General features: G+C 46.0%; 1 protein-coding gene across 1 annotated transcript; it reads left to right on the forward strand.

Moving 5' to 3' along the window:
• Positions 1–20,977: 20,977 nt before the first annotated feature.
• On the forward strand, positions 20,978–51,128 carry LOC129701970 (uncharacterized). Its single transcript, XM_055643430.1, has 3 exons — positions 20,978–21,403; positions 33,996–34,308; positions 50,835–51,128. The coding sequence occupies exons 1-3, from the start codon at positions 21,116–21,118 to the stop codon at positions 50,894–50,896; spliced, it is 663 nt and encodes a 220-aa protein (XP_055499405.1). The 5' UTR covers positions 20,978–21,115; the 3' UTR covers positions 50,897–51,128.
• Positions 51,129–72,089: the final 20,961 nt, after the last annotated feature.

Here is a 72,089-nt window from a genome sequence, read left to right on the forward strand (position 1 = left end):
AGATTTGGTCTCCTAATTTGAGGAAGGACATCCTTGTGATTGAGGCAGTGCAGCATAGGTTCACGAGATTTATCCCTGGGATGGCGGGACTGTCATATGAGGAAAGATTGAAAAGATTAGGCTTGTATTCACTGGAGTTTAGAAGGATGAGGGGATCTTTTAGAAACATATAAAATTATAAAAGGACTGGACAAGTTAGATGTAGGAAAAATGTTCCCAATGGATTAGTAAGTATGCAGATGATACTAAGATAGGTGGTGTTGTGGATAATGAAGTAGATTTTCAAAGTCTACAGAGAGATTTAGGCCAGTTGGAAGCAAAGATCCTAGAGGAGCAAGATAGACCACTCCTTCGAAATCCAATGGACTGGCGTGTAGTACGTGACGGAACGTCACGGCCGCCATTTTTTAATGCGACACGCGACTTCCGGTATGCCACCCGCTGTGATCCAAAGCAAAGATTATAGAGCTCCGCTATAATCTTTGATCCAAAGCAAAGATCCTCGAGTATCTTGTAGCGGGAACAGCCCCCTCCTTTGCGTAGTTTCCCTTGCATTGTATTGTGCAGTTTCCCTTGTATTGCTTTAACACACACTGCACAAAATTAAATTTAACGTATATATATTTTACATATTTATATGAATGTGTGTCTGTGTGTGAGAGGCAAGTTAGAGATAATAAAGTTTATTCTCATGGATCAGAAGCAACTTTGATTTAAATAATCACTACAGGAATTCATTTGTCTTGTAAGATGATGTGCATGAACCATAAAGGCAATTATATATATAATTATATAGTAATAATAAATATATGCATATATATATATTTATACACATACATATATATACACATACATATATACACACATACATATATACACATACATACATACACACGTATACACATACATATGCACACATACATATGGATACATTTATATGCATACATACACACATATATAAACATATATATACATACATATATACACACATATACATATACATGCATATATGCACATACATGCATATATACACATACATATATATTTATACATATGATCATTTTCCAACGATCAATAGATTTACGATCAGTTCCTGTGAATTGGAGGATAGCTAATGCTATCCCACTTTTCAAGAAAGGAGCGTGAGAGAAAACGGGGAATTACAGACCAGTTAGCCCGACTTTGGTGGTGTGAAAGATGCTGGAGTCAATTATAAAAGATGTAATAATGGGGCATTTGGATAGCAGTAAAATAATTAGTCCAAGTCAACATGGATTTATGAAAGGGAAATCATGTTTGACTAATCTTCTGGATTTTTTTGCCGCAAGGCTTGGTGTTGGGGCTGCAACTGTTTACCATATGATTTGGAAAAGGGAATTAGGAGCAAAACTAATGCATACATACCTACATATTTAAATTCATCTGATAAGTTGGTCAAATAACATGGGCACCTTCTTGCTTTCTTTGAGACATGGATTTTTTAAATGTGAATGTCTCATAGCAACACATTTGTGGGTCAACAGTATTTTGTACCAACCCCCACAATTTCAAATAATTCTAAATTGAACTTCTTAAACAAGGAAAACAATTTTTATTTACATCATTTTGTGTGGCTGTCAAGGTAGCTGTGTTGACTGTAATTATGAGACTGCCGGGCAGTATCACTGTGAATGGCGGTGGCTGTGTGTTTTAATGCAAGTGTGAAAAGGAGAGTAAATTTAAAGAGACAATGTGAGAACCATCAGGGTTTCATCCAAGAACCAATTTAAAGGCAAGGTTCCATCAATTACAGTATTTTAATTGAAAATCTTACTCTTAATATTCTTCCTAATTAGGCTTTTTGTGTTCCCTCTTGAACCTTGTGTCTCCCAGAGCCTCTGGGGAGGTTCTGGAGATACAATAACCCAATCTTGAGGCAAATAACCATCTTTAAAACTGGCATTGCCTCTGCCTTTAATTCTACATTCTCCGAGGATGCTGGATGCCGCGACAATCTCTTGCAACAAGTACAGAAAGGCAGTCAGCTGCAAAAAGATCAAAGAGAGGAAAGAGTATGGAAGGGAAAGGCTTTTCAGAATCATAATCAGATTTTATTTGCCAAGTATGTTTTGCAATATACGAGGAATTTCATTGGCCAGGTCAGTCATACAATTAAAAGCAACAGCACTCAAAAACACATTTTAATACGGACATTCACCAAAGTGACTCCTACACATTCCTCACTGTGATGGAAGGCGAAATAAAGTTCAAGTCCCTTCCTTTTGTTCTTCCTCAGCCGGGGGCCTCAAGCCCCCCGTTCAATGGTGAACTCCTCTTGGTCTCCAGGCCTATAGTGCTGTACAAATCACTGCACCACATGCATCTATTTATTCCTTTTTCACATGGTTCATGCAGCTGGATATTAACTTGCTGACATGGAAAGAGATGCAGTGAGCATTCAATAGTTCAGACTTCTGTGCGAATTAAGGAGCTGCTTGATGGGCTGAGGGTAATCGAGATTGTCTGATTGTCATTCTTTTGGAAGAACTGATGGAAGTTCTTATGGAAAAGCTGATGAATTGACTACGGGATGAGCTGGTGGGCTCGAGGATTGCTGGATGAGTGTTCTAGAAATATAGAAAATAGGTGCAGGAGGAGGCCATTTGGCCCTTCGAGCCAGCACCGCCATTCATTGTGATCATGGCTGATCAGCCCCAATCGATAACCCATGCCTGCCTTCTCCCCATATCCCTTGATTCCACTAGCCCCTAGAGATCTATCTAACTCTCTCTTAAATCCATCCAGTGATTTGGCCTCCACTGCCCTCTGTGGCAGGGAATTCCACAAATTCACAACTCTCTGGGTGAAAAAGTTTTTTCTCACCTCAGTCTTAAATGGCCTCCCCTTTGTTCTAAGACTGTGGCCTCTGGTTCTGGACTCGCCCAACATTGGGAACATTTTTCCTGTATCTAGCTTGTTCAGTCCTTTTATTCATTTAGATGTTTCTATAAGATCCCCTTGCATCTAACAAGAGTGATTTATTGTCATGTAGAACAATTTCATGCATCTAGCTTGTCCCAGATAGAACAATTAAATTCTTACTTTCAGCAGCACAACAGAATCTGTAAACATAGTACACTGTAAACAATATGATAAGATCTCCCTCATCCTTCAAAACTCCAGTGAATACAAGCCTAGTCTTTTAAATCTTTCCTCATATGACAGTTCTGTTAGGTTATTTGATGGTTAGGACAGGTTTAGAGGGGTATGGGCCAAATGCAGGCATGTGGGACTAGTGTAGATGGGACATGTTGGCCAGCGTGGGCAAGTTGAGCTGAAGGGCCTGCTTCTACGCTGTGAGACTCTATGACTAGGTGATCTGTTGAGGCTGGTGGTATGCCATGAGGAACATGGACCTTTGTAAACCACCACCTGGTTGAGTCTCCTTGAGTCACCATCGGCATTGATAACATCAGTCAGGGGTTGATGATCTGCAAAAAACAAGTTGGTCTCATTCTTGTTCTCTCATGCGATACAGGCAGCAGCTCTGAACTGCCTGTGTTTGCCCTCTTGGCTGTCTTGTCAAATTACGCTGGAGATTAGAGTCACCCCTGAAACAAACAGTGCCTTGTGATCCACAGGGGAAAAATAAAATCTAAATGCAAAACAATGGATGGTTTAAATCAAAGAAAATGATACAAAGAGGCCATTAGAGCAATCTAGGAAACTGAGAGCAGATTTTACAATGCATTTAAACCTCTCCCATTTTTATGAGATGCATTCCTGGAATATGTAGGAAGTTTATTGTAACCTAGTGCCCTAGTGGATTAAGGGCGGCATGGTGGTGCAGCAGTAAAGTTGCTGCCTTACAGTGGGCGCTGTCTGTACTGAGTTTGTACATTCTCCCCGTGACTGAATGGGTGTTCTCCGAGATCTTCGGTTTCCTCCCACACTCCAAAGACATACAGGTTTGTAGGCTTGGTATAAGTGTAAATTGTCCCTAGTGTGTGTAGGATGGTGTTAGTGTGCGGGGATCGCTGGTCAATGCGGACGCGATGGGCCAAAGGGCCTGTTTCCGTGCTGTGTCTCTGTAAGAAATAGATGCAAGGATAAGCCATCTAAGTTCACACCACCATCAGTAAGATTATTGTTGATCCTGCAACTCAACACCTTATTCCCACATTCTCTCCAATATCCTTCATCCTTTTCGTATTTGAAAAAAAATATCTCTCCTTTCAAGGGCTCGACTTCCACCATCTCACGCGATAAAGAATTCCAAGATTCCCAGCCCTTGAGTGAAGAAACTGTTCCTTGTCTCATTACTAAATATCATGACCCATATTCTGAGACTTTGGCCCTCGTTCTAGATCACCAGACCAGCCACAATCTCCACCCACGAGTCCAATCTAAACAGAGATAGACACAAAATGCTGGAGTAACTCAGTGGGTCAGGCAGCATCTCTGGAGAAAAGGAATAGGTGACGTTGTAGGTCGGAAGCCTTCTTCAGACTGCGTTCTGACACTTCTTCTTCTTCTTATTGCGTATGGCGTGCACAGCCTAAAGTTGTAGGACAACTTGTTCTATTTGATCTTATTTGACTGTGCATTTGTCGAAACAGGGCGGACCACGTGAAGGTTGCAATCTCCCACCCCACGTTCTGACACCAAAGAGCAAAATGTCCAACGTAGATACAATAATAAATATATCGCCATTTGCATTAGTTTTGTGCAGTTAACAAATCACAATTTCCCACAATGTACATAAGACGGCAGTTATTTGACAAATACTCTGCAGTTCGGTGCAGGAGATCTTGTTGACGAGTATTCTGGACCCACTGTTGACATCTGAAATTACAGGAGATATCATTTAGGATTAACTAATAAGAAAAAAGATGATCATAACTACATGCCTGAACAATGGATGATATATCACTTAAATGCAATTGTTTTCAGTTGTGTGGAGATCTGTAAGTTGAAGATGCTTTTTGCCTCAAATATGTCAATTTACCTTAAATGTAGAAGAGCTTATTAAAATCTTCTTACAAAGACCATTAAGTATTTTCTTTCTATCCTCTTTTGGACCCAAGGCATAGCAGAGCTGCCAACTCTCACGAAGAGGTAAGGGAGGGAGAGAGGGAAGGGAGGGAGATCGAGAGAAGAGAGAGAGATTGAGAGAAGAGAGGGAGAGAGAGAGATCGAGAGAAAAGAGGGGAGAGATTGAAAGAGAGGGGAGAGAGAAGAGAGGGAGAAGGAGATGGGGGAGAGGGAGAAGGGGGAGAGGGATAAGGGGAAAAGGGGGGAGAGGGAGAAGGGGGGAGAGGGAGAAGGGGGACAGGGAGAAGGGGGAGAGGGTGAAGGGGGAGAGGGAGTGGAACGATACCACATTATAACGCGCAGCCGTCCCATTCCGACCAAAGATTATAGAGCAGAGCTACTCTCATATCTTTGATTGCGGCCGCCGCCACCTAACCCCCCGGCCCACCATTGCACCCAAAGATGATAGAGCAGAGTTGTATAATATTTGATTGCACCCTTCTTCACGGCAGGCTTGTGATCTTTGCTTGTGATGTCTCGACAATTCGAGGGACATAATGGGTAACAGCCGCCGCATTCTCGGACACGAATCTGAGCTCGAAAAATCCCGTGGTCACTGGGCCTGATGTGTCCGCGGGCCATATTTTGGAGATCAATCCCTTACAAGAACAAAACCAAAAATGTACAGAAGTGTTAAAATTGTCTTTATTATTATGGTAAGTAAAGATCTATTAAAAATAAGTCTAATAACTTTCTAATGTACCGACAAACCTAGTTTCCCAATGGCTGTTGATGGGAGAACAGAAAATAACATTTTCACGACAGAATATCGACTGAAAATAATAATAATATTTTCTCACCTTTCTTTTTTATTGGGGAACCTAAAGAGTGACAGGTTGGGTCGTTTAGATTTACGATTAGAACAATTGATAGCAGAGCAGTGATGTGAAGATTTAGATAAGGACGCCATGACAGTGTGGGGGAAGCCCAATAAAATGCCTCAAAAAATGGCGTCGACAATCACACACGTCATACTACGCGTTTTTCGAGGAGTGGTCTATCTTGCTCCTCTATAATCTTTGGTTGGAAGAGTGAGCTTAAAGATGGCAGATGGAGTTTAATGCTGATAAGTGTGAGATGCTACATCTTGGCAGGACAAATCAAACGCACATGGTAAATGGTAGTGAATTGAGGAATGCAGTTGAACAGAGGGATCTAGGAATAACTGTGCACAGTTCCCTGAAGGTGGAATCTCATGTAGATAAGGTGGTAAAGAAAGCTTTTGGTGTGCTGGCCTTTATAAATCAGAGTATTGAGTATAGAAGTTGGGATGTAATGTTAAAATTGTACAAAGCATTGGTGAGGCCAATTCTGTAGTATGGTGCACAATTTTGGTCGCCTAATTATAGGAAGGATGTCAACAAAATAGAGAGAGTACAAAGGAGATTTATTAGAATGCTGCCTGGGTTTCAGCAACTAAGTTACAGAGAAAGATTGAACAAGTTAGGTAAGGGACAGAAGTTTAGGGGTAACATGAGGGGGAACTTCTTTACTCAGAGAGTGGTAGCGGTGTGGAATGAGGTTCCAGTGGAAGTGGTGGAGGCAGGTTCGTTGGTATCATTTAAAAATAAATTGGATAGGCATATGGATGAGAAGGGAATGGAGGGTTATGGTATGAGTGCAGGCAGGTGGGACTAAGGGAAAAAAGTTGTTCGACACGGACTTGTAGGGCCGAGATGGCCTGTTTCCGTGCTGTAATTGTTATATGGTTATATGGTTATATGGTCTTTATTCTTTGGAGCGCAGAAGGTTAAGGGGGGGTCAATAGAGGTCTTTAAAATGATGAGAGGGATAGACAGAGTTGACGTGGATAAGCTTTTCCTCACTGAGAGTAGGGAAGTTTCAAACAAGGGGACATGACTTGACAATTAAGGGACTGAAGTTTAGGGGTAACATGAGGGGGAACTTCTTTACTCAGAGAGTGGTGGCTGTGTGGAATGAGCTTCCAGTGAAGGTGGTGGAGGCAGGTTCAATTTTATCATTTAAAAATAAATTGCATAGTTATATGGACGGGAAAGGAATGGAGGGTTATGGTCTGAGTGCAGGTAGTAACATGAAAGGGGGAACTTCTTTAGGTGGTAAAGAAATCAGAGGAGTGGTAGCGTGTGGATGAGGTTCCAGTGGTACAAATAGTATCATTTAAAAAAAATTGGACTAGGGGAGAACTACGTGAATCGTTCGGCACGGACTAGAAGGGCCGAGATGGTCTGTTTCCATGCTGTAATTGTTATATGGTTATATGGTTATGTTGGGCGAGTCCAGAACCAGGGGCCACAGTCTTAGAATAAAAGGGAGGTCATTTAAGACTGAGGTGTGAAAACACTTTTTCACCCAGAGGGTTGTGAATTTATGGAATTCCCTGCCACAGAGGGCAGTGGAGGCCAATCACTGGATGGATTTAAGAGAGAGTTAGATAGAGCTCTAGGGGGCTAGTGGAGTCAATGGCCTCCTCCTGCACCTATTTTCTATGTTTCTATGTTTCTATGATATGGGGAGAAGGCAGGCACAGGTTATTGATAGGGGACAATCAGCCATGTTCACAATGAATGGCGGTGCTGGCTTGAAGGGCCGAATGGCCTCCTCCTGCACCTATTTTCTATGTTTGTATGTTTCTATAAGTACATAACCGCTTCAGTTCATTGTTACCAACATGTGCAAATTCAATTTAATTTTCAGACAAAATTCTTGACCTTGTTGTGAAGATAGTGTTACGTTATTTAATTCCACTTTAAATGTTTATTCCTTTCTCAATTCCAGAAAATGTCAATGTTATAGCTTGGCAGATATGAGAATATGTGCTTTGTATTTAAATAAAACATAACAAACAATTTATGTGTTAACTCATTTCAATTGATGAGATGAAGATAGAGATATATGCTGACTGAAGAAGGGTTCCGACCCAAAACATCACCTATTTCAGTTCCTCCAGAGATGCTGCCTGATCTGCTGAATTACTCCAGCATTTTGTGTCAATTGCTAGAAAAAGGGGTGATCCTTTGTGGTTTTGGCACAGTTCTATAACTGAAATGTCTAATGCTATTATCTGAAAAGATACTGCCTTACCTTCAGGAGATTCTTTCATGCTTTAGTTTCAGTTTTATATTCAAACAAGCAGCATTCTTTCTGTTGACCTTACTTAGCTATTGCTGGCGAGAATGGAAATTGCATATGAATGGTCAGTTAAAAGAAAATTGCTTATTGAGAGAGAGATATACAGCCTGGAAATAGGCCCCTAGGCCCACCGAGTTCACGCCAATCACCGGTCACCCGTGCACTAGTTCTATGTTATCGCATTTACGCATCTTATACACTTGAGGCAATTCACAGTAGCCAATTAACCAATTAAGCACGTCTTTGGAATGTGTAAGTAAACAGGTGCACATGGTCACAGGGAGAAGGTACAAACTCCACATAGACAACCCAAGTCCTTAGGATCGAACCCGGGTTTCTGGCACTGTGAGGCAGTCAGATAGCTTGCTGACATTTTCTGGAATTGAGGAAGGAAATTGCTTTTTATTCTTTAAGATATTTTTTCTTCACTAATGAGGGTGGTTTTAAACAACTCTAAAAGGGATATGTTAAAGAGCGAAGGTTGAAAATTACAACCAACAGTGATGTGTGCCCTTGTGAACAGCTGTGCTGATTTCTGCTGATCCATCATGGCCTTTATCCCAGTCAGTACATTTAACAACATCTGCACGAGGAAATCAAACATCCATCTTGAGAATAAAATGGGAATCTGCTCACCTTGGGAAATTATGCAGTAATGTTATTAGTCTGTGCAACTTTGGCAAGTTTTCACTGTCCATGTTTGGGTCTCCGACGAAGCCCATCGAATAAAAGTTTTGTTAACTTTTAGTGCAAGGCTTTAGTATGCATGTAAAAATATTATATATTAAAATACATATTTGCTTAAAAATGACTGGTATACATCAGAAATTTGGTCATACATGCATGGTACTATTCAATGCTATTAAAAGTACTCATTTTTCAGTTGCATTTGTAGTATCGCACTGGGATTAAAGGAATATTTTAAATCGAAATGAAACCAATTACATCCTTAAACCATTACACAGATTTATGCTTGTCATTATTCAAATGAAGGTAGTACAGAAAGTTAAACCATGACTTCTTTCAAAAATATTACATCTGGATCCTTATTTGCATTTTAGGTGGAAATTGTATAATCCTGGAAGAGGTTTAGAGAAAAAAAAGATGATGTATATTATCTTAAAGGTAAACTGTAACGGTTGAGCAAATGCAGATTCAGATCAGTCTGCATGATATTTTGAGGGGGCATCTTCCAGTTATTTCTGAGCCTTTTCGATTTTTGCCCGCTTTGCTGAGCCTGTTGAGTCATGGTTGGAACATTGCCATTTTCTGCTGTGTCGTAATGTCAGATTGTGACCAACCACAAATCTCTTCACATCCATAACTACAGTCAAAGGTTTAGACTTTAGAGATACAGCGTGGAAACAGGCTCTTCGGCCCACCAAGTCCATGCCGACTAACTATCCATGCACTACTTATATTCTGCACCCCGGGGACAATTTACAGAAGCCAATTAACCTACAAACCTGCACATCTCTGGAAAGTGGAAGGAAACTGGAGCACTGGGAGAAAATCCACACAGTCACAGGGCGAACGTGCAAACTCTACACATCCTGAGGTCAGGATTGAACCTGGGTCTCTTGTGCTCCAAAGGGCCTGTCCCACTTGGGCCGTCATTTACACGACAGGCTGGATGTGACTGATGCGCGACGGTCACGTGACACTCGCACGTGTCATCATGCGTCCGCACAGCCGTCTGGAGTGAGTGACGTCATTTGAAGATAGACACAAAATGCAGGAGTAACTCAGCGGGACCGGTAGCATCTCTGGAGAGAAGGAATGGATGATGTTTCGGGTCAAGACGCTTCTTCAGTCTGAAGAAGGGTCTCAACCCGAAACGTTACCCATTGCTCCAGCATTTTGTGTCTATCTTCAATCGTCTTGGCCCCGCTCTGGGAGTAGGAGGGGGGCGGATCAGGATCCTCAACGGCTGTGAGCCCCAGGCCGAGCTTGGCGATCATTTGCCTGCTTCTGCTGCTGTTGGAGGTGAGACGTTGCGCCGCGCCTGGGTCTTGGGCCTGTCCCACTTTAGCCGTCAGTTACGTGACATGCCGGTGGCGCACGAAGATTTTGTGCAGGACGAACTCCACACTCCTCCATGCCACTCCACATTCCTCCACACCACTCCATGCGCCCGTCCCGCGCTACCCACGCTCTACCCAAGTGCTACCCACACGCTAGCAGGTCGCGTAAATGGCGCGGGAATGGCAGCCACGTGGGACAGGCCCTTAAGGCAGCAACTCTATTGCTGCACCACTGCTGAGGGTCCATGTGTCAAATAAGCAGTGTCTCAAGAGATTTTAAGGTGCAATGCTGCAAATGAGATGGGTGTGAAATATGACGGTGAAATATTTATGTGGGAGGTCCAGCTGAGTTTCTGCTCGATGGTGCCCACAACACAACCCCATTGAATATCAGATTCTCTCTTAAATTAGATGCCCATTACCTCACACTTCTCTTGCCAAATGTCACATGTCACATATCAGCCCACGACTGAATGTTGAGTACGTCCTATTGCATGCAGGCATGGGCTGCTTCATTTGATGAGCCAATTGCCAATGAAATTGAACATTACTCAAGATGACGAAGTAACTAAACTTGTTGACTCACAACACGTGCACAAGTCCAAGGTTTGTCTCATTCAGATAGCTGAATGCTGAAAATTCCCTTTGAAATTACTACAACCTTTGAAATTACTACGATTTACTAAAATGTTGCCTGGTTTCAGCAACTAAGTTACAGAGAAAGGTTGAACAAGTTCATTTTTATCATTTAAAAATAAATTGGATAGTTATATGGATGGGAAGGGAATGGAGGGTTATGGTCTGAGCGCAGGTATATGGGACTAGGGGAGAATACGTGTTCGGCACGGACTAGAAGGGTCGAGATGGCCTGTTTCTGTGCTGTAATTGTTATATGGTTATATGGTTAACCAGAAATGTTCAGCTTTCTGTTCAAAGAGTCATGTAGCACAGAAACTGTACTTCAGCCCAAGTCAATGGTTCAATGGTTCTTTACTGGGTCAATCACACCCCTCTCCCACACCCGATCAAGATGCCCCTTCTAAGCTAGTCCCTACCCATCCCCCCACCCCCAAAGTAGTACCCTGTATCGCCCCACCCCCCCCCCCCCCCCCACACACACACACCCCTCACCCCACACACCCCCTCACCTCTTCCCCCTTCACTCACACCCCTCTCCCCTCCCACATACAGTCCCCCTCCTAGTCCCCCATAAACCCCCCCCCCCCCCACACAGACCCTCTCGACCCCCCCCCACACATCCCCCCCCCCCCACACACACTCCCCCCCCCCCCCACACACACCCCACCTCCCCTCCCCCACACCCCCCTAAACCCCCCCCCACACACCACCGCACCCACACTCCCCCCCCCCCCTCCCCCACACACACCACCCACACCCCCCCCCCCCCCCCACCACCACACCCCCCCCCCCCCCCCTCAGCCTCTCAAGTCCTGGCATCATCCTGATACATTTTCTCTGCACTCTTTCCAACTTAATGACAATCTTCCAATAGCAGGATGACCAAAACGGAACATAACACACCAAATGCGGTCTCACCAATGTCTTGTACAACTGTGTGCTATTAATGTTGTAAATAAAACAAAATTTATGTTGTGTAACGTAATCCATAAAGTTATGCCTCATCAACTCCTCAAATATGCACATGTGATGTATAGGATTATTAAACCATTTACAATTTCACATATTTAGTTGGAATGGAACAGGAATTGAATAGTTTATTGTCACATGTGACTAGGCACAGTAAAATTCTTTGCTGCATACCCAATGTGTAGAAATAACAGCCACCTGCGGCACTGACAAAGTTACAAATCACTCCGACTTCCCCTTTCGTTCTCTCCCCCCTCGCCCACGCAGGGTCCCTATTGTTCTCCCCCCTCCCCAATTGTCCATTGTCCTCTCTCCTTCACAGTGGTCCTCCACACTCTCATCGACTGTGGGTCAACCCCTGCGAGGCCCCATCATTGTGAGGCTTCATCGCCAGCGAGACCTCACCGCTGTCTTTGCCCCACTTCACGTCTCCGTGGTGCTGACTCGTATCTCAGCCGCAGGCTCCATCGGCTGCTTCACCGACCCGGACTCCGACCCGCAAGGCCCTGGCCCCGGCCTTCTACGCAGCGATCCAGGAGGCATCAAGACCGCAGCCCGTCGAGACGTTAATAAACATGAAGTCAAGCTCAGAGAAGCACAAATTTATGATTCACGTTGCCAGTATTTAGATTCACTGCCCTATCACAAAGTTTAAAAAAACTACTTGGTGGATGTACTCCATTTCAGAATGGACCACAAATCACACATGTTATATTAATGTCCATACATTTGATGTAGTCCTCATCCACTCGCTAAAATGAATCATTAATTTTTCTGGAGATGCAAATTTATTGAGGATAATTTTGATTTCATACATTAGGGTAAGATGAATTATGTGGACTCAACCACCATTTTACAGAGATCTAGAATGGGCAGCTGATTCAATATTACTTATCTTATGCTACCATTACAAGATAACAATATTTGCAGTGTGTTAAAATAATCATTGCTTGTGCGTTCGGCTGCCAACTCCAATAATTTAGAAGGCAGAGGTGCTGTCCATTTTGTGAAAAGATGTCACTTTTGGTGCCAATGACTTTGCAGTGGGGAGGAAGCTGTGAACCTGTGAACCAATATTATGAAGGGGTGGCTGCATTTAATGCGCTGGTGTTGTGCCGTTGGCCCTGTGTTGTAAAGATGTAGTTGGTTGTGAAATATTCCACTGCCATTAGGTATGTGACAAGGAGCTGCCTCTGACTGTGATAATGGGGCATCAGCTTCATGATTAATTAGCTACGAGAAGGTGACACAGTGGCACAGTGGTAAAGTTGCTTCGTCACAGCGCCAGAGACCCGGGTTTGATCCTAACTACTGGTGCTGTCTGTATAGGGGTTGTATGTTCTTCCTGTGACTGCGTGGGTTTTCTCCAGGTGCTCCAGTTTCCTTCTGCACACCAGAGACATACAGGATTGTAGGTTAATTAGTTCCAGTAAAAATTGTAAATTGTAAATTGTCCCTAATGTGTTGGATAATGCTAGTGTATGAGGTGAACGCTGGACTGAAGGGCCTGTCTAAAATTAAGTATAAAGTAAAGCAGTACCCCTCATCTGATGGAATGAGATGTGGGTCTGGTTATTTCATATAGGTGAAGTGCAGAAAAGAAACAAACATTTAATATCCATAATAATATGCTTACCTTCATCAATAGGCAACTTTATTTTGTCTGAAGATAAGTCCCATCCTGAACCTTCGCCGATTCATGTTTTTCAGAGTTGCTGCCTAATTCACTAAGTCACTCCAGTGCTTTGTGGGGTTTTTTGCTCTAGATTCCAATATTTTGTTCATATTTTGTATTAATCTCACCCAGCTAATTAACTAATCAATTTTCCATATTTATCTGCTCCCTTGTCCTCACTCAGACTCTACTATGACCAAACCTGAAACAACAGCTTACAATAAAGGATAACTATGGTCATGATTTTCATCGGTTTTGTAGATATGATACATCCAAAACAGTTGCAATTACAGACAGCAACTTGGACCCTTCTTTAACAAAAAGGTGCACATACATCAATTTCATACATCCACTTCTACGCCACTGTTATTTCCCCCCCCCCCCCCCCCCACAATACAACTTCAAAAAACTGCCAGAAGAAGTTATAGAACTTCCTCCCCACTACAAAGATGTACCGGTTTGTACGTTAATTGGCTTGGTCAATGTAAAAATTGTCCCTTGTGTCTTGGAAGATAGTTTCAATGTGCAGGGATCATTGGTCGGCACGATGGACCCGGTGGGCCGAAGAGCCTGTTTCCGCGCTATATCTCTAAACTAAACTAAACTAAATTAAACTAAACTAAACATACTATTATGGCTTTCACAAGATATTTAGAGAGATACTAGACTAAGTGGGACCCGTTGGATCCCAGCAACACACGGGAGGGCTGGTCCCCCAATGCAATAATCCACCTCTCCTCCAATTCCAATATTGGTGGCCAGTGGGGGGGTGGGGGGGGGCTTTCTGGAGCCCTAGTATGGGTGGTGTGGACTGAAGGGACTGGTTTCCAGAAGGCTAGTATGGACATTGTGGGCCGAATGGATTCTTGGGCTGGCGGCTCAGTCACTCAAGCCTGTTGTGCTGGCAGCTCACTCACTCACGGCTGGTGGGCTGGCAGATGACTCAAGGCTATTCCTTGAAATTCCATTTCAAGCAGGGTGCAAGGCCATCAAATTCAAGTGCAGTTTCTTACCACTTCAAGCAGGGTGCAAGGTCACCAAATTCAAGTGCAGTTTCATATCATTTCAAGCAGGGTGCAAGGCCACTAAAGAAAGCGAGTCATGACCTCTCTCTCCTCCATCTTGCAGAGGCTGAGCCACGCCCACACTTCTGGGTTTTATAGTCCCTCCCCCTCTCACCAGAAGGGGCGTGGCCTTCATGGCGTGATTGACAGGAGAGAGAATATCAACATTTTTAAAACACTAATTACTCTTTTATTTTTCATCGATGGGAAAAATCCTCTTGTCCTGCGCAGCAGTGGGTGACTATGAGTAAGATGGCCAAAAATCACAGCCGTAGGTGGCAGCGTTTTTCCTAAAATCAATATACAGAACAACAGGAAGCGGTCAAGATCAGACTTTTAGTAATATAGATAGATGTGCTCAGAAATGGTACAGAGGGATCTGGGTCAAATAGAGACTAATGGGACTAACCCAGTATGCCAACTTGGTCAGCATAGACAAGGTGGGCCAAAGGGCCTGTTTCTGTTCCGTGCTGCTCTATGACTCAATGATTCCATGACAATTTTGTTTACAGATAAAAAAGAAGCTCTGATGTGCAAAGAGCAGTCTTACTTATAAGGAAGTGTGAATGGTGGGTTACAAAGGTTGTGCTGATATTGGTGCCAATAATGTAGCAATGTTACAAAATTTTGAGATTTAAAAAATCAAGTCTGCAATTTATGCCATCAGATAAAGCATAACAATAAGTTTAATTTGACACCTAATTAACTTTCATATCTTAGGTATTAAAAAAGTTATGGCCATTTTCATACTCTGACATTAGCATCTGGCTTTTCCATTGACTTCAAGATTCAAGATTCAAGATTCAAGATTTAATTTATTTGTCATTTGGACCCCTTGAGATCCAAACGAAATGCCATTTCTGCAGCCATACATTACAAACAAATAGACCCAAGACACAACATAATTTACATAAACATCCATCACATCGCTGTGATGGAAGGCCAAAAAAATTCTTATCTCTCCACTGCACTCCCCCCCCCCCCCCCCCCCCCCCCACCGATGTCAGAGTCAAAGTCAAAGCCCCCGGCTGGCGATGGCGATTGTCCCACAGCCATTAAAGCCACGCCGGGTGGTGCAAAGTCGCACACCGGGTTCTTGATGTTGGAGCCCCCGGCGTGCACTCGCAGAGTCCCGCGGCCATTCCAAGCCATGCAGGGCGGTGAAATTAGGCCCCGCTCCAGGAGCTCTTCGACCCCGCAACTCGGGCGGGAGAAGTCGCCATTGCAGGAGCCCTGAAAAGCAGTCTCCCTCCAGGGACTCGCGGGCTCCCGGTGCCGCCATCCGCCAGACCCGCAGTTGCAGCCTCCGAATCTCCGGAGGTCGGGCCGCAGCAGCAGCAGCAGTGCTCCACCACCGCTCCACCCGCTCCGGACTCGGCCAGCTCCGCAACGGTGAGGTCAGTCGTCGGCACCAGAGCCCCCAGTCTTCTCCTGTGGGAGGCCGCTCCTCGTTGCAGCCCCAATGACAACGGAGACCAGACAAAGAAAAGGTCCGGTCTCCCGTGCAGGGAGAGATTTAAAAGTTACCCCCTCCCTCCCACCCCACCCCACCCCCCCACACACACACCCCAACAAAAAATGACAAAAACTACATAAAAACATAGTAAAAAAATAATTAAAACGCAGACGGGCTGCAGAGGCCGCTGCTGACGAGAGTCGCGCAGCTTACCGATTATGACAACTCAAAAGCTGTGATCAAGGACAGTCAAAAGCCCATAAGTTTCTTAAAAATGAAGAGACCTGAATGAAATTTTCAGTTATTATAGATTGAAGCATTCTGAAACAAATTTGAAACAATCTTACTTGGATGACCTGAAATTAAAGCATATAATTAGTTAGTTACCCAATTGAAGCTAATTACAAAATTCAATTACTAGATCTAAACATCTATCCATTTCTTAAGAAAAGATTAACATTTTTAAATAGCCTAAGTGTTCAAATAACACTCACACAATAATTCACAATATAACATGATTTTAAAATCTCATTGTCATTAATTTATAGGCCAAATGGAAGGAATTTAGTGTTTAATTCCTGTAAATTAATGGCCATTTAAATTATCTTGCAAGTGGGGTTTTGTGGAATGCGCTGGTTTGGAACGTTGCATTTGCTGTGAATTTAAACCTCAGGAAAAATACTGCCGGTTCGTATATTTACATAATGACATTTTCGCAATGTGAAATTTTGATTAAAGGCATCCTTAGAAGCAAGTTTGTATATAAAATAAACGGCTTTCCTTTACCTGTCCCGTACATGAAATCCGTCCCCGTTGTCGGTGTTGACGGCTTTAGAATATTATTCTTAATTTATTCCTGTTCGTAAAATATCCAGTGCAGTTTAAAAGAAACTTAATAAATCGTCAGTGTAAGCGATTTTTCTTTAGCAGCTAAACAGCCTGACAGACATCGATTTGAATAGGCTGGAGAAACAAGGCATTTTAATCCCGCCCCCTTCTCAAAGGCACCAAAGTCGCGCACACGGGCAGCGACAGATCTGCAGCGCCGCTGAAGGTAAGTTTTGTAACATACCCAAATAATGGTGCTGAGGAACACAAATAGAGATAAAATAAGATAAGAAAGAAAAGAAGACCCCCAGATGGCTCACCTTATGCTCCAAAGATATATAAAAATAACATGGGAAACTTTTTGCTACAAGCTGATTATTTAAAAAAAATAGCAAAAAGGTTTTGTGCCTTTATGTAGTGCCTGTAATGATCTCAGCAAGCACCTTAAAACATACAAACATAGAAAATAGGTGCAGGAGTAAGCCATTCGGCCCTTCGAGCCTTCACCGCCATTCAATATGAACATGGCTGATCATCCAACTCAGTATCCTGTACCTGCCTTCTCTGCATACCCCCTCATCCCTTTAGCAACAAGGGCCACATCTAACTCCCTCTTAAATATAGCCAATGAACCGGCCTCAACTACATTCTGTGGCAGAGAATTCCAGAGATTCACCACTCTGTGTGAAAAATGTTTTTTTTCATCTCGGTCCTAAAAAATTTCCCACTTATCCTTAAACTGTGACCCCTTGTTCTGGACTTCCCCAACATTGGGAACAATCTTCCTGCATCTAGCCTGTCCAACCCCTTAAGAATTTTGTAAGTTTCTATAAGATCCCCCCTCAAACTTCTAAATTCTAGCGAGTACAAGTCGAGTCTATCCAGTCTTTCTTCATATGAAAGTCTGGTGAACCATCTCTATGGCAAGAATGTCCTTCCTCAGATTAGGAGACCAAAACTGTACACAATACTACAGGTGTGGTCTCACCAAGACCCTGTACAACTGCAGTAGAACCTCCCTGCTCCTATACTCAAATCCTTTTGCTATAAATGCTAACATACCATTCGCTTTCTTCACTGCCTGCTGCACCTGCATGCCTACTTTCAATGACTGGTGTACCATGACACCCAGGTCTCGTTGCATCTTCCCTTTTCCTAATCGGCCACCATTCAGATAAAAGTCTACTTTCCTGTTTTTGCCACCAAAGTGGATAACCTCACATTTATCCACATTATGTCATGCCATGCATTTGCCCACTCACCCAGCCAACCCAAGTCACCTTGCAGACTCCTAGCATCCTTCTCACAGCTAACACTGCCCCCCAGCTTCATGTCATCCGCAAACTTGGAGATGTTGCATTCAATTCCGTCGTCCAAATTATTAAAATATATTGTAAATAGCTGGGGTCCCAGCACTGAGCCTTGCGGTACCCCACTAGTCACTACCTGCCATTGTGAAAAGGACCCGTTTACACCTACTCTTTGCTTCCTGTCTGCCAGCCAGTTCTCTATCCACATCAATACTGAACCCCCAATACCGCGTGCTTTAAGTTTGTATACTAACCTCTTATGTGGGACCACTTTCCAAATGTGCTGCTATCCCATCATTAATAACTGACCCTAGCAGTTTCCCCACTACCGATGTTAGACTAACTGGTCGGTAATTCCCTGTTTTCTCTCTCCCTCCCCTTTTAAAAAGTGAGGTTACATTAGCTACCCTCCAATCCTCAGGAACTAATCCATTATCTTTTGTTTTGGTACTATCCCTGATTTCCCTTGTTGTGCATGGATGCACTACCTTCCCTGATTTATTCTTTTGCCAAACTGGGATGAACAATTGTTGTAGTTCATCCATGCAGTCTTTAAATGCCTTCCATTGCACATCCACTGTCAACCCTTTAAGAATCAATTGCCAGTCTATCTTGGCCAATTCCTATCTCATACCCTCAATGTTACCTTTCTTTAAGTTCAGAACCCTTGGTTCTGAATTAATTATGTCACTCTCCATCCTAATGAAGAACTCAAGCATATTATGGTCACTCTTGCCCAAGGGGCCACACACCACAAGACCCTTCCTCATTTCTCAATACCCAGTCTAGAATAGCCTGCTCTCTCGTTGGTTCCTCTACATGTTGGTTTAGAAAACTATCCTGCATACATTCCAAGAAATCCTCTTTGTCAGCATCCCTGCCAATTTCATACACCCAATCTGTATGTAGATTGAAGTCACCCATTATAGCTGTTTTACCTTTAATGCACGCATTTCTAATTTCCTGTTTGATGCCATCCCCAACTCCACTAATACTGTTAGGTGGCCTATACACAACTCCCACTAGCATTTTCTGCCCCTTAGTGTTTCGCAGCTCTACCCATATCGATTCCACATCCTCCAAGCTAATGTACTTCCTTTCTATTACGTTAATCCCCTCTCTAACCAGCAACGCTGCCCCACCTCCTTTTCCTTTCTGTCTATCCCTCCTGAATATTGAATAGCCCTGGATCTTCAGCTCCCAGCCTTGGTCACCCTGGAGCCATGTCTCCGTGATCCCAACTATATCATAGTCATTAATAGCTATCTGCACATTCAAAAAGAACTCATCTACCTTATTACGAATGCTCCATGCATTGAGACACAAAGCCTTCAGGCTTGTTTTTACAACACTCTTACCCCTTATACAATTGTGTTAAAAAGTGGCCCTTTTTAATTTTTGCCCTGGATTTGTCTGCCTGCCACTTTTACTTTTCACCTTGCTACCTATTGCTTCTACCCTCATTTTACACCCCTCTGTCTCTCTGCTCACACATTTAAGAAACTCACCACCTCTTATTCTCTGTTTATTATCTTTTTTCTTCTTTCCCCCCTACATGTTGGGTCTGAGTGCTTCCCTTCTCTGCCTCCTGCCTCACACACTGTCTACTAGCTTTCTCTATTTGAGTCCCTCCCCCCAACCATTCTAGTTCAAAGTCTCCCCAGTAGCCTTTGCAAATCTCCCCGCCTGGATATTGGTCCCCCTCGGGTTCAAGTGCAACCCATCCTTTTTGTACATGTCACACCTTCCCCAAAAGAGGTTCCAGTGATCCAGAAACTTGAATCCCTGCCCTCTGCACCAGTCCTTCAGCCACGCATTTATCCTCGACCTCACTCCAATCCTACTCTCACTGTTGCGTGGCACAGGCAGTAATCCTGAGATTGTTACCTTTGCGGTCCTTCTCCTTAACTCTCCTCCTAATTCCCTAAATTCTCCTTTCAGGACCTCTTCTCTTTTTCTACCTATGTCATTGGTACCTATATGTACCACGACCTCGGGCTCCTCTCCCTCCCATTTCAGGATATCTTGGAAACGTTCAGACACATCCCAGACCCTGGCGCCAGGGAGGCAAACTACCATCCGGGTCTCCAGACTGCATCCATAGAATCGCCTATCTGATCCCCTAACTATAGAGTCCTCTATTACTACTGCCCTCCTCTTCTTTTTCTTACCCTTCTGAGCAACAGGGCCGGTCTCTGTACCGGAGCCCCTGCCGCTGTTGCTACCCCCAGGTATGCTGTTACCCCCAACAGTACTCAAACAGGAGTACTCATTGTGAAGGTGTACAGCCACCGGGGTACTCTCTAGTCCCTGCCACTGCCCCTTGCCCCTCCTAACTGTGACCTCCTGTGGTCTTGGTGTGACCACCTCTCTGTAACTCCTCTCTATGACCTCCTTGCTCTCGCTGCCCAGATGGATGTCATCGAGCTGCTGCTCCAGGTTCCTAATATGATCCCTTAGGAGCCCCATCTCGACGCACCTGGTGCTATCTGGAGGGCTATCTGGAGGGCTATCAGACTCCATGACCTCCCACATCTGACATCCAGAACAGTAAACTGCCCTGGGCCTCAATACAAAGTACAATACAATACAATACAATACAAAGTGCTGGAAGAAATCAGCAGGGATCTGACTCCCAATCAGCTGCTTCCTCTAGTCCGCTTCCACCAATCAGCGGCTTCCTCAAGCCCACTTGCGTTGAACTGTGACCTGCGAATGGAACTTTACAGATTTGGGTTCTCCTCCCACTGCAACCGCTCCTGGGCCTCTCTAAAGCAAAGCCCCGCGATCAGGTTTTATACTCACCGCCCAGACATTACTCCTCCCACCTCAACCGCTCCTGGGCCTCTGTAAAGCAAAGCCCCGCGATCGGGTTTTAAACGCACCGCCCGGACGTTACTCCTCCCACTGCAACCACTCCTGGGCCTCTCATTTAAATAGTTACAGCATGGCCATCCAAAGGGGGGATGTGTTGGGTAGGCCGCACCCCCCTTTTTTTCCCCAGAGTAAGAAAAAACTCCAGAGAAAATAAAAAATCGGAGCGCAATCAGCGTTTCCACTTTGTCGGAAATCGCCCGAGATCCTGGTTCCGGCCGCTGGATGATTTGGGAGAAGAGAAAAAAAATGCGACCTGTGCAGTTGGGGAAGTAACGCAAAATTATGCCGTCTCTCCGCGTGTGCGCAGTGGGCCCGGGCGGGATCAGACTGCCAATTGTACTCCGCACATTGAGCTTGATTTCTCGCGTCTACTCCAGGTAAGTAGTGCAATATAGCGTTGCAGGAGGAGGGGGGGGGGGGGGGGCTGTTTTTTATCCTTGGTTCAAACTACCCATGAGGGGGTCTGATCTGGCCCACGGGATAAGGGAGTGCCCATTTCTCCGAGGGAGGGGGAGGGGGGGAAGGGGGGGGGTGGTGTGCGATGTCTGCCCACCCATTCCTGCATCTCTATCCGCGGCATCGGAGCCTCGCCAACAGCCAGCCTGGCGTCCAGGAGACCATTATCCCTTTGCCATGCTGGAGTAGCTGAATCGGAACCCAGCGGCTGTAACACAATATTCTAAATGCGGTTTCACCAAAGTCCTATACAACTACAACATGACCTCCCAACTTCTATACTCAGTACTCTGACTGATGAAGTCCAAAGTGCCAAAATACTTTTTGACCACCTGTTGAACCTGCGACATGACCTTCAAGGAAGCATGCAACCATCAACCATTCCTCTGCCTAACTGGCTAATTGATCCAGATCCTGCTGCAATCTTTCACAACCATCTTCACTCTCTGCAAAACCACTACACGTTTCACAGAGTGCTGGAGTAACTCAGCGGATCAGGCTGGGTATAGAAGTTGGGAGGTCATGTTGCAGTTGCATAAGAAGTTGGTGAGGCCGCATTCAGAGTATTGTATTCAGTTCTGGGCACCATGTTATAGGAAAGATGTCATCAAACTGGAAAGGGTACTGTGATGTTTTACGAGGATGTTGCCAGGACTAGAGGGCCAGAGCTATAGGGAGAGGTTGAGTAGGCTGGGACTCTATTTCATGGAGCACAGGAGGATGAGGGATGATTTAATAGAGGTGTATAAAATCATGATTTGAATAGATATAACCATATAACCATATAACAATTACAGCACGGAAACAGGCCATCTCGGCCCTACAAGTCCGAGCCGAACAACGTTTTTCCCTTAGTCCCACCTGCCTGCACTCATACCATAACCCTCCATTCCCTTCTCATCCATATGCCTATCCAATTTATTTTTAAATGATACCAATGAACCTGCCGACACCACTTCCACTGGAAGCTCATTCCACACCGCTACCACTCTCTGAGTAAAGAAGTTCCCCCTCATGTTACCCCTAAACTTCTGTCCCTTAATTCTGAAGTCATGTCCTCTTGTTTGAATCTTCCCTATTCTCAAAGGGAAAAGCTTGTCCACATCAACTCTGTCTATCCCTCTCATCATTTTAAAGACCTCTATCCAGTCCCCCCTTAACCTTCTGCGCTCCAGAGAATAACTTATTCAACCTATCTTTGTAACTTAGTTGTTGAAACCCAGGCAACATTCTAGTAAATCCCCTCTGTACTCTCTCTATTTTGTTGACATCCTTCCTATAATTGGGCGACCAAAATTGTACACCATACTCCAGATTTGGCCTCACCAATGCCTTGTACAATTTTAACATTACATCCCAGCTTCTATACTCAGTATGGTTGAGTCTTTTGCCCAGAGTAGGTGAATCGAGGAGCAGAGTTTAAGGTAAAGGGCAAAAGATTTAATAGGAATCTGAGGGGTATGTTTATAGGAATGTATTTGCATGTTTTTCACACAAAGGGTGGTAGGTGTATGGAACAAGCTGCCAGAGGAGGTAGTTGAGGCAGGGACTATAGCAACATTTAAGAAACAGTTAGACGGGTACATGGATAGGACAGGTTCGGAGGGATATGGATCAAACGTGGGCAGGTGATACAAGTGCAGATGGGACATGCTGGGCCGAAGGGCCTGTTTCCACACCATATCACTCTATGACTCTATATATCTTTCTCTCTCAAACCCATTCTCCTGCCTTTTCCCCATTACCTCTGACACCCGTATCAATCAAGAATCTATCAATCTCCTCCTGAAAAATGCCCATTGACTTGACCTCCACAGCTGTCTGTGGCAATGATTTCCACAGTTCACCACCCTCTGACTTAAGAAATTCCTGCTCATCTCCTTCCTAAAGGAATGTCTTTTAATTCTGAGGCTGTGGCCACTGGTCCTAGATTCTCCCACTAGTGGAAACATCCTCTCTAAATCCACTCCATCCAGGTTTTTACCAGGCTGGGACAGACGGCAACAGCTGCACACCGTGTACCAAAGTTTGTGTCCTATCCTGCATCACCCAAGGCAGCAGAGACATTATAGGAGAGGGCAAGCACCGTAACAAAGTAGCTCACAATGGTTTGGGTAACTTTCAGGAATGTCTATGCATGTCACATCATGAATATTACTGAGGAAGGGTCTTGACCCAAAATATAATCTCTAGAGATGTTGCTTGACTCACTGAGGTACTCCAGCACTCTGTGACATGTCACCTATCCATATTCTCCGAGGATGCTGCCTGACCCACTGAGTTACTCCAGCACTTTGTGTCTATTTTCTCTTCACCCATCTGCCCAACCCCACTCTCCCCCCTCCTTTCCTATGTTCCTTTCCACCCATGCACCTCTCTCTGCCTTTACATTTCACTCCTCTTTCAAATCTGCTCTATTATCTACATGCATTTTTCTTCTTAACTTTTTAGTCATAGAATGATGCAGTGTGGAAACAGGCCCTTCAGCCTAACTTGCCCACACCGACCAACATGTCCCATCTAAACTAGTCCCACTCACACGCGTTTGGGCCATATCCATCTAAATCTGTCCTATCCATGTACATGTCCAAATGTCTCTTAAACATTAGGATAGTCCCAGCCTTAACTACCTCCTCTGGCAGCTCGTTCCATACACCAAGCACCCTTTGTGTGAAAAAGCTACCTCTCAGATTCCTGTTAATTTCTGAAATATTGGTCATAAATTTGGTGCAAAAATGCTCCAAAATAATGCTCAGAATGCATCAGAGAGCATCTAAAACCCCTTAAGCAGGCCCTAGACCTTGGCATCGAGGGACTTCATGCTTTGCGCTCGTGATGTGTGCAGTGCGCACTTTATTTCACGTTAAAATTTTTGTAATCCTGTCATGCCACCCCCCTTTTTGAAAAGCTTCGTACGGGCCTGGTTACAGCCAAAATAAAGACATTAGGCTAATCAAATCTATGAGCTATTGTGGGTGTCTTGTCTTATTCCCTCTACCTCGCCTCTTGGCCTGCAATGTTTTTCCTTCCAAACACACCGGCAGTTTCTTTTGGAATTTTATATTTGATCTGCCTCCACTTCTATCCCTGGTAACGTATTCCGGACCCTAAAACACCTGCCATGCAAAAAAAAAAATTCCCAATGTCAAATTTGGCTCCTTCCCCAAGGTTCTTCAATCAGAAACAAAGATCTGCAGATACACAAAAGTATACAAAGTGCTGGAGTAACTGAGTGGGTCAGACAACATCTCAGGAGTACATGGATAGGTAATGTTTTCAGTCGAGACCCTTCTTCAGACTATGACCCTTGGTTTACAATGCCTCTGCCAGTGGAAGAATTGACAACCAGGGAACATAGAATTAAGATTAGAAATGCAACAGTTTATCTCTACATATGGTACCTTGTCTTTAGTTTTCATGATTTTAAATACATCCATCAGAGGCTCATACAGTAATATCCACTTTACTAAGGAGTACAAGCTCATTAATGATGTTTCCGATCATTACAAATAATTAAAGTTCCTCTTCTCTAGAATAATTCTGGTTGATCTATTCTACAACCTCTGTACAATGTAGTGCCTAGAAATGAACACAATAATCCAGTTGTATCTAAGTCAATGTGTTATAAGAGTTCATTCAACATGAGGTCTTTACTAATGTATTCTATGTACTTCTGTATTTATAAGGATTCCAAATGCAATGTTAAACATTATCATTAAAACATCCCACTTGGTCGATGTTTCTTTCCCATCTAATAACCTGCTCCAGTCAACTCATTTCCCAGCACTACAGACCCCCGAATGTCAACGGGAATTAGAAGAACAAATGTGCCGAGAGATTGCAGACAGCTGCAGGTCAAATAAGGTTGTAGTAGGGGATTTTAACTTTCCCAATATAGACTGGGCAAATCATAGCATGAGGTTCAGATGGGGCCCAATTCTTCAAAAGTGTTCAGGAGAGTTTTCTTAAGCAGTATGTGGAGGCACCCACACATGAGAAGGCAACGCTGCATCTAGTATTGGGGAAATTGGGAAGGGCAAGTTAATGAAGTGTGTGTGAAGGAACCTTTTTGGACCAGTGACCACTGTTCGATTAGGTTTAAGATAGTTATGGACAGGGAAGGAGAGGTCCATGTGTTAAAATGCTCAACTGAGGTTGGGCCAACTTTGAGGGTATGAGTTGGCTGGAGCAGGTTATTTGAGGGGAAAGGAACATCAGCCAAGTGGGATGTTTTTAAAAGTGTACTGAAGAAAACTCAGGATGTGTATGTTCCCGAGTAAAGGGCAAAACAGGCAAACGTAAGGAAGCTGATGAGGGAAATTGAGACGTTAGTCAAAAACAAGAAAGATGCATAGGTCAAGCATAGGCAGCTGGGATCAAGTGTATCCCTGGAGGGGTTTTAGGAGCTAAGAAGTAAACTAAAAAAGGAAATCAGAAGGGCAAAAAGGCGCCAGGAGATAGATTAGATTAGATTAGATTAGATTCCTTTATTTGTCATTTAGACCTTTCGGTCTGAACAAAATTTCGTTGCCTGCAGTCACACATATAATAATAAATAACAAAACACATAATAAACGCAAATTAACACCCACCACAGTGAGTTCACCAGGCACCTCCTCACTGTGATGGAGGCAAAAGTCTTAACGTCTTTATGTCTCTTCCCTCCTTATTCTCCCTCTGCGCTGAGGCCATCCAGGCCTTCGATGTTGTTACCCCACCGGGCGATGGTAAGTCAGTCCCGCGGCTCAACCGAGCTCCGCAAACGGGCCGGTTCAAGCTCCGCGGCCAGGGGTGGTCGAAACTGCCGAAGGTGCCGTCCTCCAGTCCAGCGGACGCAGCTGTTGCCGCGGGAGCTCCGTAAAAACAGGTCGCCAACCTGTAACCTGCGAGCTCCCGACAATGTCGTCCACTGGCCCACGGCCGAGCCCCGGATTCAGGTCGCCGCCACCGGAACGCCGCCTCAGCTCCAAATCGGGTCGCTGCCACCGGAGCACCGCCTAAGCCCCAAGTCGTGCTGTCTCAGCCACCAGAACGCCGCCTCAGCCCCGAGTCGTGCCGCCTCAGCCACCGGAGCACTGCCTCAGCCCCGAGTCGGGTCGCTGCCACCGGAGAACCGCCTCAGCCCCGAGTCATGCCGCTGCCACCGGAACGCCGGAACGCCGGAACGCCGCCACAGCTACGAATTCGGCCAGCCTCGTGTTGGTGAGTCCTGGCTGGCTTTGCTTCCGAAGCCTTGAGGTCGGTCGCAGTTGGAGGCTGCCAGCTCCGCCATTAGGCCTTAGATAGCTCTGGCGGGTAGCATTAAGGACACTCCCAAAAGATTTTATAAATACATAAATACATAAGGGGAAAACGGTAACTTGTCATATCCCCCGTCTCCGTCTCCATCTGCGCTGAGGCCTAATGGCGGTGCTGGCGGCCTCGGGGCTGTGGCAGCATTCCGGTGGCGGACCAGGCTTGGAGCTGTGGCTGTGGCGGCGTTCTGGCGTTCCAGCGGCGGACCCGACTTGGAGCTGTGGCTGTGGTGGCGTTCTGGCATTCCGGTGGCGGACCCGATTTCAGAGGCTCGGCCGCAGGCCCAGTGGACAACATCATCGGGAGCTCGCAGGTCACAGGTTGGTTACCTGTTTTTCCGGAGTTCCCGCAACAACAGCTTTGTCCGCTGGACTGGAGGGTGGCTGTTTCGGCAGCTTCGACCATCCCAGGCCGCGGAGTTTGAACCGGCCCGTTCGTGGAGCACGGTTGAGCCGCGGGACTTACTTACCATCTCCCGGTGGGGTCACAACATCGGAGGCCTGGAAAATGCTGGGAACTATGCGCCAGTGAGCTTAATATTTGTAGTTGGTAAGTTACTGGAGAGTATTCTGAGGGACAGGATATGCAAGCATTTGGATGGGCAAGGGCTGATTAGGGATAGTCAGTATGGTTTTGTATGGGGGTCGTGTCTCACAAATCTGCTTGATTTTTTTGAAGACGTGACCAAAAAGGTTGATGAAGGCAGAGCTGTAGATGTTGTGTACATGGACATCAGTAAGGCGTTCAACAAGGTTCCGCATGGTAGGCTGCTCTGCAAGGTTAGATCGCATGGGATCCAAGGAGAGTTAGCTGAATGGATAGCAAAGAGGAATAGATCGGGTAGATGCACAGAGTCTTTTGTGCAGAGTAGGGCAATCGAGGACCCAAGGACATAGGGGTTCAAGGTGAAGGGGAAAAGATTTAACAGGAATCCGAGGGGTAACTTTATCACACAAAGGTTGGTGGGTGTATGGAACAACTTGCCAGAGGAGGTAGTTGAGGCTGGGACTTTCCCATCGTTTAAGAAACAGTTAGACAGGCACATGGATAGGACAGGTTTGGCGGTATATGGACCAAGCGCAGGCAAGTGGGACTAGTGTAGCTGGGACATTGTTGGCCGGTGTGGGCGAGTTGGGCCATAAGGCCTGTTTCCACACTGTATCACTCTACGACTAATAGAGTGAGTATAGTGTGGATTTGCAAGAATGACACCAGTGTATAAAGGGATGAATTGTGAGAATATGTTTGTATCCCCTGTGTTTAGAAGACTATAACTGGATTTAATCAAAGTTTTTCAATACTATGCTGTAGATACAAACAAAACATATCCCCTGGGGCCATCCTTAACAAGGTGTCATCTTACAATTAGAGCCGCATTTATTGGAATGAAACCATAAAACATTCTTGCGCACAAATCGAAATGAAAATACTTTATCCCAAAGATTTATGATTACTGGGAAATTGAAATTCTCAACCATGTAGGTTTGTGCTGGGCAGAGTATCAAGGGAATTAAGCGAAGGCAGGCATCAAGGTGCATTACTCGGCATTTCCCAAAGGAGAAGACCTGACTGGAATAAGCAGGAGAAAGTAGAACAGGACTCGCAGTTGAAAAAGGCAAGTGAAAGCATGAGGGGAGGTAGGATTCTTGTTTTTTTCAAGGTGTAGTTCCCTTGCTTAAACCCCTGTCTCACGGTGCGAGTTGACCCACGAGGTATCCGAGTTTAAAACAAATTTAACTCATGGTAACTACGTACAATTAACGTAGCGAGAACGTCGGAACTCGTGGATGCAACTTAGCGACTCGTGGCGCTAACGGCAGGCACCCGTGAAACTTGTTAACTTGGAAAAATTCAAACATGTTTAAAGTTTTCCATGAGCAAAATGTACTGCTGAAGTTAAAAATTGAAACATTTAAACTCGTTTTAAGAACGTAGTGGCCTGTGCGTTTACGTTAGTGTCTCGTGAGTCTACCGTGGGAACTCATTAATTCAGCGGGCAGGCAGCATCTCTGGAGAGAAGGAATGGGTGACGGGATGACATTTCCAAATTTCTGCTGCGTCTTTGTGTAACTACAGCACTGTGTGTTACACTTTTTGTCAACCAGCATCTGCCCTTTCTTGTGTATTATATTATTTGTATCCGTGGCAGTTGATTGTCGCTCTCTTCAGTTTCCCAGGGGGTCGGGACGGGACTGGAGTTGGGAGGGAAACGGGGTGGAGGAGGAGAGAGGGTGGAGAGTGGAGGGAGTGGAGGGGGAGACAGATGGGGGTGTCTTCATTCACTGGCGGCGGGTGCCTGTCACTGAAACAGGCAGGTGAGATTTCACATCCACCTTGTGTGTGTGTCTCTCTCTCTCCCTCCCTCCCTCTTACACAGGCTGAGAGACACAGGCTAAGAGTGTACTTCTCTTTCTCCCCCTCTCCCACACACAGTAAGACCGAGGTACTGTGCTCAGTCCATCTGTGTCTCCCACATACACAGTAAAACTCTGCTTTGTGTGTATATACGTCTTCCCCCATTTCTCTCTCTTTCTCCCCCCCCCCCACCTCTCTCTTTCTCCCCCCACACACAATAAGACCGATGTATTCTGCTTAGTCTCTTTTCCTTCTCAAACACACAGATAGACCGAGGTCCTGTGCGCTCTTTCTCTTGCCCACAGTCACGCCGAAGTACACCACACTGCCTATGTGCCTCTCTCTCTTTCTCTCTCTGTGTCTCTCTCCCCCTCTCTCCTTCCTGCACAGTCAGAGGTCCACACTGTCTCTGTGTCTCTCTCTCCCCTACACACACACACACAGACTGAGGTACACACAGCCCGTTGTATGTGTGTGTCTGCCTCTGTCTCTCTCTCTCCCACACACACAGTTTAAGGTACTCCACGCTGCCTGTGTGTGTGTGTGTGTGTCTCTCTCTCTCTCTCTGTCCCACCCCCCACACCCACACACAGACAGTCAGTCAGTCAGAGGAACTCCACACTGTGTGTGTGTGTGTGTGTGTGTGTGTGTGTGTGTGTGTGTGTGTGTGTGTGTGTGTGTGTGTGTGTGTGTGTGTGTGTGTGTGTGCGCATGCCTCTGTCTCTCCCTATCACAGTCAGAGTGAGGTACTCCCCGCTCAGTCTCTCCGCGGCCACTCCACAGGCAGGGTGCATCTGCCACCCTCAGGCTGCCCAGGCAGTCATACACGACTCCGGTGGTGGGCTCCATGCACAGCTCCTCCCGGCCAGCTGGGAGCGGCGACGGAGGGAAGGGGGAAGTTGGCCACCAGCGGAGCAATCTCGGCTCTCCACATCCAACAAGTTGTCGGAGCAAGGCGTGGTGGCCATGCAGTCCTAGTCTCGCTGGATCCTCGTAATCCTCTGCCTCTGTCAAATGGGTGAGTTTAACCTAACCCCCCCCCCCCCCCCCCCCCCACCCCCCAACCTCCCTCCACCTCAACTCATGCCTGGGCACCAAAGCAGCTCAGGAGGCGAACCTCGAGCTCAGTCTCCCAACAATCTGATGTGCACATCCGTCCACATTCAAAGATTTCATCTCCCGTCTCCCTGCAGTGTGTAGACATGGCAGTAAATTCAATTAAAATATATCAAACCTGTGTGTTTCAAACAAATCATAAGTATAACTGCTCTGGCACTGGACAGTGTGCATTTTCCATTTGTAGGTCACATCAAGGTTGAACAAGTTAGGGCTTTATTCTTTGGAGCGCAGAAGGTTAAGGGGGGACTTGATAGAGGTTTTTAAAATGATGAGAGGGATAGACAGAGTTGACGTGGAAAAGCTTTTCCCACTGAGAGTAGGGAAGATTCAAACAAGGGGACATGACATGAGAATTAAGGGACTGAAGTATAGGGGTAACATGAGGGGGAACTTCTTTACTCAGAGAGTGGTAGCTGTGTGGAATGAGCTTCCAGTGAAGGTGGTGGAGGCAGGTTCGTTTTTATCATTTAAAAATAAATTGGATAGTTATATGGATGGGAAGGGAATGGAGGGTTATGGTCTGAGCGCAGGTATATGGGACTAGGGGAGATTATGCGTTCGGCACGGACTAGAAGGGTCGAGATGGCCTGTTTCCGTGCTGTAATTGTTATATGGTTATTATATGGTTATATCAATAGATGCGGCCGCGCTGAATTCTATCTTTAAATCAAAGCCGCAGGATGGAAATGTCTTTTTTAACACTGTTGCTTGTTAAAACAGACATTCATTCAGGGTTGGCTCAAGAGTAACTCGGGAGACGAACTTGGAACATCGCAGAAATGACAAGTAAACGGCAAACTTGTCAGACCCGTGGGAACTCGGTTAAACTCTTGATCATACACTTGGAATTTCATACACAACCACGAGTCTTTCACTAGGGGTACTTCGTGGGTCAGCTTGCACCATGAGACAGGGCTATTAACCTCATGAAAGACACAACGTATGGGATATATACCCCTGGACCATTCAAGAATCAAAAGGTTTTATTGTCATACTAGACCAAGGGACAACGTGCGGTTGGGGGGGGGGGGGGGGGAGGGGGAAACCTTTGGCATCGCACACGCACACACACTAACCACCCTCCACACATACACACTAACCCCCCCCCCGATATTATATTAATATTATTCATTCGCTCCTTTTACCCCATCCCCCACCCTATCCACTCACGCATAAGCCCCAACTGCGCAAGCGCAGCTAGGGAGGGGGGTAGAGAGCGAGAGGAAGGGGGTAGAGATTGAGGGGTGGTGGGAGGCGGCGTCACAGGGTTGGGCTGTTTCCCGAACGCAATACTCCACCACTCACCCATAGGTCACAATATTCATCACTCCCTACAGAGGGAGGGGGGCAGAGAGGAAGGGGGGGAAGAGAGGGGGTGCTCCCCTCTTCTCCCCCCCTCTCCTCTCCCCTCTCCTCCACACTCCTCTCTCCCCCTCTCCATCCCCCCCTCTCCTCCCCTACTCTCCATCCCCCCTCCACCCCTCCCTCTTCACCCCCTCTCCCCCCTCCCTCCCCCCCCCCCCCTCTCTTCACCCCCCCCTCTCTTTCTCTGCCATGGGGGGGAGGGGGCAGAGAGGGAGGGGAGGGGTAGAGGCAGCACCTACCCAGGTCGTAGAGCACAAGCCTCCCATCAGGCGCTGGGCCTGAGCTAGGCTGCGGCCAGCGTGGACCAGAGCAATGCCCGGAGCGATTTGAGGATGGTGAAAAGCAGCGGAGGGCCACCCTATCGTGGCTTCCGCGAGGGTAAGCACACCCGCCAGCGTGACAGACGATCGGGCAGGTGAGACGGAGAGGAGGTTGTCCCGTGACAGACGCTACGGACACTTTTCAACTGCGCTTGACGGCGCTCGCGCTGCGATAACAACTACCGCCGCTACGTTGTAGAACTTGAAGGAGCCCAGTGGAGCACGCAGCACGACTTGAGCACATGTTCAATGGCTTCAATCCAGAGCATGGGGTAAGGGAGAGCGGCTGCGCCACGTAACTCGTAGCTTGTGGCTGTCCGTTGAAAACTCTGCAGCTTGCTGCGAGGAGCAAAGGCATTGTGACGTTATCCAGCTCACTTCAGTGCATTAGATTTTAAAAAGATGTCAGATTGGTGAACAATTTTTGTAAAAAACTCGGGAAATAATGAATTAAATTTACAGATGAGGGGATTTTTGAAATCATGAGGTAAATCTCTACCGGAATAAGTAAAAATGTCAATGTTACTGCGTCGGGTCTTCGAGGAGATGTAAATCAAAGAAAAAGTTCAAGCAAGCATCCCCACATGTAAACATCCAAGACCAGAGTTTTATATTATACTAGACCAAGTGCAGACCCGTTGGGTCTGTTCCTCCATCGCGCGGTTGTGGGGGGTGGCATGCGGCGTCACACACACTAACCACCCCCACACACACACTAACTACCGTCCCGCACGCATGCTACCTACCCCCGTTGATATATTAATATTATTAATTTGCTCCTTTTACCCCCAAACCACCCTTTCCACTGACACATAGTTCCCCACTCGCAGGTGTGTCTAGAGAGGGAGGGGGGTAGAGAGTGAGGTTAGAGAGAGAATGGGGAGAGACACAGAGAGAGGGGCAGAGACAGAAGGGCAAGAGGGAGAGGGAGAGGGGGAGGGGGATGGGGGGGAGGAGGAGAGGGAGGGTGAGTGAGGGTGGGGGAGGAGGGGATAGAGAGATGGGAGGAGAAAGAGAGGGGTAGAGAGAGAGGAAGAAAGAGGGGCTGAGAGGGTAGGGGAGGGGTGGAGGGGTGAAGGGGGGGTTTAGGGGGTGGTGGAGAGGGGGGGAGAGGGAGAGGGAGGGGAAAAAAAAAAGAGGGGGGGGAGAGAGGGGGAGAGGGGGGGGAGGAGAGAGGGGAGGGGAGAGGGAGGGAAGAGGGGGGTGGGGAGAAGGGGAGAGAGAGAGAGGGGGGGAGAGAGAGAGGAGGAGAGAGAGAGAGAGGGGGGAGAGAGAGAGAGAGAGGGAGAGAGAGAGAGAGGGGGAGAGAGAGAGAGGGGGGGGGAGGAGAGAGAGAGGGGGAGGAAGAGGGGGAGGGCCGGATTTATGTATAAGCTAGACAAGCTTAAGGTTAGGGCCTCGAGATCTAGGGGGGCCTACTCACCCCCTACCTCACCTGACCCATCAAACCTCGCCGCCCCACAGACCATGCGCCCACTGGGACCTCCTACTCTTTGCCCGCTGACCCTAACCACTCCACCGCCCTCCAGCAGCCTGCAGCCATCACCTTGCCTGCAGCCATCACCTTACCTGCAGCACCGGGCCTGGAGATTCCAGGCTGCAGACTCCCGCTCCGGGTTTAACTGCGCTGGGTCCTAGTGCTAGTCCCACCAACCCTGGTAACGTCAGTGGCTGTTCCACTGGGTCATCCCCATTCCCCTCAAACCATGTGACCCCAGCTCTTCCCCACCCACACTACAGTCCTCATACCCCCTACCTCTGACCACCCACCACCCCCCCACCAGATGTCGCCTCGGCCTCAGTCCACTCACCTGCCTTCCTCCGGCCCCAACCCCCATCCCTGCCGTGTGTTCACCATCCCCCCTGACCTCCCCCTCTCAGATACCAAATGCTCTGTCCTCAGCAGAGGCCTCACCTTTGTCCCCCTCCGCCCCCACCACAATGAGTTCCGCGCCCGCCGCGATTCGGAGCTCTTCATCCATCGCCTCTGCCTCACACCATTCTTCCATGGGAAGGAGTCCTCGCCCCCATTGATGATCCCTTTTCCCGTCTCCAACAGAACCCCTCCTCTTGGACCCCCCTCATGGCCATTCGTACAATGAAATTTGGGGGTCACCATCCGATGTCGGAATATGGAGAACATTCTCAGCAGCTTGGACTTCTGAATCGGCCACTTCCTACCGGAGACTACGGCTCCCGAAGTCCACAGGCTGAGCTTGGCGGAGATTCACGCTGGCGGCCCTCAGCAAAGGGATCCCAGGGCTCCGCGATGTTGAAATCAGTGCGGCCCGAGGCTGGGAGCTCTGCAAACCACAGCTCCATGATGTTGAAGCAGCAGGCCCAACACTCCAGAGCTTCAAACGGCAATCTAGGTAAGGCATCGCCCGCTCCACGGTGAATCCAATATGTATTTTAAAACAATCTAAAAGAGTCACACTTTCACTGTCGGGTAGTCATGGTCCTCTAGTCGTGGGGGATTGAGAGGGAGAAGAAGCCTCACAAGTGAAATAGCTTCGGGCCTCTCTTCATCTAAATCCGGCCCTGGAGAGGGGGGAGAGAGAGAGGGAGAGAGGGAGAGGGAGGGAGAGAGAGAGAGAGAGATAGAGGAATTGGGCGGGGCGGCAGGTCACAGGGGCCCGAGCGAGCCTGGAGCAATCCGAGGACCAAAGATTCTATAGGCTCTTTGCTGAGGACTGCCAAAAGCTTCCCCCAGCGTTACAGAGGATCGGGCCGCGGACATGGACACGGCCCTGTGACGGGTAGAGAGGAGAGGGGAGAGAAGGAGGGAGGAAGTGAGAGGGGGGGGGGGGGGGGTGAGCCAGGCGAGTGAGTGGGCTGTGAAAAGCAGAGGGAGACAGAACCGGCTTGAATCTCTGGAAACCGGCAGCTGAGTGAGTGAGCGGGCGGGCGGGGGGGGGGGGGAGGGGGGAGGGGTGGCTTCTGGGGCTGCGCCGACAGTGAGGAGAAGCTTCTTCAGCGCGTCAGCGATCTGCAGAACAAATATGCTATAGTGGAGCTGAGCTGTAGGGTCTTTGCTGCAGAACTTTCTCGATCTTTCTGCGCCTTTTGAAGAAAGGTGGGTGGGCTAACGTAACTCGTGGAAAACTGCACCTGCGCATTGACAGCAACTGCATTAATCCAAAGCGACTGGTGGGGAATGGGGGGGGGGCACGAGGAAAGGCCTAGTGAGGTCAGCAGCTGAGCAACCTTAATATTTTTTTAAATGTCAGTTTGGTTATAAATGTTAGTAAATATCTTGGGAAATAATTGACCAAATTTATCGAGGATTGGATTTTTGAAATCATAAGGAAAAGTTCTACCAGATGTAAAAATTTCACTGTTATTGTATCGTCAGCAGCTGGGCAGCGGTCAGATTTAAAAAAAAGGTCAGAATGGTCAGCAATTTTAATTGAAAAGCCGGGAAAATAATATTCCAAATGTACAGAGGAGTGGATTTCTAAAATCACAAGGAAAATCTCTACTGAAATATGTAAAAATCTCCCCGTTTCGGTGTCTGGTTTTCGAGTAGATACCTTTCGCAGGCAAAATCACACACACACCCACACCCACACACACACACACACACACACCCACACACACACACACACACACACACACACACACACACACACACACACACACACACACACACACACACACACACACACACACACACACACACACACACACACACACACACACACAGACACACACACACATACACACTCTGTCAACATAACACTCTGTAAATTTAGATGTTAGCAACATCTCACAGCTTTACATCCATCAAGTCAAGTTGACTTAAGGTTAAGGTCTAAGGTTCCCCATTTAAACAAAAGCAATTATATTCCATTTTTGCTTTGTGGAAAGAGAAAGAGGGTGATCTACAATAATTATAGGCAGCATGGAGTAAATGAGGTGCTTGAGGAGTATAAAAAATGTAAAAAGAATCTTAAGAAAGAAATTAGAAAAGCTAAAAGAAGATATGAGGTTGCTTTGGCAAGTAAGGTAAAAGTAAATCCGAAGGGTTTCTACCGCTATATTAATAGCAAAATGATAACAAGGGATAAAATTGGTCCATTAGAGAGTCAGAGTGGACAACTATCTGCAGAGCCAAAAGAGATGGGGGAGATATTGAACAGTTTCTTTTCTTCGGTATTCACCAAGGAGAAGGATATTGAATTATGTGAGGTAAGGGAAACAAGTACAGTAGCTATGGAAACTATGAGGATCAAAGAAGAGGAAGTACTGACACTTTTGAGAAATATAAAAGTGGATAAGTCTCCAGGTCCGGACAGGATATTCCCTAGGACATTGAGGGAAGTTAGTGTAGAAATAGCAGGGGCTATGGCAGAAATATTTCAAAATTAGAAACGGGAATAGTGCCGGAGGATTGGCGTACTGCGCATGTTGTTCCATTGTTTAAAAAGGGGTCTAAGAGTAAACCTAGCAATTATAGACCTGTTAGTTTGACATCAGTGGTGGGAAAATTAATGGAAAGAATACTTAGAGATAATATATATAAGCATCTGGATAAACAGGGTCTGATTAGGAACAGTCAACATGGATTTGTGCCTGGAAGGTCATGTTTAACTAATCTTCTTGAATTTTTTGAAGATGGTACTCGGGAAATTGATGAGGGTAACGCAGTGGATGTTGTGTTTATGGACTTCAGTAAGGCCTTTGACAAGGTTCCTCATGGAAGGTTGGTTAAGAAGGTTCAATGGTTGGGTATTAATGGTGGAGTAGTAAGATGGATTCAACAGTGGCTGAATGGGAGATGCCAGAGAGTAATGGTGGATGGTTGTTTGTCAGGTTGGAGGCCAGTGACGAGTGGGGTGCCACAGGGATCTGGGTTGGGTCCACTGTTGTTTGTCATGTACATCAATGATCTGGATGATGGTGTGGTAAATTGGATTAGTAAGTATGCAGATGATACTAAGATAGGTGGGGTTGCGGGTAATGAAGTAGAGTTTCAAAGTCTACAGAGAGATTTATGCCAGTTGGAAGAGTGGGCTGAAAGATGGCAGATGGAGTTTAATGCTGATAAGTGTGAGGTGCTACATCTTGGCAGGACAAATCAAAATAGGACGTACATGGTAAATGGTAGGGAATTGAAGAATGGAGGTGAACAGAGGGATCTGGGAATAACTGTGCACAGTTCCCTGAAAGTGGAATCTCATGTAGATAGGGTGGTAAAGAAAGCTTTTGGTGTGCTGGCCTTTATAAATCAGAGTATTGAGTATAGAAGTTGGGATGTAATGTTAAAATTGTACAAGGCATTGGTGAGGCCAATTCTTGAGTATGGTGTACAATTTTGGTCGCCTAATTATAGGAAGGATGTCAACAAAATAGAGAGAGTACAGAGGAGATTTACTAGCATGTTGCCTGGGTTTCAGCAACTAAGTTACAGAGAAAGGTTGAACAAGTTAGGGCTTTATTCTTTGGAGCGCAGAAGGTTAAGGGGGGACTTGATAGAGGTTTTTAAAATGATGAGAGGGATAGACAGAGTTGACGTGGAAAAGCTTTTCCCACTGAGAGTAGGGAAGATTCAAACAAGGGGACATGACATGAGAATTAAGGGACTGAAGTTTAGGGGTAACATGAGGGGGGACTTCTTTACTCAGAGAGTGGTAGCTGTGTGGAATGAGCTTCCAGTGAAGGTGGTGGAGGCAGGTTCATTTTTATCATTTAAAAATAAATTGGATAGTTATATGGATGGGAAGGGAATGGAGGGTTATGGTCTGAGCGCAGGTATATGGGACTTGGGGAGATTATGTGTTCGGCACGGACTAGAAGGGTCGAGATGGCCTGTTTCCGTGCTGTAATTGTTATATGGTTATAAAGTGGCCAGAATGTCTTCATGGTTTTGCTGTAATTGAAGGCTGCCATTGACTGCATGAAGGCCACTTTACAGTCATCTTGTAACTTTTCACATGCAGGGAATATAGAGATGCATGGTGGAGTTTAGACAACTATTAAAACATGTTTTCATTCTCTCCACATTTTGCATGTGCTCATTCATTATAAACATGCATTTTACAATTATGTTATTAGCATTTTTGGAAAGAGTCATGTATACACCAATCAAGATTCAACAAATTCACAGGTTTTCTCTGTTGCTTTGATCTTCTCAATAACATTGAATAATCCGTTGTTTCCATTTGGAAGGCACAGTAGTGCATGTAATGGAGCCACCTGCTAGAGCTAGAGACCAGGGTTCAATCCTGACCTCTGGTGATGTCTGTGTGGAGTTTGCATGTTCTCCTTGTGACCACATGAGTTTCCTCTCGGTACTCCAGTTTCCTCCCATCTCCAAAAGACATGCAGGCTTGTAAGTTAATTGGCCATTGCCTCTAGTGCGTAGATGAATGTGAAATATATTCTTGTTAGATTTTGCAATAGTACTGATACTACTGCAAAAGTTACGGATTAAATAAAAAGTCAAATTATGTGAAGAACAATAAGTGCCTCAAATCTTATAGAGTCTTGGAATCTTTCTTAATCCACCACAATGTAACAGGTATATTCATGCATTTACATTTGCGTGTGGTGCTTTTGGAAAGGAACTGGTATCTGTTGTGAAATGAGTAATACTGAAGTAAAACAATTCTGTGCCATTGCATTGACAAAGAATAAAAAAAACAGTTGGCCAACCACCTCCTAGACCCTACCCTACCTTTCAATATGTTTATAGCTGATCTATGCTCACCTCAACTCCACTTCTGTGCCATTTTTACATACCCCGTTATTTCGCGATATATCAAATATTTATCCAGCTCAATGTTAACACTTCTAATAATCGAGCTTCTACAACCCTCGAGGGCAGAGAATTGCTGAGATTCACCACCCTCAGAGAGAAGAAATCGCCATGTACTTAGTTTTAAATGCCCCTTATCTTTTAGTTATGCAGTAATTCCTTGTTTGAAATGCTGCAATGAGTGAAAATCTCCCCAAATCTTCCTTGCAGATCCTTGAGAATTTTATACATTTGAATAAGGATAGGACTGTGCGTGTGTGTGTGTGTGTGTGCGTGTGTGTGTGTGTGTGTGTGTGTGTGTGTGTGTGTGTGTGTGTGTGTGTGCGTGCGTGTGTTCCAAGGAATATCAGCCCAAACTATTCAGTCTCTCTTGGTAGGACAACGTTCTCATCCCAGTAATTATCCTAGCGAATTTTGTTTGTACTGCCTCCAATATTACCAAATATTTTTGTTAAGAAAGGGGACCGAAACCATATGGAATTCCAGTTGAAGTCTCACCAAAGCCCTGTACAATTACAAAAAGAAACCTCCCTATTTTAAAATCCAACCACTTTGCAATTCTGCTTGCTTTCTTAATATTTGTTACCCAGCTGCTAGCTTTAGTTTTGTGAAGAATGAGAGATACAATGCTCAAAGTTGAGAAAGAATAATCGGAGATATTATTGGAGCAAAAATGTTCAACTCCTATTGGTAGATCTTTCACTTAGGTCACAGGTTATATATTGTGAGTGACTTTTGGTCCTTCATTCATAATACTGCCAATGAGTGTTTTGCAAATAGAAAAAAAAAGACCTTATTTTTCGTGATATGAACGCAAGATCAAATATAAAAGTTCAAGCAAAATGCAATTTTAGTGTATTACTTAGTATATTAGCTCAATTCCCATGTAACCTTTGGTCAACACAAAACCTATTAACATCAGCGTTGATTGTTTCAGTTTCCCAGTATCTATAAATCTTTGGAAAAATGAACTTGAAAAAAATCCAATTTTGAACTTGAATAAATGAACTTGAAAAAATCTATTTTCATTTCCATTTGTGTGCAAAGGTGTTTCGCGATTTCATTCCAAATAAACCTAACTCTGATTTTGAAGTTACATCATGTCATTAAAGATGGTCACAGGGGAAATATTTTGTATGTGTCTACAGCAAAAGATTTGAAAACCATGATTAGATTGTTTAAATCCAGATATCATTCTGGAAAATGCACGATGTGCTCATTCTGAAGTCAATGTAGCTTTCCTGAGAACCAAATACATTACAGAACAGAACAACATGAACGCCCAGTCAAAGAAGACTGCAAAATTTGATGAACACTGTCCAGTCCCCACCATCGAAGGGATTTACAGCCGTCGCTGCCTCAAAAAGGCAGCCAGCATCATCAGCGACCCACGCCACCCTCGCCACACACTTATTTCACTCATGCCATTGGGAAGAAGACTTTGGAGCCTTAAAACTGTAATGTGCAGGTTCAGGAACATCTCCTTCCCTACAGCCACCAGGCAATTAAACACTACAACCTCAAAATTAGCTCTGAACTACATAGACTTGAGAACAGACACAAAATGCTGGAGTAACTCGGCGGAGCAGGCAACATCTCTGGAGAGAAGGGATGGGTGACGTTACAGGCCTTCTTCAGACCCTTCTTAGACTGGAGGACACTGGGTTTCTCTTCTTGCACTAATATTGTTTGTTTGTTTTTATGTGTATGTATGTGTATATATTAACTTTTTTTCTAATTTATTATATTGTTTATAGAGTACTACGTTTACTTATTCTGCTGTGCTGCTGCAAGTAAGAATTTCATTATTCTATCTGGGAAATATGACAATAAAACACTTGATTCTTGAGTAATAAAGAAATAAAAAGGAACTGGTCAGGCAGCATCTCTGGAAAAAATGAATAGGTGACATTTTAGTACCTTTCTTCAGACATTACATTACTTCACATTACATTGTACATACATTGCAGAACAGCATGTGTTGCAATGTTAGAGTGCCTCAGCATTCATAGTACTGGTGTTATGCCAGAAAAAGCAGCCTACCAGAGGACTTGGAGAAATTCAGAGTCCAGCAGAGGAAGACAAAGGGCTTAAGGAAAGGGAACATAGATTATGAAAGAAAACTGGCAGGGAACATAAAAACTGACTGCAAACGTTTTTATAGATATGTGAAGAGAAAAAGATTAGTTAAAACAAATGTAGGTCCCTTGCAATCAGAAACAGGTGAATTGATCATAGGGAACAAGGACATGGCAGACCAATTGAATAACTACTTCAAAGTATTCAAAGTTTTTATTAGTCACATTCACATACACCAACGTATAATGAAGTGAAATGCTTTTTGCCATTTTGCAGTACACAAAAGAATACAGACATAACACCAATGAGAGTCTTAAACACAAAAAACATCCCCCCACAATGGCTCCCACCATGAGGGAAGGCGCAAAGTCCAGTCCCCAACCCCAGTTCACCCATAGTCGGGCCTATTGAGGCCTCCACAGTTGCCTCTATGGAGGCCCGATGTTCCTGGCCGTTCTCGCCAGGTGGTGGTGCTCCGGCGTCGGGAGAGTCCTCACAGTGCCATGGGAACCCTGGAACGGCCGCCTTGGTACTGGAGGCCGCGGCTTCCGAAGCCGACAAGCTCCACAACTGGCGATCTCGTCGCAAGATCCCAGGCTCCCGGTGTAAAGTTCAGCGCCGCCGCCTGCAACTGGTCGCTCTACAGTCCCGCAGCTCCGCGATGTTGTTCCCGGTGGTCTCAGCTCACCGGAGCTCCAGCGCGGCGACCCAGGCAAGGCATCGCCCGCTCCACGATAGCGCTCCAGCGCTGTGCCACAGCCGAAGCTGAGGTTCTAGCGGTCCGCGACAGGAAACGCCACTCCAGGCTCGCTGGTAGGCCGCGAGGACGGGTTGAAGCTGCAGCCCGGAGAAAAACTGCCTCTCCGACCAGGTAGAGACCCTGAAAGGAGTTTCCCCCTTTCTCCCTACTCCTACCCCCCACACAAAAAAGTCTAGACCTCCAAACAAAACACTTTAACTAACTAAAAATAAAAATAAAATGGTGAAAAGACAGACTGGCAGGGCAGCCGCGCACAGGACAGCGCCCCCTTTGGCTTTGGTTCTGTCTTCACTAAGGAAGGCTTAAATAATCTGCCGGAAATAGCAGGGGACCAGGGGTCAAATGAAATGGAGAACTGAGTGAAATCAAGAGCCGGTAGGAGTAAATTGAATGGGATAGACCGCATACCAGAGTACTTAAGGAAGTAGCCCCAGAAATAGTGGATGCATTAGTGATCATTTTTCAAACTTTTTCTGGAGAGTAGTTCCTGATGATTGAAGGGGAGGTAATGTTAACCCCACTTTTTAAAAAGGAGGAGGGAGAGAGAGAAACGGGGGTAGTACAGAAGCTGTCGAACATCGGTAGTGGGGAAACTTTTATTCACAATGGCAGGTAGTGACTAGTGGGGTACCGCAAGGCTCAGTGCTGGGACCCCAGCTATTTACAATATATTGTAGTGCGTGGGTCTCAATATGAGGCAAGTAGTCCGAAGTTTGAGAAGCACTTTACTTTATTTCCTCCCGGTTCAGGGGAAGACGAAACCAGGAAAAGATGGCACCCAGACCCTGCCTTTTATACCATCCGGCTAAGGACCGCCTCCGGACTGCACCACTCCTGTGCCGAGGGGTTCGGCAGTATAATGGGACGACCCTTAGGAGCCGCCACAATATATTAATAATTTGGACAAGGGAATTGAATGCAACATCTCCAAGTTTGCAGATGACATGAAGTTGGGGGGCAGTGTTAGCTGTGAGAAGGATGCTAGGAGTCTGCAAGGTGACTTGGATTGGCTGGGTGAGTGGGAAAATGCATGGCAGATGCAGTATAATGTGGATAAATGTGAGGTAATCCTCTTTGGTGGCAAAAACAGGAAAGTAGAGACCTGGGTGTCATGGCACGCCAGTCATTGAAAGTAGGCATGCAGGTGCAGCAGGCAGCGAAGAAAGCGAATAGTATGTTAGCATTCCTAGCAAAAGGATTTGAGTATATGAGCAGGGAGGTTCTTCTGCCGTTGTACAGGGTCCTGGTGAGACCACACCTGGAGTATTGCGTACAGTTTTGGTCTCCTAATCTGAGGAAGGACATTCTTGCCATAGAGGGAGTACAGAGAAGGTTCACCAGACTGATTCCTGGGATGTCAGGACTTTCATATGAAGAAAGACTGGATAGACTCGGCTTGTACTCGCTAGAATTTAGAAGATTGAGGGGGATCTTATAGAAACTTACAAAATTCTTTAGGGGTTGGACAGGCTAGATGCAGGAAGATTGTTCCCGATGTTGGGGAACAAGGGGTCACAGTTTAGGATAAAGGGGAAATCTTTTAGGACTGAGATGAGAAAAACATTTTTTACACTGGAATCTCTGGAATTATCTGCCACATAATGTAATTGAGGCCATTTTATTGGCTATATTTAAGAGGGAGTTAGATGTTTCTATGTTATTGGTGCTAGAAAATATTGGGCATGATAGTATTGGCCATGCTGCCTGATTTTTCTGGCCAGGATAAACACAACTGTATGCCTCATTCCTCGCATTACAATACTATTTAGAAGTACCTCGCTGACTCGCATTCCAAGATTGAGGGGACTAGAGTTATCAAGGTTAGCACATTAGCCATGTAATAACACAGAAAATATTGTGACAGACTGAGTTTCAGACTGAAGGGAATTGTAAAGCTGAGCTTGCCAGAATCATGGCATTTTTTAAAGGTAATGAAAAAGTTTTCAGGGCATAATTTCCAATTCTACAGATGACTTGGAGATATGGGAATGAGAAGCATTGTGTTACACCTCTTGCTGATGTAAACAGAGTCGTAAAATATGTGGGTAAGTGGCAGTGCCTGGAAATGAAATGTATTTTTTTACTAGACTAAGTGGGACCCGTTGGGTCCCATGTTCACACGAGAGGGCTGGTCCCCCGAAGCAATATTCCACCTCTCCACCAATTCCAATATTCTGGAGCGCTGGTATGGGTTCTTGGGGTGGCAGCTCAGTCCATCAAGCCTGATCTGCTGGCAGCTCACTCACGGCTGGTGGGCTGGCAGTTGACTCATGACTATTCCTTGAAATTCCATTTTAAGCAGGGTGCAAGGCCACCAAATTCAAATCCATGTTCCTACCATTTCAAGCAGGGTGCAAGTCCACCAAATTCAAATCCATGTTCCTACAATTTCAAGCAGGGTTCAAGGCCACCAAATTCAAGTACAGTTTCTTACCACAATGAGCAGGGTGCAAGGCCACCGAATTCAAGTGCAGTTTCCAACCACTTCAAGCAGGGTGCAAGGCCACCAAATTCAAGTGCAGTTTCATACCACTTCAAGCAGGATCCAAGGCCACCAAAAACAAGTGCAGTTTCATACCACTTTCAACAGGGTGCAAGGCCACCAAATTCAGTGCAGTTTTATTCCACTTCAAGCAGGGTCCAAGGCCACCAAATTCAAATGAACCAAACTCACAGTTCAGTAGACATTCAGTGTGTTCAGTTGATTCACAGCTCAGACAGTCATGACCTCTCCCTTCCCCCATCCTGCAGAGACTGAGCCACACCCACACTTCCGGGTTTTATAAACCCTCCCCCTCCCATCGGAAAATGTGTGGCTTTCAGGGCGTAATTGACAGGAGAGAGATTTTTTAAACACTAATAACACTTTTATTTTTCATTGATGGGAAGAATTCTCTGCACCTGCTCAGTGGAGGGGGGACTGAGTAAGATGGCCAAAAATCACAGCCGTAAGTGTAGCGTTTTATCTAAAATCAATATACAGTGCAAACAGGAAGTAAGTGCATTTGCAGTAGTGCCTTTCAACTTCAAGCCCAAGCACCCAAGCCACCATTTGCAGTAAGTAGTGCCTTTCAACTTCAAGCCAAAAGCTCTCAAGCCAAAGCTCCCAAGCCACCATTTGCAGTAAATAGTGCATTTCAACTTCAAGCCAAAGCACCCAAGCCACCATTTGCAGTAAGTAGTGCCTTTCAACCTCATGCCACCATTCGCAGTAAGTAGTGCCTTTCAACCTCAAGCCAAAGCTCCCAAGCCACCATTTGCAGTAAGTACCTTTCAACTTCAAGCCAAAGCTCCCAAGCCACCATTTGCAGTAAGTAGTGCCTTTCAACTTTAAACCAAAGCTCCTGTTGACATATATGAAAAATATGCTCTCAATTGTAAATAAGTTAATCTTAATGTTGTATTGTTACTCAGACAAACTTGGTGCAGGTGGTGAATGATGACAATGATAGCAGCCAATAGTAACTGACAATGATAACAGCCAAAGAGAGGTGCTGTTATTGACAGCCAATGAGAGGTACTGTAATTGATGTGTGAGCATGTGTGTAAATAAAGTTTCTCTTCCAGTTTGAACAAGATGGATGCCCCACTGTGTTTTTTACTGCTCTGAATTATCTTTGGTTTAGCACTGGGTAGGCTGCAAGAATCGCTGCACAATGCACCTCTGCCAGCAGCTCCCAAGCCACCATTTGCAGTAAGTAGTGCCTTTCAACTTCAAGCCAAAGCACCTAAACAACCATTTGCAGGCAGTGCCTTTTTACTTCAAACAAACCATATTTTCATTTTCAAACCACATTAAGGGTACTCACAGTTGTGTAGAAATTTGTTCAGTGTCATTCAGAGCTCAGAGAGACGTGACCCTTGGCTTCATCCATCTTGCAGTGAGTGAGTGAGGCACACCACTTCCTGATTTTATAATCCCTCCCCCTCCCTCCAGCAGGTGCAGCAGAGAGAATGGTGATTTTTTTTACTTCAAGCCAAAGCTCCCAAGCCACCATTTGCAGTAAGTAGTGCCTTTTGAACTTTAAACCAAAGCTCCCTAGCCACCATTTGCAGTAAATAGTGCATTTCAACTTCAAGCCAAAGCACCCAAGCCACCATTTGCAGTAAGTAGTGCCTTTCAACTTCATGGCACCATATGCAGTAAGTAGTGTCTTTCAACTTCAAGTCAAAGCATCCAAATAACCATTTGCAGGCAGTGCCTTTTTACTTCAAACAAACCATATTTTCATTTTCAAACCACATTAAGGGTACTCACAGTTGTGTAGACATTTGTTCAGTGTTATTCAGAGCTCAGAGAGACGTGACCCTTGGCTTCTTCCACCTTGCAGAGAGTGAGTGAGGCACACCACTTCCTGGTTTTATAGTCCCTCCCCCTCCCTCCAGCAGGAGCAGCAGAGAGAATGGTGATTTTTTAAGAAACATAATTATCTCTCTGATTTGTCATCGATTTGAAAAATCCCCGCACCCGTAAGACGGAGGGGGGCTCTGGGCGAGGTGGCCAAAAATGACGTCCGTAGGTGGCAGCATTCTGTCGGAAATCGCAGCACAGTAGGCCAAAAGCGGTCAAGATCAGAGATTTAGTAATGTATAGATTTAGCAGAATGAAAAGTGATCCAAGGGGGCGTCGTCGAGTATGGCTGCCCAGCCAGCAGCTGTTAGTCTTTTCACCCTTTTTTTAATTTTTAGTTAGTTAAAAGTGTTTGTTTTTGGAGGTCTTTTAGTCTTTTTATGTGGGGGGTGGGGGGGAAAGGGGGAAACTATTCTTTTCAGTCACTACCTGGTCGGAGAAGTGGCTTTTCTCTGAGCCGTGTTTTCGCCCTTTACTCGAGGCCTACGAACAGACTGGAGCAGCGTTTTCCTGCCGGGGTCAGCCAAGACTTCAGCTTCAGCGGTGGCACGGCGCTGAGGCACCATCGTGGAGTGGGTGATACCTTACCCGGGTCGCCATGCAGTAGGCTCCGGAGTGCTGTGACCGCTGACTCCAACATCGCGGAGCTGCGGTCTGTGGTCTGTGGTCTGCAGTCTGTGGTCTGCGGTCTGTGGAGCTTCCAGCCGCGGGAGGCGCTGAGCTTTAAACACTGCGGAGCCTGGGATCTCACGTCGAGGTCGCCAGGGTCGGAGCTCCAACCAGCGCAGCTCGTGGACTTCGGGAGCCGCAGTCTCCGGGGAGGATGCGGCCGCTCCAGACACTCCGGGCCACTGAGAGTGCTCAACAGACGCCAGAACTCCATCATCCAGCCAGTGGGCCTGAAGCACTGGGCTGCCGTAGGGGTGACTGCAGAGGCCTCAATAGGCCCGACTATAGGTGAACAGGGGTCGGGACTGGACTTTTGCTGCCTTCCCCACAGTGGGAACCATTGTGGGGGGATGTTTTTATATTTACTGTTAAATTCTTTGATGTTGTGTCTTATCTTTATTTGTGTGCTGCAATGGCAAGTCAAATTTCACTACACCAATTGGTGTATGTGATAATAAATGTCCTTTGTACCTTTGTATCTTTGTAAAAGAAGCAATATTTATACACAATTCCACGGTGTGTACCGCCCTGGGAAAAAGATTCTGACAGTCTATCCTGTCAATGCCTCTCATAATTCACAAGGTTCCTCACAGTCTGTGACTCCAGTAATCTTGGTGTAATCTGCAAATTTACTAACTAACTCATCTACATATCCATCCAAATAATTTATATATATTGCAAACAACAGAGGTCCCAGCACAGATCCCTTTGGATCTTTATTGTTCACAGACCTCCAGCCTAAATACTGTCCTTCCACCACAGCCCTCCGTCTTTTATCAGTAAACCAGTTCTGATTCCATCCGACCAAGTTACTGTTAATCCCATGCATCTTAATCTCTTGGATTTGCCTATCATGGGGAACTTTATCAAATGTCGTACTAAAATCAATTTAGACATCATCCACTGCCCTACCCTCATCAATCATCTTCGTCGCCGCCTCAAAAAACTTGATCAAGTCCATAAGACATGACCTGCCGTGTAAAAAATGGCTTTGTACAGTTCATATACATGTATATGTTGACTGTCCCTAATTAACCCATTCTCTTCCAAATGGGAGTAAATCCTACGCCAAAATATCCTTATATTCCCACTGACATATCCCAACCAGCCTATAATTACCTGGATTTTCTTTAATGCCCTTAAATAAAATAACAACATTAGCTACTGTCCAAACTGCCTTTGCATATTCATTTGATCTAGAAGTGTATGGCTTATTCTACAGTGAAAAAGATTAGGTCCAATCTCAATGCAATTGATACCAAACTTCCCCCATGCTCTATGTCAATGAACAAATGGCTTTTGGCAGGTTTTGCCAATGACAAAACTTTTGAATGTGTGCACGACAACCTCCAGATAAGCTCTGAACGACATAGACTTGGGGACATTAGATTTGTCTTTTTGCACTATTATCGTTTGTTTGTTTGTTTTATGTGTTTGTATGTATGAATGTATATAGAAATAGGAAGGAACTGTAGATGCTGGTTTGAACTGAAGATAGACACAAAATGCTGGAGTATCTCAGCGGGACAGGCAGTATCTCTGGTGAGAAGCAATGGATGACATTTCATGACAAGATCAGTCTGAAGAAAGGCCTCGACCCTAATCATCACCCATTCCTTCTCTCCAGAGATGCTACCATATAACCATATAACCATATAACAATTACAGCATGGAAACAAGCCATCTCGGCCCTTCAAGTCCGTGTCGAACAACCTGTCCCACTGAGTTACTCCAGCATTTTGAGTCTATCTTATGTATATATGTACACACAGCCGCACACACGGACACACGCATATATATATATACATATATATGTATATATATATATATATACAGTTCATATACAAGTATATGGATGTTTCTGTAAATAAGGGTACCAAACTGTGACATGAGTGGCCAAATATGAAAGTTATTAAATCATAATGAAATATCACAGGATAAAAATGGGCCAACCTATGATGATTTCGAGCTAATTTGGGATCAAAATCAACCAACATTTGTCCAAATTTTAATACTTTCAAAATTTGAAGAAAAAATAGAGAAAAAAAACTGGTGTATCTTATTACACAAAGTTCACAGAAGCTTATTCATCCAAAACAGCTCACTACCTACTAGAGTCAACCATCTTAGAAAAAGGGAGATCTTTGGGTTGAACCATAGGACCAGTTTTATTAATTCAATTAAGGCAGCGACAGAGGCCATCAAATGATTTACTCACAAGATTCCAAAGAGGCACAAGGGATTGTGTTTGGAGCTGCAAGGATTGCCAGTTAAGCAACAGAAAGAAGGAGGCAAGCAGTGTGCAAAATCATCAGGGAGGGCTGTAAAATACAAACTGAAGTAGTCAGAGAAGGTTAAGCAAACCAAGTACACATAATAACTTAGTGGAAGGCAGAGATAAAAACACCCCTGACAATCTAAATTTACAAAGGGACCAATCACAATAGTAAGATTAAATGAGAACTTACATGTTTGAAGTTTGATCTTTATTTTATGAGAAGTTATGATGAGGGATTACGTGAAGAAGGCCGTCAACCCGCATACGCGTCAACCTTTAAAGCAGCGGTGTGAAAGCACAGATTACAGCAGTTGAACTGAAAAATAGTAAGATACGAGAGACTAGAAAATACCAGCTGATCTTTTATGAGGGTTTGGGAGTGGACAGCACGTAATCCCTCATCGTAACTCCTCATAAAATAAAGATCAAACTTCAAACTGGTAAGTTCTCGTTTAATCTTACTATTTCACTTCGGAGTCACGTGAGTGACTACATGAATATTTTGAAGCTCTGTGCTTTCATGCCGTGGACTCCAAGGATAAGTCCAAGCCACCCAAGGATAAAAGGTAAATGCATTCAGACACGACAATTTTTGAGAACATGCTGAAGCTTTTTTAATGGACAAATAAATAGCAGATCCTCTTATCCAGGGAAACTACTAAACAGAACTTAAAATGGTTTCGGCAAAGGCCCTTGGTCTGGTGACTGGTTGGTGATAGAACGCCTGAAAAGTACATTCTCCTGACCATCCTGCGGTTGCAAGGATCTGGTCTAGCGGGCCGTCTATTGTCCTTGCTGCTGTTGTAGATGCTGCCCTGGTGGAGTGAGATTTAAAATAATCAGTATCAACTCCTGCGTATATCAGCAACTGTTTCAGCCACCTGGAAATGGTCTGAACCGAAACCTTGTTATGAGGTTTCTTAAAACTAATAAACAATGCTTGTTCTGAACCCCTGAGACTATTAGTGACCTTAATATATAGTCGTAGGTGTGTTGCCACACAGAGCCGAATGTCCAAAGGGTAAGCTACAAAAAGAAGCTTGAGGCTGGAAGAACCTGGTCTGCTTTGCTTAACTAAGTCATATACGTAAAATGTGATACTGTAGGCAGACATGACCATACTATCTAGTCGCAGCTTGTGTAATGACTGGGTCCGCTGAGCTGACACCAGAGCCATGAGCGTCACTACTTTATATGTGAGCTGGGTCAGGGATATGGATGTTGCCGGTGCCCACCGGCGAAGCAGAGTTAAAACTATGCCTACATCCCAAATTTCTGTATATCTGGGCCGAGGGGGTTTCATGTTGAAGGCGCCCTTCATGATCCTAGACACTAGCGGGTGTGTCCCCACAGATTGGTGTCCTGATCGTGGTCCCAGATATGCTGATAGTGCACTTCTGGTACAGTTAATAGCACTATAACTCAACTAGTCTTTAAAGAACAACTTAGAGAGAAACTCCAACTGAGTCATAAGATACATTGGACAGCGAGCAGTACTCTTCCCATTTCCTAATATGAGAAATATATTGTATCTTCTTACCGTCTCTCCAGGCTGCAGTCAGTACATCCAATGTGCGTTCAGTCAATCCGAGCCCCAGAAAAGGTCTTCTCAGACTCTGTAAATCAATAATTAATTTGGTCATGGAGAGGATTATAAGGTAGAAAGCAGACTACTGCCTTTAGGGATGGCCATCAAAGGCTGATCATTCCCAGTATAGCCCATGGCTGTGTCGACCAAACTGGTAGCACCAGGAGGTTGCGACAGTCTCGCTTAATTTAGCGAATATAGATAGTTGAGGCGGCATGACGGAAAGCATAAAACACACATCCTTGCCCAATGTAGCGGGAAATACATCCACCGCCATTGTCTGTAGGCCTTGTACACGTGACGTACTTATGTATTTGACAATTTGTCTGCATGCAGACAAGGCGATATCCAGTGTTCATAGAACATGTATTAACTTTTATTCTGTGCATTACTGGTTTGTCTGTTTATCGTAGGTACACAAAATTGCTGGAGAACCTCAGCGGGTGCAGCAGCATCTATGGAGCGAAGAAAATAGGCGACGTTTCGGGCCGAAACCCTTCTTCAGACTGTCTGTTTATCCTGTCTGTTTATACCAGTGAAAACATTTTAAAACAATAACCAACAATAGAATATGGCCTGAATTTTCCCCAAGTGATAGTTTGTACCACCGATGTGGTAAATTTAATTTAAGCTGAACATGCATCTTCCGCAATCAAAGTTTTAACTCATAATGTGCACCCATTAAAGCTGAGTGTAACGAAAAAGAACCGGTGATGACTCTTATTTTAGCCACCATAGTAGATGTGATTTTCAGAATTGATTATTGAAATTCTACACCGCACAACCGACTTGAGTGTTGCCAAGAAAACATTCAATTATATTACTGAATTTTTGGCTTAAATACCAACCTTTGTGATAATTTTCTTATCCTGTGAGTGATGCATTATGTTCTAAACCCTATATCCACTTACCTTTATGGTTAACGGTGGCTCTGTGGCATGAATTTCCGTCCCCGAGCTCTGGGAGGTGGAACTGCTGGGTTGTTCCAGGTGCACATCTTGGAGGAGGGCCGGCCTTGGCCACACTCTAAAAAAGATTTTGGCTCATAGAGGTCGGGCCTCATGCTGCTACCAGCTTTAAAAAAAATGAGTTCTGCTGGTAGAGGCGTAGGGATATCGCCGCCGGAAAACCTTGGCTCTGCTGGTTGGTAAAGCCCGGATTAATCCCAAGCCTTTTGTCTCCTCATCGAGGTCTTTAACCTGTTTGGGTATGTTTACCCCAAATAGGTAGTTAGGCGGCTAAATGTTGCTTGATTTGCACAGTCCTGCAAATTTAGGATTGAGAGTGGGCCTAATGGCATTCTTCCGATAACAATTAATTTCAAAGTGCGCATTGCACAGTAAAGCAAGCGCATCTTGTTGGTCATTTGATAAAGAAACTTTATCCACAGTCCTTGCAAAGGCTGTGATACCTGAAGCCAGCAGGCCCAGAATCTTTTGGAGTTTTACCTCCTGGTTTCTGATGGTTCCACCCAGGTGGTTCCATATCGAGCTGTTAACAGCTGGTACATTTAAAGATGGACAATTGATGGGTGTGTTGTGCCTCCTGGCTGTGTCCATCATGACTTCGTCTTGGAGTTGGTGTTAAGTTAAGTAGTTTATATTGGCCGCAAGCGCTTCTTTGAGCTGCTCCCCAATTAGCGGTGGCATCGCAAATTTTGATTCTATGGTTGATATCTCCGTTTCTTGCCCGTGCATCATAGTATGTTCACCGGATATATCGGTGAATACTGAGCCAGTCCACAACTCAGAGAGGGAGACATCTAGCAGCCCTGTATCAGGTGCTGCCGCGGGCTCACTCGGAGACCCGCGTTGATATAACTCCGATGGAAGGAGTGTGTCATGGTGGAGGAACCTCTCCATGAGGAGCTCCATCCGGGCTAAGCGTCCGCCGACGCTGCCCATAGTGGGAGTTGCACCCTCCTGGCCTGACTCATCAGAGTCTATAGGCCTTACAGACTTCTGCTTGGCTTTCCCCACCCTTGGGGTAGCCATGGTGCTCTGCAGAGTCACCAAGTCTGCAGTCGCTGGTATTAGCATCAGCGACTGGGGTGGTGTAGTTGGCAGTCCCCCGCTACCCGCGTTCCCGCGGTCTTCTGTAGCGGGTCTCGCTCCAGTTCTCCTAGTCTTCATTTTGTCCATATTATTTTGTTCTGTAGCGGTTCTGCAAACAAGTTAGAACAACATCAAGACCTGAGAATAAGCTTTAGAACTTACCTGCGGGTCTTTTAACTTACCGGTGGCAGGAGCAACGCGCCTGTCAACCAGTCGTGGCGCCATGCGTGGACGTATTGACGCGCATGTGGGTTGATGGCCTTCTTCACGTAGTCACTCACATGAAGTGAAATCTAAATTTATAAAGGCACCAATCACTGCAAGACCCCTTCACAGGTCATACAAAAATATTATCTAACACTTTGTCTCCAGTAGTCAGAGAATAAAGTATTCATTGCAAACAATCCAAACAGTTCCAACACAAAAGAATAATAAGGGTCTTTGAACTTTGATTTGCGTATACGAACAGCCTGAAACAAATATTGTTTGACATAAAGAGATGCTAAGAAGATTCATCCAATGTATGTATGTTATCACCCAAGAACAAGGTAAAATTACCTCATTGAAAAATATGCTTCAAACTTCAACCTTATACATTGGGCTACAACAAAGCAGCAGAGTAGCATAAAAGATGACAGATAAAATACCTGAGGAAGCTTTTTGGAAGAAAGCAGATGTATCAACTAAAAATTATTCAACAGGTCAGACAACATTGAGAGAAGTCGAGGCTATAGGAAGATCCTAGCCTTCTTTCTCCATCGACTGCTTGAACTGCTGAGTATCTACAGCACTTTCAGCACTTTCTCTTTTTGTTTCTGATTCCCACAGTCTGCAATTCTTTGCTTTACATGTAAAAGTCTTAAGTTCATCCAAGACATTTTATCAAGGGTGAAGATTGAAATAATACGTTCGGCATGGACTTGTAGGGCCGAGATGGCCTGTTTCCGTGCTGTAATTGTTATATGGTTATATGGTTAATACATGAAGAGTTGATAGTTGATTCAGTTCTGTTCTTCCATCTCATTGCTACTTTGAGTTTTATCCTTCATCACCTCAGCTTATTTGTTGCCTTCTCCAAATAATGCTGTCACCTCCACTGTCTGTCGTTTTTCATATCCTTTGTAATTACCTCAGCTGACATTGTCACCTCAGCTGCTTCCCGTATCCCCTTGGTACCTCATTATTCACCCTACTTCACACATAATTTCATTTGCTCCTTAACCTTTCTTCTCACCTTGCATTACTCTGCAATATGCTTCATATCTCAGTTCACGTTTTTTCTAAACAAGTGCCATTTGAGAAGTAACTCATGCTTGAAACACCCTTCATGACCTTTCTTCCTCTTTGCTGTCTGTTTTAGAATCACGTTGTGTTACCATTGGCAGCATCCATATTGACACTGCAAACTTCTTTGCATTTCAATAGTTATTTACGAGTACGTAAGGTGATAATAAGCCACACAGTGGGGCTCCATAAACAGGAAGAAAAAATATTTTGAGCTTTTTTTGGAGAACTACAGGCACACACCTGGATACTGGAAATTACTCTTCTACAAAGACACAAGAGCAGATTTCTGCCTTCACTACCTGCATGTTAAATACCAGGCAAGATAGCCATGATATGATGTGAAAGAATGGACAGCGGTACCAAGATCCAGCTGACTTTCCTTCCTTTGAAATGAATTGAAGCACAATCTTTCACCTTCTATACACAACATTTCAGTCCTTTAATGCCCAGTTTGCAAAGAATAGCAATCGGTACAACATCAGAGGCACAAGGGATTGCAGATGCTGGAACTTTGCGCAGAACACAGTGCTGGAGTAACTCAGCGGGCCAGGCAGCTCTCTGGAGGACATGGATAGATGATATTTCAGATCAGGATCTTTCTTCTGCATTCATCAATTGTAAGCAGCTGACTCCCGCAATGGCCCTTGATGTAGCCAGTTACAAAAGCCTGCTAACATGAAAGTTAGCCATTTATCATGAATGTTCTTATTTTCTGTCAGTTATCATAAGCTAGGCACAAGTAACTGTAGATGCTGGTTTAAAAAAATAAACTCGGACTGTTTTCACTGGAGTGAAGTAGGCTGAGGGATGACCTTATAGAGGTTTCTAAAATCATGAGGGCCACAGATAAAGTGGGTGGTCACATTTTTTTTTCCCCAGGCTAGAGGGTCTAAAACTACAGGGCGGTTTAAGGTGTATAGAAAAACATTTAGAGGAGCCTTGAAGAGAATATTTTTCACACAGAGAACGGTGGGGAAATGGAACAAGCTGCCAAAGGAAGCGGTACTTGCATTTACAATTACAACATTTAAAAGATATTTGGGCAGATACTTGGGCTGGGAGCTTGGAAACTTTAACTTTTCTATGTGGGGGAGGGGGGCAGGGTAAGGGGGAAACTGTTAGCCAGTCGCTTCCTGGCGAGGATGCGACTATTTCTCTGAGTCGCATCCTCGCCCCCCACCTCGCGGCCTACCAGCTGGATTAGAGCGGCCTTTCCTGCCGGGGACCAGGAACCGGACCAGAGCTGCAACAGCGACGGCGCAGCGCTGAATTCACCATGGAGCAGACGATGCCTACCGGGATCGCCGTTTGGAGCTCCGGAGCGTTTGGCCGCTGCTCCAACATCGTGGAGCTGCGGTTTGGGAGAGCGTCCAACGCGGGCGGCGCTGACCATCATTGCGGAGCCCTGAGGCTCCTTGCAGAGGGCCACCAGCATTGCATCTCTGCCCGGCGCGGCCTCTGGACTTTGGGAGGAGGTGGCCGACTCTGTTTTCCAGGCCGCTGAGGATGTCCCCCAGCCCCGACGTCGGACTTACATCACCCCGGCGGTGCGAGCCTGAACATCGGGCCGCCCGTAGCGGCGACTGCGGAGAGCTCGCGGAGGCCCCGACCACGGGTGAACATTGGAGGAAGAGACTAACTTTGGTGCCTTCCCTCACAGTGGGAAACTTTGATTCTGCTGTGTGGAGATGTTTTTATGTGGAATTCTATCTAGTGTTGTGTTCTTTATTTTTATTGTATGGCTGTATGGTTATCTCATTTCACTGTGCCATCTGGCACATGTGACAAATAAATGTATCTGGTATCTTGTATCTTGCACATTATTGATGGAATTAGCATCCTGCAGTGAATGGATTGAAGTTCACTATGATTGCAATCTTAGAGCGGAGATGTTATTCTACGGGACTCCCAGAAAAGTTGTTTCTGATAAGACAAGGGCTGCAAATGCTGTGTCTCTGTGAAGTTTAGTACAGGGACATTTCTAGAGTAGCTGTGAACAGTGAGGTGTGCAGGGAGGATGAGAGCCTTTTCCTCCCTCAAGTTCCATCCCCACTACATTCAGTCTGAAGAAGGAATCCAACCCAAAACGTCATCCATCCCTTTACTCCAGAGGTTTTGCCTGACCCTCTGAGTTACTCCAGCACTTTGTGTCTATCTTCGGTATAAAACAGAATCTGCATTTCCTTTCTACACACTAGAATTTCACCTTTCCCTTTGCAGAAACCTTCAAAAGTCCATTTCCTTTATTAATACTGATAAAAATGATTCACTTAGGTCATCACTTATAACTTCAGACTCCAGTTACAGATATTCCCTGTTGTTCCGATGAGCCAAACATATTCCCTGGATATTCTCTTGCCTTTAGTATGCATAAAATATCTTCGGAGTTACCTTAATCCTGTACAGTGCCATTTCATGAGTTCACCTCCACCTCCTGCCTTTTTACTTCCTAATTTGTTTTTTTAAGCACCTCCACACACTTTATTTTAATACTCTTGAAAGGGTTCATCTATCTTTCATTCTCTAGATCTGCCATATACTTTACTGTCTCTTTATCCAACCCTCAATATTCCTTATCTACCCTACTTACTTCATCGAATTACTTCATCAAAGGACACTAATTAATTTAGTAAACAAAATGTTATTTTCATAAAGGCGTATTATCTCTGCCTAATCATGTAATGGTTAAGCCCTAATCATATTGTTTCCATTCAAGTGAACATCAGGAGAGGAAACAACAGCTACAATGATGTGCCTATTTAGTACTAACAGCCAAAGGCAGGTTTTTATGTATAGGTGTTTCTGATCTGGCCTCCTGTTCCTCGGCGAGTCCTAGCATGGACTAGGCGACCATATAACCATATAACAATTACAGCACGGAAACAGGCCATCTCAGCCCTACAAGTCCGTGCCGAACAACTTTTTTCCCTTAGGCCCACCTGCCTGCACTCATACCATAACCCTCCATTCCCTTCTCATCTATATGCCTATCCAATTTATTTTTAAATGATACCAACGAACCTGCCTCCACCACTTCCACTGGAAGCTCATTCCACACCGCTACCACTCTCTGAGTAAAGAAGTTCCCCCTCATGTTACCCCTAAACTTCTGTCCCTTAATTCTGAAGTCATGTCCTCTTGTTTGAATCTTCCCTATTCTCAAAGGGAAAAGCTTGTCCACATCAACCCTGTCTATCCCTCTCATCATTTTAAAGACCTCTATCAAGTCCCCTCTTAACCTTCTGCGCTCCAGAGAATAAAGACCTAACTTATTCAACCTTTCTCTGTAACTTAGTTGTTGAAACCCAGGCAACATTCTAGTAAATCTCCTCTGTACTCTCTCTATTTTGTTGACATCCTTCCTATAATTGGGCGACCAAAATTGTACACCATACTCCAGATTTGGTCTCACCAATGCCTTGTACAATTTTAACATTACATCCCAGCTTCTATACTCAATGCTCTGATTTATAAAGGCTAGCATAACAAAAGTTTCACCGAACACCTGCACGTGATCCTCCAAGGCCTAACATTCCTGGTTGCTAACTATTTGAACTCCTCTTCCCATTACCATATTTACATTTCTGTTCTAGGCTTCCTCCATTGCCTGAGTGAGGCCACACACAAACTAGAGGAACAGCATCTCATATAGGCAGCTTACAACCTGATGGCATAATCATAGAATTTTCAAATTTTAGACAACTTCAAACTTCCCCACTTCACCTTCTTCCTGCACTCACCCTTTCTTTTCCCCTCCCCCTTCCTTATGCCATGACTGCACTCACGCCTATTATTACTCCCTTGTCCTTCCACCTGCAATCCTTCCTCTAGCTTCACAATTCGCAACTCTTCAATTATTTTCTCTCACACCATCTGTCTTTTCATCTTTGGTCCAGTCATCTGGTTATCAAAAAAACCTCACATGTATCCACCTATTACTTGCCAGGCTTTGTCCCCTCCCACAATCAGTCCCAAGAAGAAACTGACCTGAAACTTCACCTATATATGTTTTCCAGAGATACTGCCTGACCCTCTGAGTTACTCCAGCACTATGACTTTTAATAAACCAACATCTGACGTTCTTTGTTTCTGCAGGTTTCTACTCAATTGTCTCATGGTAAATGGTTTTATAACAAGACCATGGAAACTGCACAGCCTTCCTCAGATATCATCATGTGGTGACCATCATAGGGTATACATTCCCTGAAACTTAAATTTATTGTAATCTACTTTGTAGATCAAGAATCAAACCTAAAACTTCCCAACTGTTGTTAGTCTGGTGACATAACCGCTCTGTCTTTTGTCAGAATTGGGAGAAGTTGGAAGTCAAACAAGTGTTAAGTTACAAACAAAAAGATTAAAAGCTTGAAGAGGAAAACAGAAAGGCTCTGTGACAGGCTGGAGACCAGATTCAATTGAATGATACTGTCTGAGAGGCACTGGCTGAAAGAAGGTGGTAAAGGTTAGTGAATAAATAAAGGTCAATTCGGAGGAGGTGGAAAGAGGAGATCTAGAAACATAGAAAATAGGTGCAGCAGGAGGCCATTTGGCCCTTCGAGCCTGCACCGCCACTCATGCTGACCATCCACATTCAGTAACCCTGAAGGAGATTAACATGTTATAAAATACCAGGAGGAGAGGGTAAAAAAGTCATCATCTAAAACATTCTGTTTCTTATCCTATGAATATTCCCATCATTTTCTATTTTTATTTTTGTATTTGCAGCATTTGAAGTATTTTGTTCTTACAAATCCTTTTATTGTTGAGTGTTGAGTCAAGCAATTATTTTTTTTTTCAAATTGATTACACATTTTTTTAAACTCTCTGCCAATGTCTACGACCCTTCAATATAACTGTAAGGGCTTGCATTTTACCGCTTATGTAGAAATTCAGTAAGAATCCAGTGTATGCAGAAAATTAGATCTGATAGACACAGCGGAATTGGTACCCTTCGGAACCAATATCTCCTGGGTCAGTGGGAGTGCCCTAATTTACAAACAGTAAGGAGCTTCACCAAGTCCAAATCGTTCCACATTGTCTGAAATTCCTTCCCCTGACAGAGAACATTCTTACTGCTCCTTTCTGCTCTTCTATTAAGAAGATCAATTTTGTTTTGTAATCCATAACCTATGTTTCCGTGATAGGGTTCAATCAACTCTGAACATCCGCATTATAGTCAGGGCAGCACAGTGCTGCAGTGTTGTGGAGCTTTTGTATCAATGCCAATGTAAAGGGGCATTACAAAGCTGAATGTGACATTGCAGCACCTGGCCAGTTTTGTTCTCTTCCATTGTTACACAAAAAAAGCTGGAGAAACTCAGCGGGGGGCAGCAGCATCTAGGGAGCAAAGGAAATAGGCAACGTTTCGGGCCGAAACCCTTCTTCAGACTGATCGGGGGCGGGGGCGGGGGCGGGGGTGGGGGGGGGACAAGAAAGGGAAAAGGAGGAGGAGCCCGAAGGCTGGGGGATGGGAGGAGACAGCAGGGGGGCTGAGGAAGGGGAGGAGACAGCAAGGACTAACAAAATTGGGAGAATTCGATGTTCATGCCCCCGGGATGCAGACTCCTCAAACGGAATATGAGGTGCTGTTCCTCCAATTTCCGGTGCTGCTCGCTGTGGCCATGGAGGAGACCCAGGACAGAGAGGTCGGAGACGGAGTGGGAGGGGGAGTTGAAGTGCTGAGCCACCGGGAGGTCAGCTTGGTTATTGCGGACCGAGCGGAGGTGTTCGGCGAAACGATCGCCCAACCTCCGCTTGGTCTCACCGATATAGATCTGCTGACATCTAGAGCAGCGGACGCAATAGATGATGTTGGAAGAGATGCAGGTAAACCTCTGTCGCACCTAGAACGATTGCTTGGGTCCTTGAACGGAGTCGAGGGGGGAGGTAAAGGGACAAGTGTTGCATCTCTTGCGGTTGCAAGGGAAAGTGCCCGGGGAGGGGGTGGTACGAGAGGGAAGGGAAGAATTGACAAGGGAGTTATGGAGGGAGCGGTCTTTGTGGAAGGCAGATATGGGGGGAGATGGGAAGATGTGGCGAGTGGTGGGGTCACGTTGGAGGTGGCGAAACTGACGGAGGATTACTTTTTGTATGTGACGGCTGGTGGGGTGAAAGGTGAGGACTAGGGGGACTCGGCCCTTGTTGCGAGTGGGGGGATGGGGAGAGAGAGCAGTGTTGCGGGGTATGGAAGAGACACTGGTGCGAGCCTCATTTATGGTGGAGGAGGGGAACCCCCGTTCCCTGAATAATGAGGACATTTCAGATGTCCTGGTGTGGAACGCCTCATCCGTGGAGCAGATGCGGCGTAGACGGAGGAATTGGGAGTAGGGGATGGAGTCCTCACAGGAAGCAGGGTGGGAAGAAGTGTAGTCCAGATAGCCATGGGAGTCAGTGGGTTTATAGTGTATGTCGGTCAGAAGTCTATCACCTGCAATGGAGATAGTGAGGTCAAGGAATGGTAGGGAAGTGTCGGAAATGGTCCAGGTGTATTTGAGTGCCGGATGGAAGTTAGTGGTGAAGTGGATGAAGTCAGTCAGTTGTGTGCGGGTGCAGGAGGTGGCACCAAAGCAGTCGTCGATGTAGCGGAGGTAGAGGTCGGGGATGGGGCCCTGGTATGTATTGAACAAGGATTGCTCGACGTAACCTACAAATAGGCAGGCATAGCTGGGGCCCATGTGTGTGCCCATAGCTACGCCTTGTATTTGGAGGAAATGGGAGGAGTCGAACGTGAAGTTATTGAGGGTAAGGACCAGCTCCGCTAGGCGGAGGAGAGTGTCAGTGGCTGGGTATAGGTTGCTTCTCTGGTCGAGGAAGAACCGGAGGGCTATGAGACCATCGTGGTGGGGGATGGAGGTGTAGAGTGATTGGACGTCCATGGTGAAGATGAGGGGGTGAGGGCCTATAGAATTGAATGCGCGGAGACGACGGAGAGTGTCTGAGGTGTCTTGAACATAGGTAGGGAAGGATTTAACCAAGGGTGAGAGGATGGAGTCAAGGTATTTGTAGCGGAGGTAGAGGTCAGGGATGGGGCCCTGGCATGTATTGAACAAGGATTGCTCGACGTAACCTACAAACGTAACCTGTTCTCTTCCATTGTTCTGCTTTTGGAGTTAAGTATTGATTTGTTGGAATGACCACAGATATGTTCTTCATGCCCTCATAAATATGGGCAGCACAGTGGCGTAGCAGTAGATTGCTGCCTTAAGGGCCTGTCCCATTTAGGAGACCTAAACAACAACCTCTGTCTGTAGGCAACCTCCTACCACCTCCCACGCATATGTTGAAAACCTTCCTTGACTATGAAGAAAACCGGCTTCGACTAGACCTGCGACTAAAAAATTATCGATTTTTAAAACGGCAACCTATTTTTAGTCGAGGCCGGTTTTAATCATGATGAAAAAATATCAGCAACCTAGATGAAGCCTCGACCACGTGGAAACCACTTTCGATCATTAGGGAGAGTGACCAAAACCTCCTGTGACCTCATGGAAACCTTGGGTGGAGGGCAAGGTCACCAGAGGTTGCTGTTTAGGTCCCCTAGGTGGGACAGGCCTGTCCCACCTAGGCGATTTTTCAGGCGACTGTCAAGTCATAGCAGGTCGCTGAAAAACCGACGACTAGAACGACGACGGTGGGTGTGGAACACACACACACACACACATCTCTTCCTTCACCAGCCAGTTACACAGGTGGGGGGCAGGGCAATTTCATTGGCTCATTTTCCCAATAAGCCAATGAAATTCATCGGCCAGCACCAGCGGAAACCTACGAGAACCTACGACAACCTTCGACCTCCTGGCGACCCACTACTATAGCACCTGTCCCGAGAATTCTTGCTACTCTGCATGGCGTAAAAATTCTAGTCGCCGCTAATTTTTCAACATGTTGAAAAATTAGCGGCAACCAGAATGAAGCCACAACTAGTTACGAGAATGCGGGAACTACTCGCCACCATGCAGGCGACACCCCGGCAACCTCTGGCAAACATGTGGCGACCATGTGGTGACCTCATAGTCTCCTGCAGTCGCCTAAAAAGTCATGTAAGTAGGACAGGCCCATTACAGCGCTTGCAGCACTGAATACATGGGTTTGACCCAAGCTTGTCACTTTATCTCAGTACATGTAAAAATAATATAATAAACTTGAAAAAAAAACTAAATTGGAGTGTTGTGTTCACCCCATTACCAGATGGATGTGGAGGTTTTGGAGAGGATGCAGAAGAGATTTACTAGGAGGTTGTCTGGATTAAACAGTATTAGCTATAACGAGAGGGGGGACAAACTTGTATTGGAGCATCAGACACTGAGGGGAGAACTGAAATAAATTTATAAAATCATTAGAGGCATAGATCAGGTAGATTAGCAGAAACTTTTTCCCAGGGTGAAAATGGCAAAAACCTTTAAGATCAGCGGGAGGTTTAAAGGTGGCTAGACCAAGTGCAGACTGTTGGGTCTGTTCCCCCAATGTGCGGTTGTGGGGGGGGGGCCTGGTGGGGCAGTATGCAGCGCCACACACACTAACTACCCCCCCCCCCCCCCCCACACACACGCTAACTACCCCCCTTGATGTTATATTAATATTATTAATTTGCTCCTTTTACCCCATAACCGCCCTATCCACTAACGCATAGCCCCCAACTCGCAGGCGCACCTAGAGGGGGGGGGGGCTGTGGTAGAGGGAGGGCAGAGAGAGAATAGGGAGAGACAGAGAGGAAGGGGCAGAGACAGAATGGCAAGTCATAGGGAGAGGGGGTTGGGTGAGGGGGGGAGGAGATGTGAGAGAGATGGGAGTAGAAAGAGAGGGGAGGAGAGAGGGGGGAGAGAGAGGGAGAGAGGGGGGCTGAGAGAGGGAGAGGGGAAGGGGGGAGAAGGGAGGGGGAGAAGGGAGGGGGAGAAGGGAGGGGGAGGGGGAGAGACAGCAGGGAGGGGATGGGGTGGAGTGAATGGGGTTTAGGGGATGGGTTGGTGAGGGCAGGAGTGTGGGGGAGATGAAGGGGGAGAGAGAGAGGGAGAGAGAGAAAGGGAGAGAGAGAGAGAGAGAGAGAGAGAGAGAGAGAGAGAGGGGAGAGGGAGAGAGAGAGAAGGGGGAGAGGGAGAGACAGAGAGAGGGGAGAGAGAGAGATGGGGAGAGACAGAGATGGAGAGACAGAGAGAGCGAAATGCAACTGTATGCGGCACGCGTTCAGAATATTCTGGAAATGAAGCATGAACGTCTCATGCACGAAAGCTGTCGAAAGCTCTATGGAATTCAGGGGAGGAGCCTGCCGCATCACACACACAAACACACCCGCACATAGCAAGTCCGATCTAAAAAATAAACCATGCTTTAATCCACAGCGGAGGGGGGGGGCAGCAGGCAGGCGGTGGGGGCAGGGCCGGGAGGCAGGTGGGCCAAGAGCAAAGGCATTGTGAGGTCAGCAGCATTGTGAGGTCAACCGTTATATTTTTTTTTAAATGTCAGTTTGGTGATAAATTTTAGCAAATAACTCGGGAAATAATTGACCAAATTTATAGAGGATTGGATTTTTGAAATCATAAGGAAAATTTCTACCAGAAGATGTAAAAATGTCACTGTTATTGTAACATCAGCAGCTGGGCAGCGGTCAGAATTTAAAAAAAGGTCAGATTAGCCCGCAATTTTATTTAAAAAGTCGGGGACATAATGTACCAAATGTACAAAGGAGTGGGTTTCTAAAATCACAAGGAAAATGTCTACTGAAATATGTAAAATTTTCCCGTTTTGGCATCTGGTTTTCGAGGAGATACGTTTCAAAGGCAAAATGACACACATACACACACAGGGAAAAGGGAGGGGGAGGGAGGTGGTGGGGAGGGGAGTGGTGGAAGGGGGCTGGAGGGGGGGAAGGGGGTGGAGGGGGAAGGGGTGGAGGGGGAGTGAGAGGGAGGGGGAGCGAGAGGGGGGAGGGGTGAAGAGAGGGGAGGGGGGGAGAGAGGGGGAGGGGGAAGATGGGGAGAGAGTGGGGAGGGGAGGGGGAGGAGAGAGGGGGGAGGGGAAAGGGGTAGAGAGGGGGGGGAAGGGGGGGGGGGGAGGGAGAGGGGAGGGGGAGAGGGGGAAGGGGAGGAGAGCGGGGAGGGGGATAAGGGGAGAGAGGGGTTGGGGAAGTGGGGAGGGGGAGAGGGGTAGGGTGAGGGAGGGGGAGAGGGGTAGGGGGGGGGAGAGAGGTGGAGAGGGGAAGAGGTGCAGAGGGGGAGAGGGGAGTGGGTAGAGGGGGGAAGGGATGGGAGAGGGGGGGGGGGTGAGGGGGGAGAGAGGAGGGGGGGAGTTTGAGGGGTGGGGGGTGCGCGTCGTTAAAGGTGAGGGCTGGTTCTTGAACGCTATAATCACTCCCTCTCTCGCTGCTTGAAGACGGCGTGTTTTTTTTTTCAAAGGCCTTGCGAGCGATGTGACTGGCAGCAGGAGGGTGGGAGTGGGGGAGGCTCCTGGCTGCAGGCTGCAGGATTCAGGCCCCCAGTAGGGGGGGGGGGGGTGGGGGGAGGGGTCAGGAAAGAGGGGGGGGGAAGAGGGGGAGGAGGGGCAGGGGGGAGAAGAGGAGGAGGAGAGGGGAGAGGAGAGGAGAAAGGGGGATAGTAGGAGGAGGGCGGTGAGGAGGAAGCGAGCAGGCGGCAAGGCATGCGACAACCAAACGACATCAGCAGCCTCAATCGAGACTCCGGGGGTGGGGAGTCTCGATTGAGGCCGCTGGTGTCGTTTGGTTGACGCATGCCCTGCTGCCTGCTCGTCTAAACGCTCCCGTGGGCTGCAGGCTGCAGACACACACTAACCAACCTCACACACACACACTAACCAACCTCACACACACTAACCACCCCCATTGCTATTATTTTAAGAAGGGAGGGAGGAGAGAGGTAGGGCTGCCCGGCAGCCATCGACCTCAGAGTGAGCCTCAGCTCCATGGCCTCGCAACCTCGGCGCTTCAGACCCCGAGTGTGGGGAGGGTGGAGTGGGCAGGCGGGCGCGATGCCGAGTGAGACTGCGGGCCTCCAGCGAGGTCGGCGAAAAGCTGCGGAGGGAGCAGCCGATCTGTGGCTTCCGCCAGCGTGACAGCCGGGGGGGTGGGGGGAGTGGAGGAGAGCCGGGCGGCAGCAGTCATTAGCAAAGATCCTAGAGAAGCAAGATAGACCACTCTTCCGAAATCCAATGGGCTGGCGTGTAGTACGTGACGGAACGTCACGGCCGCCATTTTTCAATGCGACACGCGACTTCCGGTATGCCACTCGCTGTGATCCAAAGCAAAGATTATAGAGCTCCGCTATAATCTTTGATCCAAAGCAAAGATCCTCGAGTATCTTGTAGTGGGAACAGCCCCCTCCTTTGCGTAGTTTCCCTTGCATTGTATTGCTTTAACACACACTGCACAAAATTGAATTTAACGTATACATATTTTATATATTTATATGAATGTGTGGCTGTGTGTGAGAGGCAAGTTAGAGATAATTAAGTTTATTCTCATGGATCAGAAGCAACTTTGATTTAAATAATCACTATTAATTTATTTGTCTTGTAAGATGATATACATAAACCATAAAGGCAATTATATATATAATTATATAGTAATAATATATATATGCATATATATATATTTATACACACATATATATACACATACATATATACACACATACATATATACACATACATACATACGTATACACATACATATGCACACATACAAATACACGCATACATATGGATACATTTATATGCATACATACACACATATAAACATATATATACATACATATATACACACATATACATATACATGCATATATACACATACATGCATATATACACATACATATATATTTATACATATGATTAACATGTAGAGGAACCAACGAGAGAGCAGGCTATTTTAGACTGGGTATTGAGTAATGAGGAAGGGTTAGTTAGCAATCTTGTTGTACGTGCTCCCTTGGGCAAGAGTGACCATAATATGGTTGAGTTCTTCATTAGGCAGGCAGTGACTAGTGGGGTACCGCAAGGCTCAGTGCTGGGACCCCAGCTATTTACAATATATATTAATGATCTGGATGAGGGAATTGAAGGCAATATCTCCAAGTTTGCGGATGACACTAAGCTGGGGGGCAGTGTTAGCTGTGAGGAGGATGCTAGGAGACTGCAAGGTGACTTGGATAGGCTGGGTGAGTGGGCAAATGTTTGGCAGATGCAGTATAATGTGGATAAATGTGAGGTTATCCATTTTGGTGGCAAAAACAGGAAAGCAGACTATTATCTAAATGGCGGCCGACTAGGAAAAGGGGAAATGCAGCGAGACCTGGGTGTCATGGTACACCAGTCATTGAAAGTAGGCATGCAGGTGCAGCAGGCAGTGAAGAAAGCGAATGGTATGTTAGCTTTCATAGCGAAAGGATTTGAGTATAGGAGCAGGGAGGTTCTACTGCAGTTGTACAGGGTCTTGGTGAGACCACACCTGGAGTATTGCGTACAGTTTTGGTCTCCAAATCTGAGGAAGGACATTATTGCCATAGAGGGAGTGCAGAGAAGGTTCACCAGACTGATTCCTGGGATGTCAGGACTGTCTTATGAAGAAAGACTGGATAGACTTGGTTTATACTCTCTAGAATTTAGGAGATTGAGAGGGGATCTTATAGAAACTTACAAAATTCTTAAGGGGTTGGACAGGCTAGATGCAGGAAGATTGTTCCCGATGTTGGGGAAGTCCAGGACAAGGGGTCACAGCTTAAGGATAAGGGGGAAATCCTTTAAAACCGATATGAGAAGAACCTTTTTCACACAGAGAGTGGTGAATCTCTGGAACTCTCTGCCGCAGAGGGTAGTCGAGGCCAGTTCATTGGCTATATTTAAGAGGGAGTTAGATGTGGCCCTTGTGGCTAAGGAGATCAGAGGGTATGGAGAGAAGGCAGGTACGGGATACTGAGTTGGATGATCAGCCATGATCATATTGAATGGCGGTGCAGGCTCGAAGGGCCGAATGGCCTACTCCTGCACCTAATTTCTATGTTTCTATTATTTTCCAACGATCAATAGATTTACGATCAGTTCCTGTGGATTGGAGGGTAGCTAATGCTATCCCACTTTTCAAGAAAGGAGCGAGAGAGAAAACAGGGAATTACAGACCAGTTAGCCTGACTTTGGTGGTGTGAAAGATGCTGGAGTCAATTATTAAAGATGTAATAATGGGGCATTTGGATAGCAGTAAAAGGATTAGTCCAAGTCAACATGGATTTATGATTTTGCAATGCATTTAAACCTCTCCCATTGTTATGAGGTGAATTCCTGGAATATGTAGGAAGTTTATTGTAACCTATTGCTACTTGCCTGAACAATGGATGATATATCACTTAAATGCAATTGTTTTCAGTTGTGTGGAGAGACCTGTATATTGAAAATGCGTTTTGCCTTCAATATGTCAATTTACCTTAAATGTAGAAGAGCTTATTAAAATCTTCTTACAAAGACCATTAAGTATTTTCTTTCTATCCTCTTATGGACCCAAGGCATAGCAGAGCTGCCAACTCTCACGAAGAGGTAAGGGAGGGAGAGATGGAAGGGAGGGAGAGAGGGAAGGGAGGGAGATCGCGAAGAGAGGGGGAGAGAGAGAGAGAGAGAGATCGAGAGAAGAGAGGGGAGGGAGAGATCGAGAGGAGGGGAGAGAGAGATCGAGAGAAGAGAGGGAGAAGGGGGGAGAGGGAGAAGGGGGAGAGGGAGAAGGGGAGGGAGAAGGGGAAAGGGGGGACAGGGAGATGGGGGAGAGAGAAGGGGGAGAGGGAGAGTGGAACGATAGCACATTATGACGCGCAGCCGTCCCATTCCGACCAAAGATTATAGAGCAGAGCTCCACTAGTATCTTTGATTGCGGCCGCCGCCACCGAACCCCCCGACCCACCATTGCACCCAAAGATGATAGAGCAGAGTTGTATAATATTTGATTGCACCCTTCTTCACGGCGGGCTTGTGATCTTTGCTTGTGATGTCTTGACAATTCGAGGAATATAATGGGCAACAGCCGCCCATTCTCGGACTTGAATCTGAGCTCGAGAAATCTCCTGGTCACTGGACCTAACGTGTCCGCGGGCCATATTGTGGAGACCAATCCCTTACAAGAACAAAACCAAAAACGTACAGAAGTGTTAAAATTGTCTTTATTATTATGGTAAGTAAAGAACTATTAAAAATAAGTCTAATAACTTTCTAATGTACCGACAAACCCAGTTTCCTAATGGCCGTTGATGGGAGAACAGAAAATAACATTTTCACGACAGAATATCGACTGAAAATAATAAAAATATTTTCTCACCTTTCTTTTTTATTGGGGAACCTAAAGAATGACAGGTCGGATCGTTTAGATTTACAATTAGAATACTTGATAGCAGAGCAGTGAGATGAAATTTAGATAAGGACGCCATGACAGTGTGGGGGAAGCCCAATAAATGCCTCGAAAAATGGCGTAGACGATCACACACGTCATACTACGCGTTTTTCGAGGAGTGGTCTATCTTGCTCCTCTAGGATCTTTGGTCATTATGGTCACGCGAGGCACGCGATGAGAAGGTGGCCAGCGGGAGGCGAAAACATGAGTGAGTTGGGGGGGGGAGGTCAAGGATTTTATTAAAAATGTGCACAGAAAAATGACTAAATTTAATGAGGAGTGGATCAGCGAATGTAAAAGTAAAATCGCTAGCGAAATGATAAAAATCTCGGCGTTTTTTCATCTTGTTTTCGCAGAGTAACGAATCAAAGGCAAAATGCCGCAAAATGACACACACAGAGTTTTAAAAGTATACTAGACCAAGTGGGGACACGTTGGGTCTGTTTCCGCAACACGCGTTTGCGGGGGGGAGGGGGGGGGCTGCGGCATCACACTCACACTAAACACCTCCCAAACACACAGGCAGGGATAGGGGGGGGGGTAGAGGGAGACGGGGGTGAGAAGAAGGGAGGGGAGGGGGGAGGGGGGGGGGGGAAACAGGAGAGATTGGGGAGGGAGAGGAGAGCGGGGGGGGTAGGGGGAGAGAGAGGGAGATAGGGAGGGGGGGGAGAGGGGAGGGGGGAGTGTGAGGACAGTGGGGAGGGCAGGAAGGTGGGGAGCGGGGGGTAGGGGGGGGGGTGGAAGAGGGGTAGCGGGGAGTGGTGCAAGAGAGGGGAAGGAGGTGGGGGGGATGAACAGGGGTGTGGGAGGGGAAGAGAGGGAGAGAGGAGGTGAGGAGAGAGTGAGTGGGAGAGGAGGGAGAGAGGGGGAAGGGGAGGAGGAGAGGGGGGTGTGGGGGAGAGGATGAGAGAGGAGTGGGGGGGAGACGGGTGGTGGAAGGGGTGAGAGGGGAGGGAGGGAGAGGGGAAGGGGGAGAGGGGGAAGAGTGTGGAGGGAAGGGGAGGGTAGGGGAGAGAGGGGGAGGATAAGAGTGGGGAAGAGGGGTAGGGGAGTGGGTGTAAGAGGCAGATAAGGGTAGGGGGAGAGGTGGGGGGGGGGGAGGGGGTTGGGGGTGGGGGAGGAGGGAGGAGAGAGGGTGAGAAGAGGGGGGGAAAGGGAGGATGAGAGGGATGGGGGAGGGGGGGTTCGAGGGTGGAGGTGGGGAGAGAGGGAGGGGGGTTGGAGGGGGAGGGAGAGGGGGGAAGAGTGTGGAGGGGGGGGGGAGAGCGGAGAGAGGTGGAAGAGTGGGGAGGGAGGGGGGGGGGGAGTGAGGGGGTGGGGAGGTGTGGGGGAGGGAGGGTGGGGGGATATAAGTGGAAGAATGGGGAGGGAGGGGGGGGGAAAGGTGTATGGGGGACTGGTGGAAGTGAGAGAGAGGGGTATGGGAAGGGGGTGGGGGGAGAGAGGGAGGGATGGGAGAAAGATGGTGGGGGGGTGGAGGGAGAGGTGGGGGAAGGGGGTAGAAAGTTGAAGAGTGGGGAAGGAGTTGGAGAGGGGTAGGATGAGTGGTGGAAGAGGGACAGAGGGGTAGGGGAGGGGGGGGGGAAAGTGAGGGGGGAGAGGAATGAGGGAGGGGGAGAGTGCTGTGGGGGAGGGGAGGAGGGAGATGAGGTAGGGGAGGAAGGAGGAAGAGTGTGGAGGGAGGGGGAGAGGGGTGGGGGGAGAGTGGAACGTTCACCAACATTCTATGGGTGAGAGCTGTTTTTTTTTTAACATTTTGTAATTTAGGGGAGGGGGAAGGATTTTATTAAAAATGTGTACTTAAACACGACAAAATTTAATGAGGAGTGGATCTGAGAAGTGAAATCTCTACCGAAATGGAAAAAATTTTGGCAGTTCAGCCTGTCGGACCAAGGAATCAAAGGGCAAAAATCTAATCTGAAAATGGAATCTGACATACAGCCGCCCACCCACACACACACACACACACACACACAATATATAGATAGAAGATAGATATGATGTGCTCGGCACGTTTATCACAAAGTCTGGAATACGCTGGCAAGGGTGGTGGTGGAAGTAAATACAATTATGCCGTTTTCGAGACTTTTAGACAGGCACGTGAATATGCAGGTAATGGGAAGATGTGCATCATGTGCAGGCAGAGGAAGTTTGTTTAACTTGGTATCATGTTCGGCACAGACATTGTGGATCCAGGTCCTGTCCTTGTACAATACTGTTCTATGTTCTATGTTCTGTAACTAAAGCAGATTCTTTGCACGGACAGACATAGAGGTAACTTAATGCTGACACAGGAAATAAAGCTCAGTAATCTTTTCACAGCTGGATGGAAGTTTAATGACTTCCACAGACTACTCAAGTATTACCCTTGCCAGCTCATTGGCACCCTCAGGCCACACTCCCTAAAATGATCAACCGGGTTATTATGAGTCAGGAACTCTCAGGTGATTTTTGTCTCGCTAAAGATCTCAGTCTTATTAAATTTCATTGCTTATTTACAGAAAGGATAGATTTTTCATCTTTACACCCATCCTGCCTTAATATGAAAGCAATTAGGAATCCCACTACATACAGACCACAGCATTCTGTTCATTGATTTGAAGGTACACTGCCAAGGTAAGGATTCAATCTACTTTCAATAGAATGTAATAAAATTACAACAGAACAAATCCATATTGTGATTATTTAAGTTAAAAATAATCACGTACATTCTTTTAAATTTAGATTAAAAAGGCTTAAAAATTCACAAGCTTTCAAAACATGTGTTTGTTTTCATTTATACAAGGTTGACTTACTGCAAATTAGTACCAGTGCTATAAATGGAAATTTGAAATAAATATAGATGCAAAAAAAAATCTGCATTGCAAGCAGTTCATTTTCAGCATAAAAATTCTGCTGCTCTAATCATAACATTGGGAGCCAGATTCGTGTTTGTGAGGGCCCTTCTCAGATTTGTGCTTTTTTACTTCTCTCTGTATCAGGTAATAATGAAGCAAAAGTAGACTGAATGAGATTGCAGAAACATAATGCCTTATGGGCCTGTCCCACTTAGGCGGCTTTTTAGGCGACTGCAGGAGACGATGCGGTCACCACATGGTCGCCACATGTTTGCGGGTGGTTGCCGGGGAGTCGCCTTCATGGTCATGAGAAGTTCCCACATTCTGGGAACTAGTTGCAGCCTCATTATGGTCGGCGTGAATTTTTGAACATGTTGAAAATTTAGCGGCGACTAGAATGAAGCCGCCATGGAGAGTAGCGAGAATTCATGAGCCGTAGGTGGGTCGCCAGTAGGTCCTAATGGGTTGCCAGAGGTCTAAGGTTCTCGGAGGTTGTGGTTGGTGCTGACTCATTGAAGAATTTCATTGGCTCATTGAGGGAAAAAAAGGTTAGCAGTAGTTTTCAGAACCAAGAATAACCGACCGGTAATGTTAAATGTCTGCCGAGCTTCACAGCCGTGTATCTCTGGCTTCTTAAAAGTTGTCTCCACTCCTTCTCCCCCTTCTTCCCCCCCCCCACCCTCTTTTAAAGGACTTAGAAACGTAGAAACATAGAAATTAGGTGCAGGAGTAGGCCATTCGGCCCTTCGAGCCTGCACCGCCATTCAATATGATCATGGCTGATCGTACCGTACACTGTGCTTTAGCCATCTTTTTACAGCTTCAACCTTCCTGTTCTGTTTCATCTTGGCTTTGCACCGTGGAAGAGCTGGGAAGTGGAGGGGAAAGAGGGAGAAAGCAAGGACTACCTGAAATTGGAGGTCAATGTTCATACCGCTGGGGTGTAAACTACCCAAGCGAAATATGAGGTGCTGCTCCTCCAATTTACAGTGGGACTCACTCTGACCATGGAGGATGCCCAGGACAGGTGCTTGGAATACATTTACCCACTTGGCATACATTTACCCACAGATCCGATATTACTAGGAAGAGCTAGCTGAGAAGTAACAGAGAATG

This window comes from Leucoraja erinacea, chromosome 1 (assembly GCF_028641065.1).
Source record: "Leucoraja erinacea ecotype New England chromosome 1, Leri_hhj_1, whole genome shotgun sequence".
Classification (NCBI taxonomy): Eukaryota; Metazoa; Chordata; class Chondrichthyes; order Rajiformes; family Rajidae; genus Leucoraja; species Leucoraja erinaceus.

Coding starts and splice junctions, on each gene's coding strand:
- LOC129701970 (XM_055643430.1), top strand. CDS start 21,116: ATGTGTTGGGTAGGCCGCACCCCCCTTTTTTTCCCCAGAGTAAGAAAA. Junction 21,404..33,995: donor ATTTCTCGCGTCTACTCCAG/GTAAGTAGTGCA, acceptor CGTCTCCAACAG/AACCCCTCCTCTTGGACCCC. Junction 34,309..50,834: donor AGCTTCAAACGGCAATCTAG/GTAAGGCATCGC, acceptor TGTTTATCGTAG/GTACACAAAATTGCTGGAGA.